Source organism: Nicotiana tomentosiformis, chromosome 6, assembly GCF_000390325.3.
Source record: "Nicotiana tomentosiformis chromosome 6, ASM39032v3, whole genome shotgun sequence".
NCBI classification, from domain to species: Eukaryota; Viridiplantae; Streptophyta; class Magnoliopsida; order Solanales; family Solanaceae; genus Nicotiana; species Nicotiana tomentosiformis.
Window position 1 is genome coordinate 76,849,910 of NC_090817.1, and position 60,948 is coordinate 76,910,857.

At 39.7% G+C, this 60,948-nt stretch overlaps 1 protein-coding gene and 2 long non-coding RNA genes across 3 annotated transcripts; 2 read left to right on the forward strand and 1 right to left on the reverse strand.

The window, feature by feature from the left end:
• Nucleotides 1-3,635: 3,635 nt before the first annotated feature.
• LOC104085275 (uncharacterized) lies at nucleotides 3,636-4,793 on the forward strand. The gene is made up of 3 exons (XR_004504008.2): nucleotides 3,636-3,722; nucleotides 4,538-4,619; nucleotides 4,740-4,793. It is a non-coding gene; the product is annotated as an uncharacterized lncRNA (long non-coding RNA).
• A 10,338-nt stretch (nucleotides 4,794-15,131) lies between these two features.
• Nucleotides 15,132-15,935, reverse strand: LOC138894243 (uncharacterized). The gene is made up of 3 exons (XM_070178925.1): nucleotides 15,624-15,935; nucleotides 15,313-15,542; nucleotides 15,132-15,168 (listed from the first exon to the last, which is right to left on the reverse strand). The coding sequence occupies exons 1-3, from the start codon at nucleotides 15,933-15,935 to the stop codon at nucleotides 15,132-15,134; spliced, it is 579 nt and encodes a 192-aa protein (XP_070035026.1).
• Nucleotides 15,936-55,058: 39,123 nt separating this feature from the next.
• On the forward strand, nucleotides 55,059-60,368 carry LOC104103505 (uncharacterized). The gene is made up of 2 exons (XR_687922.4): nucleotides 55,059-55,491; nucleotides 60,152-60,368. It is a non-coding gene; the product is annotated as an uncharacterized lncRNA (long non-coding RNA).
• The last annotated feature ends 580 nt before the right edge of the window (nucleotides 60,369-60,948 follow it).

The following is a 60,948-nucleotide window of genomic DNA, read 5'->3' on the forward strand; positions in this document are numbered from 1 at the left end:
TTCATCAAGGTGAAAAATGTGGCTGGCGCATTAGTCAAGCCAAAGGGCATAACCTGGAAGTCGTATGACCCATATCTTGTCACACAGGTCATCTTGTGCTCATCACCCTTTGCAATCTGAACTTGCCAAGAACCTGTCCTCAGGTCTATTTTGGTGAATACCGTCGCACTACCCAGTCTATCAAACAAGTCTGCCATTAGCGGAATAGGGTACTTGTTTTTCACAGGGATTTTGTTTAGAGCCCGGTAATCCACGCAGAGTCGTAAACTACCTTCATGTTTCTTTTGGAATAGCACAGAGGACCCATATGGGGACTTGGAGGGCACGATGATCCCTGTGTCTAGCATTTCCGTCAATTGTCTCCGAAGCTCGGTGAGTTCGGGTTGTGACATTTTGTACGGCGCCCGGGCAGGTGGCTTCACACCCGGCACCAACTCAATCTCATGGTCCATAGTTCGCCTAGGCGGAAGATGCTTTGGCATGTATTGTGGCATGATGTCTTCAAATTCTAGAAGCAACTCCTTCACGGGTGCAGGAATGGGACCCGAGGAGCGTTCTATATCTTCCATGCAGAGGGTAGCCAGGAACGTGTGTTCATGTCTTTTTACCCCCTTCTTCAACTGCAAGGCTGAGATGTTCTCGGCGGCCATCTTCATGGTAATACACGGAATAATGCAGGGCTTGGCCCCATTTTCTCCCACCATCAGTAGCAAGTCTGCATACGATGCGAGCATGGTATTGGTTTGTCTCAGGAATTCCATCCCCACTATCAACTCGAAGTCATCTATGATCACCACGCGCAGGTTGAACTTTCCTTCATAAGGGCCAAGTTTCACCGGTACTTCTTTGGCCATTCCACCCACTGGCCGAGGTGGTGAGTTGATAGCTTTGACACGACCTTTTCCCTTTCCTACAACTAGGCCAAGTCGCTCCACCTGAGTCGAGGCTAAGTAGTTGTGGGTAGCACCCGTGTCTATCATCACCCGAATGGGCTTCCCATTTACCTTCATGCCAATGAACATTAAGGTCCTCTCTTGATGAGGAGGAGTCCTCTCATTCACCTTCTTTTTCCCTTTCTTGGAGATTGGACAGGGGTCCTTCTTCTTATGGATACTAGCATTGGTTCCCGCTAGAGGTTCAGAAATAGAGCCAACAATGACATTAAATGCACCTACTGGTTCGGTTTGGTCCGCATCATCGGCATCGTCATCCGTCCCATCCTCAAAAGCTTGATGGGCATTCATTTGTGCATGTGGGCATTCATTATTCCAATGTGGTCTGCCGCAATGACGGCATCCTGAGGAGGGTTTCCTCCCCCGATCATTGTTGTTAGATGCAGCGCTAGTACTGCCTGAGGAAGGAGCCTTAGATTTGGTTACACTCTGGTCTCCTCCACTTCTACTAGGGCTACCAGTGTTCGGCTGACCTCCTTTGTATTCTCCTCGGACAGGCTATTGAGGCCTGTCCTTCTGGGCTTCCACTTGATAATCCCTAAGGTACTCCGCTTCTTGGATTGCCTTAGGTAGCGTGTCTACCCTTTGTCTTTGCAACTCCATACGGGCATAAGGTTTCAACCCTTCCAGGAAAGTGAAGAGTTTGTCTTTACCCCCCATGTCGCAGATGTTCAGCATGAGCGCAGAGAATTCCCGCGCGTAATCCCGCACTGATTTTGTCTGGCGGAGCTCCCATAGCTTTCTCCTAGCATTGTACTCAATATTTTCGGGGAAGAACTGTAGGTGTATGGCTGCCTTCAGTTCTGCCCATGTCTCGAGGGCATCTTCACCAGCCTTGATGGCTTCGTATTTCACCCGCCACCAGAGTTTGGCATCACCCTGAAGATACATGGCAGTAGTTGCTACCTTCTTAGCTTCTTCTAGGCCCCCCACGACATCAAAGTATTGTTCGATGTCGAAGATGAAATTTTCCACTTTTTGGCATTCTGAGCTCCACTATATGGCTTTGGCTCAGGAATTTTCAGTTTTTGGGCCACAAGGGTGTGGTTCACAATACCCCCTGATTTGGTTTCCACCTCCTCGAAGCAGGCCTTGTAAAGAAGCATTGACAACGTTGAGCTGGCCTGTCACGTTGTCTATAGTTTTTTTGCATGGCAGTCACCCTGCCTACCTTTTGTGCCCTGTTGGATAAATCCTCGGCACGCTCCTATTGGAGGACCTCGAATTTACCAAAAATTTTGACTGCCTCTGTGGCTGCCATTTGCCGGTCTCCTTCAGAGTCGCGACTGATGTTTTCTATGTCAACTTCGGCCTGGATTAGTCTACAGTCCAAGTCGTCCAACCTTTGCACTAGGCTGGTCTTTAGGTCATGTACCATTTTCACGATGGGCCGTAATGCGTCAACCATTCCCTCAAGGGTCGCGATGCGATCCCCATAATTCACCATGGTCAGAAATGGTGGTAATTGCAATGTAATCCCTCGACCGATGTCGAGCCTAGGCTCTGATACCAACTATTACGCGGCACCTTCCTGAAGTTCCTTGGAAGGACGACGTAAGGCTAAGTAACCGATGTTAGTGCGATTGATGTCCGTCAACTGAGGTCCCCTCCGTACGCTAGACTAGATTGTCATTGCCGTACAGGAAAACCAATATCGTGATCAATTAAGAGAGAGAGCAGAAAAGAGAATTGAGAATGAAAGGACGCTTGATTGCATTGAATGAAAGCTATTACAAAAAACCAACACGGTATCGGGGGGAGAGAATTGTTTGCTTGCTTGAAAGTTTGATTGCTTGGTCCCCCTTAATAATGCTTAAAAATATAAACCAAAGTTACATGACTAGACCTATGAAAACTGGAAAATCACACTTAAAGAAAATACAGTAAAACTACTCTATATTTACAATGAAAAAGACTTAGTCTTCTACAAAGCAGAAACAAGTCCGTTGGCAGTAACTTTGTCTTTAGCATCAGGGTCTGCGCGCGCGATGCTGTTGGCATCTGCCTGTGGCTGGGCACTGGCGATGGCTATCGGTGGGGCGACAGAGGCATATGCGCGTTTGTTACTTGGAGCTGCCGAGACCACGGGGCCGACTGTGACAATGGGCGTTGTGAGGCCTGCCGCTGCTCAAGGTATATTTAAGGGATCACTTTGAACCTATCCCCAAACATAAGGAATCATTTTTATCATTTTCTCCTTTGAATTATAAGGCAATGTAAATTGTATTTATGGACTGTGTTTTAATGGAAAGTGAATTCAAATTTATATGCTCACTTGTACCTAACTTGGTAATGGTAGAGTGGTAAGCTTGAGTTCATATTTGGGATAAACTCATTACAGTATGTTGTCTGCTCCATACTTTGCCTAAAGGAATTGATGGATTGGATGACAGTGATTTTAATTAAAACTTATGGGTACCTCTTGCAACCGGATATAAAGGAAAACTAATATTGGGCATGACTATCTAGAAGATGTTAGAGAAGTTAAATTAGATGACCAAGTGAAATAAAAGAAAGTTTCTGTTCAAGATTCTCGATTTCCCAATCGTCCCAAAACTTGCTACTTCTACTCTATGTAGATAAGAGCTTGCGCCATCATAGAATGTTGATATAACCTCTCTGCTGTGTTTGTGCTTGTGTATGGATCAAGATTCATGTATCTAATGTCCTTTCATATATGTTTTTCATATATAGAGTGAACTTCCACTTGTTGGAAATCAAGCGCCAGACTTTGAGGCTGAAGCTGTTTTTGATCAAGAATTCATCAAGGTATTATATTGGTGTTTTTATTGCTTACCTATAATTGGAGAAAAATGCTTAATTCTTATTGAGAAAAGTGTGCTTAACTTTAGATTTCAAAACATGAATGGTATATTTAACTTTTTGTATAAAGATTTAATGTACGGCTCTTGTCTATATACAATAAAATCATATATTTTGATATTATCACTATATTTTTCAATAATTAACAACTTGTTTTGTAAAGTTTTGTTTCTTCTAATTTTTTCTTCAATTTTCACTAAAATCAGAAGAACCTTAGATTTTTTGTATAAAGGTGAAAGGTCATCCATGAAATATGAATATGTTTAAATATTAAGTAGTTTTGTCTCTTTGCCTACTATTTTATTGCGGCTTACTGCTTGCTATTTTATAGAGTTTTATTGGAAGAATGTAAAATAAGGAATTTAAAAGTAATATCTAAAACCACGTAGGTGGTAAGTGTTGCAAGCCTAAATATCTGGTGAGGTTCCTGTAATTAGACCAAAATAATAAACATTAGTCAATCAGTCAATTCTAAATTAGTTGATGTAGCAAATGGTGTACCTTGTCAGCTAAGAATAAACACCATTCATAAATTAGAAACCTTGAGGAGTCTACATTTTTTGCAAACCCATTTGATTGCAGCTAGTGACAGAATGAGAACATAGAAAGAAAAGAGTTTAGTACTACCTTAACATGCAACATCTGCTATTGCCCTAGGATTTCACTTCACTACCTGCCCCTTTTAGGAACTGTAAGACATGGTTTTACACATTTATGGATTGTATTTGCTGCTTACAACTACAGTTATCCTTTTTCTGCAGGTTAAACTATCTGAGTACATTGGGAAGAAGTACGTCATTCTCTTTTTCTACCCACTAGACTTTACATTTGTTTGCCCAACAGGTCAGTTTGGCACCTGAAATCTCTCTGCTGTCAATTTCACTTTCTTCTAATAAATTTGAACTGAATATTGTGGTTGCTGACTGTATTATTTTGATGTAATATCTTTTCCTGCTTCTGTAGAGATCACTGCTTTCAGTGACCGTTATGGAGAATTTGAAAAGTTGAACACAGAAATATTGGGTGTTTCCGTAGACAGTGTGGTAGGTGTTTCTTTCCTTCAAATTTTTACTGTAAGTTATAAATTCAAAACTTGTAGTTCTCTGCCCAGCGTTTTCTGCATTTATTTGCTTGCCTCTGTTAATGTGATAATGGGGTCACTATTTCTTCAAAATGCCTTTAAAAGGGTTATGTATACCTAAATGGTTTGCCGTGCTGCATTCTGCTGCTGCACTAGTATGCGTGCAGCACACTATCTTTGTGATGGTACGACTCCAAATATGTGTGAAGTTCCAAATAATGCCACGGAACGCGTTCAAGGGGTCATGGGGAATGGCTGGAAAGCCGCCCATGACAGTGTGTATGTACATCTTCTCTTTGGCTTTCTGTACTCTATCATGTTCTTAAACAAACTCCCTGCGTATCTCTCATATTGATGCCTATGTTCTGATGCCGCACTGTTACATAAGGGAAATTACATCTTGCTAAGCCTCTAAAAGTCGAATGCGATTGACAAATAGACTTAAGATGAGCCTTGTAATGTTATATGCTCTTTTTGAGTATAATATTATGCCTTAATTCTAAGTGTGAATATGACATTAGGAACCTTTTAAGTAGGAGGTGATCATCTGTTAAGTTGAGACTAACTCGCTTGCTTAAATACCACTGCAGATGCTCTTTAGAGATTTCATATGAAGCTGTTAACTCATACCTCTACTAGAAATTAAGACTTAGTCTATGTATGAACCCCTGACTAACTTAAACATAGGTTGTTTAGGTTGAGGACCTCTATAAACTTGAACTATGTATCTCCCCTTCTTCTTAAGTTACATGACTTAATTGTTTGAACTTTTGAAATAACTTGCTATTGTTCTCTTCCTTTAACTGCACATGTGATTGGTTTCTTCTTGAAAGTGAATAACACACTTGTGTTTGGATTGTGATCTTCCTGGTGTTATCTGTTATCACATGTTCATAGTAACATTCTGTATAGTTTCTATTAGAAGAGCGCATGCCTGAACCATTGTATTATTGTTACTGCTATATTGAAAATTACAGTGTATGCCTTATTGGTATTTAAACCTATAGGGAAGAATAAGTGTAAATGGTTAAGGGTATTTTGGAGTAAGATTCAGTTTATGGTTGAGATACCCTCCCTGAATCAAGTAGTGCTAGTGGTCTCTGAGACCCTTGTGAACTCTGAAGTTCTATGAATCCAAAAGGTATCTTGGCCATAAATAGAATTTTACCTTAAGCTCTTAATCATTGACATTTATTAATCTCTTTACGGTTAGTATTAAATGAAAGAAAGGCTTCACCATAAATTTCCTTACTCTATTCTGACATTACATTAATCTTATTGCATTCTTAATCGCAAGCAATTGTTGCAACTTCATTTGGGTCTTATGTTTATCTTATCTGTATTTAATTATTATGTTGGGCTTTGTCACTAATTTCTACCTTTCTCTTTTGTACATATAACCAACTGGGCCTGTTGAGTTCCCAAGAACTCAGGCCCAAGCTCTAGACCTTCAGTCCAAAGTCATGGAAGTTGTTGCCGCTCGTTTGCTGTTCGCTGGACCTAACCTTCTTCAGGCCCAATCTAATGAGTTTTGTTCCCTCCTTTATCGTTTTTTTTTTGCATGCTGTTAGTATCATATATATACAACACTGATAAATATTTGAGTGAATAATAAATTTTAACTCTTTGAAATACTTTAGGAAACCTAGGCAAGCCTAAAAACATAGGTAAAACTAGAAGAATTACTGCCCCTATATTAGATAATAACTTCAAACATACTTAGTTATTTCTGCATATAATTTTCATCCTCACTCATGCTAACCACTTTCTTTAAGTTCTTTTCTCAGTGTAAAACATATTCAAAAGTGAGCAACATTCCCTTTAAAAGCTGGAATTAAAAACGATTTCAAAAGTCTAGTTTTTCTAGGAAATTAAACGCAGTTGCACCAAGGATACCTCAATGAATCTTTCTTCTAAAAATTGGTACAAGATTTAAACCGATCATTAAAGGCCAATCATTAAAGGTACATCGAACCCCACTTCTCTAATAGCATTTCCCTTACTAAAGTTATACAAATAGCCATTTTAAAGGTAAAGTATTTAAAACCTAAGCTATATTTACAAAGTTTGCAAATATAAATATACTTTCCAAAGTTTTTTCAATTATATAAATGGAGGCATTTTAAAAGGGCTTTTATAAATGAAACCTATACTCCCTTTCCAAACGTATATACTATATTTCTTACAAAAGTTATAAGTATTAAACATGACATAGAGTAAGCCATGCACTTTTAAGCACTAACTAAGTAAGATATAGTCATTTAATTCCCCGAGCCTAGTCTAAGTCCTATGGAGCCACCTTGTTGGTACGGATAAATACATTATTTGTTTGAAGTTTACATAAATAGATTAGAAAAATCTAAAGCTACCAAGGACAAGTGGAAGCTTTAACCGGAATGCATCTACATCTTCAATGCCAGCTCCCACCATACACAGTGACTCCACCTTCAAAATCTGCACGCAAGGTTCAGAAGTGTAGTATGAGTACAACTGACCCCATGTACTCAATAAGTATTGACTAACCTCGGTAAAGTAGTGACGATGCTTTTTATTTAAATGATACTTACTGATATAACATATTTAGTAGACTAACAATAGAACAATGCTAAAATATGACAGAGAATAGTACAAGAACAAATATGCGAAGCATTAAAAGATTCACCAGAAGAAATCACGGTCAATATTCCTTAATGTCACGACAAATTCTTTCCTTAAAGCGATAACCACCAAACCACGGTAGAAATTTCATAACTTTCATAGTGTGAGAAATTTACTCACGATATCAAATCAATTGACACGACAGTAACAACTAGGTGATAAAAATGCCGATAACAATAACGATAAAGTGGGAGATACACAAGTAACAATAATGAACAACATAGTTCTTATGGGCAACAGTAACAGACTAGATGGAATGCATAGAAGTAATGATAGCATATAAGATAGAGGAACATAAATTTTACTAGCTAACATGGTAGAAGTCCTAGATGTAGATATAACAAACATGAAGAAAAATATGATATTTTTAAGTTAAACAAATAGAAGGCATGAATAACTAACATTGTAAAAGGCTTATACGAAAGTACAACGAATGAGAAATGACCTAGATATAGATATGACAAACAAGAAGGAAAGTATGATATTTGCAAGTTACACAAATAGAAGGCATGGACAACACAACAACAATTGAGATAGAGGACAGAGACAGAACAACAACGACAGGTCAGATAGAAAACATAGATGCAATATTAACAGCTCAAGATAAAGGCGTGAATATATACACAAAGAAAAGATATCACAATATATTTCATGTCTCTCATCCTCTCCTACACGAAAACTACCTTTGTGCCATAAACACGTGATAATATAAAAATAATGGTAATGTAAATGAAATGGTATGCCATCACCCTTGATGCTTTTACTCTCATCCTCACATGATAATGTAAATGAAGTGGCATGTCATCACCCTTCGTACTTTTACTCTCATCCTCACATGATATTGTAAATGAAATGGCACAACATCACCTTTCGTGCTTTTACCCTCATCCTCACATGATAATGTAAATGAAATGGTACGGCATCACCCTTCGTGCTTTACACTTTTTCTCACATGATAATTTATATGCAATGGCACGGAATCATACTTCGTACTTTATACTCTTCCTCACCAAGCACATGTATATCAACAACGAGCAGGGTAGGAACCATGAATAACATCAAGGAGAATGATTAAGCGAACATTCCAAATGAACATCAATCACTGCTTTCAAGCCAATGACAATTCAATAAACCTCAAGAACCTTATTGTTCAAGTATTTCAACAAGTCTCAAAAATAATCTTCAACTCAAGTATAGAATCCAATATCTCAAGAATAACGGTCGTAGCGATGTATTAGTGAATAAGCATAGTGATGACCGAATTTAGCACATCAATAGTTTCACAAAAATCGTCAAATATTAATCAAGTTATAATAACCTAAATCTTGATTTATAGCATTTAATTTCATATTCTTAGTAATCTAGAAGTCAAGTAAGACATGAAATAAGAAGGTCACATAATTCAACAAGGCATAATTAATCGTATGATTTACCCCTGAGCATGATTAACCCTGGCACATGCATGTACACTCGTAACCTCATATATGCATCACCCCCGCATGTATCAAACAATATCAATTAGTAGAAAAAAATTCTCCAATAAAGTTAGGCAAGATACTTACCTCAAACAAGCCAAATCGATACACTAGAAGTGTCATCCCGCTCAAATCATCTTCTGAACAGCTCAAAACTAGCCAAAAGAAACTCAAGATCATCAAATAATGCCATAGAAAGCAAATCCAATCGATAAAGGTCGAATCTTTACACATTTACTCAAAGTTAACCAAAAGTTCAAACTCAGACTCGTACCTCGAAAACCAACAAAACTCACACAATCCAACAACATCATTCAATTACGATGTCCAACCTTACTAATTTCACTCAAATCTGACTCCGAATCGATGTTCAAAACCCAAAAATTCACTTTAGGAAAGTTTAGACAAAAAACCCCAATTTCTCTTTAAAAATCATAATCCAAATGCCAAAAATCGAATATAGATTTATGAAATATAATCAAAACCAAGTAGAGAACACTAACCCATCCCTTCTGGTGAAAATCGCCTCCAAAATTGCCCAAATTCAAGCTCTCAACTCAAAATGTGATAAAATAACTCAAAGGCCTAAAATAGACTACTTATGTGCTCTGTCCAGTGGTACCCTACATGATCGTGGTTGCACTCACGTGATCGCGATGCACAGAAATGAACGCGGTGAAAATAGGCACCAACACTACGCGAATGCTTCCATAACTACGCAAAATCAAAGAAGGAAGTCCCCATCTCTCAGCCGCTTCGCGGTCGCGAACCATCACCTGTGAACGCGATGTACCCACCCTTCAATCTTCCGTGAATGCGCTTCACCTCTCGCGAACGCGTTGAAGAAACAACCAGAAGATCCCCAATACTCTATGCAATCCTGTCTTTTCCTTCGCGATCGCGAAGAAAACCTGAAACACAAGAACCAACAGAGAATCAGTTATGCCAAACACGAGGAAAAGGGTCCAAAATCAATCTGACACTCATCCGAGCCCCTCGGGACCCTGTCCGAACATATTATTAAGTCCCATAACATAACACAAACTTACTCGAGGCCTCAAATCACATATAACAACATCAAAAACATGAATCACACCTCAAATCAAACTTAATGAACTTTTGAACTTTCAACTTCCAAATCTCGTGCAGAACCATATCATATCAACTTAGAATGACCTCAAATTTTGCACACAAGTTTCAAATGGTATAAAAAAGGCTATCCAACTCACGGAACCAAAATTCGAACCTGATATCACCAAAGTCAACTTCCGATCAAACTTAAGAACATCCCAAAACTCCAAATTATCAACTTTTGCCTATTAATGCCAAAACCTTCAAGAAACATCCAAATACAAATACGGGCATACACCAAAGTCCAAAATCACTATCTAAACCTAATGGAACTATTAAACTTCCTATACAAGATCAAATACTCAAAAGTCAAACTTGGTCAACTCTTCCATCTATAGTTGAGAATTATTCTTCCAAATCAACTCTGGATCACCTGAAAACCAAAACTAAAAATTCACATAAGCCATAATATTTCATATGAAGTTACTCAAGACTTCAAACAACTGAGCGGAATGCAAATACTCAAAATGCCCGGTTGGGTCGTTACACCTTTACCTTAGAAGAACAAGAACCCTTACCCAAAATCTCACCGGTTAGTGGACTAATAGGATAATAACTAAAAGATGTACCCTAGTATACCTTTAGATATTAGGTGGCAACTCTCTACTATCATCAACAGGAAAACCACTAGTTGAATCTTTTTTTGACTCGTGCAAAGATTCGACCTTTATCGTTTGAGTTGGTTTTCTTTGGCAATATTTGATGTCTTTAAGTTGATTTTGGCCCGTTCGAAGGTTGATATGAGAGGGATGGTATTTCTAGAGTGTTGTTTGACTTGCTCGGTATTTGATATGGCTTGTTTGAGGTAAGTAACGTATCTAAACTTGGATCTGAGGGTATTTAACCCAGGGAACTATGTTATAAGAGATGTATTGGGGTGACACAGATGCTAGGTGACGAGCTTCTGGGCATGCACCGGGGTAATCATGATTCAAGTTGACTATTAGACTGTGATCATACTTGTTTTTGTTGTTATATCTTGTTACATCCATGTATTCCTTACTTGTTTGATTATTTGAGTTGTGAATCATGATAGAAGACATGTTTAGTCCATGTGATTATTTGGTTGAGACCTGATGAGACTATTTTTGTTATTTTGAGTTATCTAATTTAACTTTTATTATACACTCAATCAAGATTCATCATTTGTATATCATATCTCAGTCTTTGTTCGTCATTTATTGTTACATCACATGTTATCATTCATTTTCCATATGTGGAGTTGTTGGGCAGAGTTGTATGAGATTGTGATCCCTTAAGACTTGAGAGGTTGATGACTGAGGTGGGCTTTAGAGTCATGTTGAGAGTGTTATTAGGGATCGGGATGCATGCCACATCATGCCATATTGGCTTTATTACTATTATTATCATGGTGGATCGGGTTGCATGCCGTAGCATGCCTTATTAGTTTATTTATTATTGTGTATCGAGCTACATGCCGCAGCAGGCCTTATAGGTTTTTGATTAGCTCTTGGGCAGGATTCGCCCCTCCGGAGTATGACCTACCAGCAGTGAGCATAAGCACAATAATATATATACGTGAAATGATTATGTGTGTGTGTGATGAAGTAGGCAATTGAAACAGACAGCTGGAGTATGTTGAGGGTGAGATTACGTGGTGATATCATCGTGAAATCATTCATCTGACATACATGCCATGTAGGCATAGAGATGCATTTTCCTCACGCTAGACGGTACTGTGACATTTATGATTTGACATGTAGGCATTGAGATGTATATTCCTCATGCTAGCCGGTATATTATAGTTGATAGCATGACATGTATATTAACATGCAGGCATAGAGATGTATTTTCCTCATGCTAATTGGTAAATGAAAATTCTTATCTGGTGTTGTGAATTGTGAATACAGTTCTTATGATAAACTCATGTTTAGTTGATTTTCAGTTGTAATATCTGGACTTGACCGTTATACCTAGAAAGCATGTCTGCTATTTTGTAACTATGAAGGAGTTGCATATGATATCTTGTGAGTTGTTACTTTTACCGCCTCCATTTATCACGACCCCAATATTTCTCCATAGGATATTGTGATGGCACCTAGTCTCTACGACTAGGTAAGGCTAACATGCATAGAGAAATAGCAGGAGTACTACTAAAACTTCAAATAAAAGCCTTCATACTATAATAATAAACTCAACAGTACAATAGCCAACACGATCCCCAAAACCTGGTGGAACGGAGTTATAAGCTCTACAAGATGGTACTACAAGTCTCGCACTACAATACTGTTTGAAATAAGAAATAAACAGTGAAATGTCAAAAACAGAAGGGGACTCTGAGGCATGCGGAAGCCGAGCAGGTATACCTTGAAGTCTCCAAAAAATAGCTACAATCAATCACTAACGCCCAGCACAGACAGACGTACCTGGATCTGCACAAAACAATGTGCAAAAGCATAGTATGAGTAGACCAATGGTACCAAGTAATTATCAAACCTAATCTTGGTAGAGTAGTGACGAGGCCAGGTCAAAACACCTACTAGGACATAATAAATAGATCGAACTATAGTAACGAGAATTAATATAAAGCGAAGAAACAAGTGATAACGAAGCAGGTTAGCAACATGAACTAATACCAGATTGTAAGCATAGAAATAACATAAAGGAATCAGTTAAAGAGAACCACAATAGTCAAATTTGGACAAAGCTAATAAGGCAAGGAAGAATAAAAGCAACAAGAATTGTTTCACCAATAACTCTTTACAACATGAGTATAACAACAAGAATCACAAACGAGGTACTGCCTCGTATACAACAAGAATCACAACTGATGTACCGCCTCAAATTTACATTTCTCAATTTCAATCACAATATTTCCTTATATCGCCGCGCGAGCCTTACATTTAAATAGTTATGTAAATTTTTTCCCGAAATAGCTACACGGACTTTAGCCAACCTTATGACGTTGTATGGCTTTATGTAATTCTCTTACAAGCAATACACACGTAAATCCCACATTATACCGCCGCATGCACATTATCCCTTATCCTTATACCTCTGCATGCGCATCAATATCACAACAAGATACAACCCGCACCCCAAGTGTCCATATGCCGCAACTTGCAAAAACAAATCAACAATATCAATGTTTCTGCAACAATAGCCCATGGCTCAACCACAATGTATACAATAATATTAACAATAAAAATGAATGTGAATTGCTCAATAAGGAAGGTATCCCAACAATTAACAACTACTCCTCAATGTGATAACGACTTCCACAACTTCAATATCAATAACTCAATAAGAAGATATTTCACAAAATAACAACTTCAGTTACAAGTAATTCAATAATTAAGGATGTAATAAGGCAATAAGGAAGGCAAGACCTTCAACTAGGCATATAAGAGCAAAACAACAAGTAAGAGGTAGAAAAAGTATTAAACAAGTCAAATGAGGTAGAAAAAGGATAGACTAACACATGTAAGAGTAGGTTAACAATGAAAATTTAAAACATGACATGATAATTCAATTAAAGGCATTGAAAGAGTCTAAATATTCTAGCCGATCAAATACCACATATAACCTGTGTACCCACTCGTCACCTTGCGTACACGGCGTTCACGTAACACAAATGATACAACCAATCCAAAATCCTTAGAGGTAGTTCCCCCATACAAAGTTAAGAAAGATACTTACCTCAACTAGGCCAACTCAACCATCGAAAATAGATTTTTCCCTAAAATCTGCCTCCACACGGCTCAAATCCAACCAAAATTGACTTAATATCATCAAACAATGTAAGAAAAAATAATTACAATAAATAGCGTTATGATCTTTACACTTTTCCCAAAAGTCAACCCGAGGCCCACCCGGTCAAAACTAGGGTCTAAGAGTAGATTGTGACTACCCATAACCCTACAAGTCCATATATATGATTAGTTTCAAAATCCAAGTCTAAATCAATTCTCAAAACGTATTTTCTCATTTTTCAAAAACTTGATAAAATTTCCCATTTTTCCTCTTTGATTCACAAGATTTTGATGTTAAATCTAAGATATATTATTGAAATATAATTGGTAATTTATTAAAATAACTTACCCAATGTTTGTAGATAAAAATCCCCTCTCCAAATCGCCTCCTATTGAGTTTAGGGTTCTAAAAAGAGAGAATATGTTGAAAAGGCCCAACTCTCAGCCATTTTGTTCGGTTGTAGATGTTGCAATTGTGATATGGGTTCGCAATTGCGAAGAAAACCTCGCAAAAGAAGCCATTGACAGCCTAAGAGGAGTTCGCAAATTCGACATTGGCTTCGCATTTTCGAAGTCGTCCTCATCCAAATGCGACTATTTTATTGCAAATGTGAACTACTCATTTTCCCGATCTACTTTGCCATTGCGAGCTAGGTATCACAATTGCGATAGCTGAGACCCCCTGCTAAGCTCGCAATTGCGGACCTAGTTTTCGCAAATGCGACACCAGAGGCATCAGCACACCAGATCATGTTTTCCAGTCCAAAACATTCTGAAACATGTCTCAAACTTATCTGAGCCCTCGGGGCTCCAAATCAAACATTCACACAAGTCTACAAATATCATATGAATTTGCTTGCACAATCAAAAAATAAAAATACATCTAGAACTACGAATCGGACACCAAAACGCATGAATTTCAAAGTAAAGTTCAAAAACTACTAGAATTGCAACTAAGCGCCCAAATCCTATCAATTCAACTACAAATGGTACCAAATTTTGCAAACAAGTTCTAAATAGCATAACGGGCCTCTTCCAAGTCCCAAAATCAAATTCCGAACCGATAGCTAAAAGTTAACCTACGGTCAAATTTCTAAACTTCAAATTGCTAAATTTTGGAAAAACAACACAAATCAACCTACGCACTTCCGTATTCAATTCCAGGCATACGCCCAAGTCCAAAATCACGATACAAAACTATCAGAGCCATCAAAATACCGTTCCGGGGTCATTTGCGCAAAAGTTAATGTTGGTCAACATTTCTAACTCTTCTAAGTCAAGAATCAAAGGGTCTAAATCAACCAGAAATATTCCCGGAACAAAACCAATCAACCCTGTAAGCCATAAAACCATAAACACACATGTGTGAAGCATCAAAAGGGAAAACATAGCGCAATTACACAAAACGATTGGTCGGGTCATTACATGCTCCCCCTCTTAAATCAAATGTTCGTCCTCGAATGCGCATAAGGACATACCTGAAGTGATGAATAGGTGAGGATAATGACTGCATGTTGTTCTCGGTCACCCAGGTCGCCTCATTGACCGGATGACCCCTCCATTGAACCATCATTGAAGTAATATTCTTTGATCTTAACTTCCGGACTTGTCTGTCCAATATAGCCACTAGATCCTCAATATAAGTCAAATCTGTGTCCAATTTGACTGAGTTGAAGTCTAAAACATGAGACGGATCACCATAATATTTCTAGAGCATAGAAACATGGAACACCAAATGAACTACAGATAAGCTAAGTGGCAATGCAAGCTTGTAGGCCACCTCACCGACTCTCTGAAGGATCTCAAAAGAACCGATATACCTAGGGCTCAACTTTCCCTTCTTCTCGAACCTCATCACACCCCTCATAGGTGAAACCCGGAGCAAAACACGCTCTCCAGCCATGAATACAACCTCACGAGCTCTCCAATTGACATAACTCATTTGTCTAGACTGCGTTGTACAAAGTCGATCCTGAATCAACTTGATCTTCTCTAAGGCATCTCGAACCAAATTTGTGCCCAATAACTTAGCTTCTCCCAGCTCAAACCAACCAACTGGAGAACGACAAATTCTCCCATATAGGGCCTCATAAGGAGCCATCAGAATACTCGATTGGTAGTTGTTGTTGTAGGCGAACTATGCAAGTAGAAAGAACTAATCCCAAGAACCCCCCAAAATCCATAACATAGGCACGAAGCGTATCCTCTAATATCTGAATGGTGTGCTCGGACGGCTCGTCCGTCTGGGGGTGAAATATTGTACTCAACTCAACTCGTATGCCTAGCTCACGTTGCATGGCTCTCCATAAGTTCGATGTAAACTACGTGCCTCGATCAAAGATAATGAATATCGGCATGCCATAAAGTCGAACAATCTCACGGATATAGATATGAGCCAGCTCCTCTGAAGAATAGGTGGTCACCACCGGAATGAAATGAGCCGACTTGGTCAACCTGTCCACAATCACCCATACAGCGTCAAATTTCTTTGAGTTAGTGGGAGCCCAAAAACGACGTCCATGGTAGCACGCTCCCACTTCCACTTGGGAATATCAAGTCTCTACAGCAAACCGCACGGCCTCTGGTGCTCGTACTTCACCTGCTGACAATTTAGGCACCGAGCCATATACTTCACTCTATCTTTCTTCATTCTCCTCCATCAATAGTGTTGCCTCAAATCCTAATACATCTTAGCGGCACCCGGAAGAATGGAGTGCCACGAATTGTGGGCCTCCTCAAGAATCAACTCACACAACCCATCTACATTGGGCACACATAATCAGCCCTACATCCGCAACACCCCGTCATATCTAATAGAAACCTCCTTGTCATTGCCGTGATGTAATGTGTCCTTGAGGACAAGCAAATGGGGTTCGTCATATTGACCCCCTCTAATGCGATCATATAAAGAAGACCACGAAACCATGCAAGCAAGAACTCGACTAGGCTCCGAAACATCCAATCTAACAAACTGGTTGGCCAAGGCCTAAACATCCATTGCTAGTGGCCTCTCAGCTGCCGGAAGATATGCCAAGCTACCCATACTCTCCATTTTCCGAGTCAAAGCATCGGCCACCACGTTGGCCTTCCCGGGATGAAACAAAATAGTGATATCATAGTCGTGCACCGGATAATTCTTCTCATGAACCTTTAGCTATCAAGACGCATAGAAAATCACCCTACTGTCTTGCATCAATAGTGCGTCGATCCCAACACGTGACACATCACAATATACAATGTAAGACCCTGAACCAATAGGCAACACTAACATCGGGGTTGTAGTCAAAGCATTCTTGAGCTTTTGAAATCTCGCCTCACACTCTTCGGACCATATGAACGGAGCACCCTTCTAGGTCAATCTAGTCATATGTACATCAATGGATGAGAAACCCTCCAAGAAACAGCGATAATACCCGGTCAAACCAAGGAAACTCCGAATCGAAATAGCTTAAGACAGTCTGGGCCAATTCTGAAATGCTTCAATCTTCTTTTGATCTACCTTGATCCCCTCACTCGACATCACATGACACAAAAACGCCACTGAATCAAGCCAGAATTCACACTTGAAGAATTTTGCATACAACCTTTTCACTCTCAAGGTCTGAAGTACGATCCTCAAGTGCTGGCTCATGATCTTCCCGACTGCTGGAGTACACCAAGATGTCATCAATAAACACAATGATAAATGAGTCAAGATATGACTGAAATACATTGTTCATCAGGTGCATAAATGTTTCTAGGGCGTTGGTCAACCCAAATGATATCACTAGAAACTCATAGTGACCATACTGAGTCTTGAAGGTAGTCTTCGAAATATATGGATCCCGAATATTTAACTAATGATACCCTGACCTCAAACCAATCTTCGAGAACACTCTGGCACCCTATAGCTTATTAAAAAAGGCATTAATGAGCGGTAATGGGTGCATGTTCTTGACTGTAACCTTGTCCAACTGTCACGACTCCAAATCCCCTAGTCGTGATGGAACCTAGTCCAACCGGCTAGGTAAGCCAACTAATAACTATCCAATTCCAATAATATTAATAAGACAATTAAACAAAAGAAATTATCTGAATCTTATACATTTCCCAAGGACTGGTAGTACAAATCATGAGCTTCTAAGAATAGAGTTTACAAAACTGAAATGAAGTAAATACATCATCTGTTTGAAAAAAATACATTAACAGAGTTTTATAGATTTAAGGCTACCATGAATAAGAGGCAGCTACAACCGGGACGCAGGTACATATTCAAATCCAGCTCCTATCAAACACAGCAACATCAGCAGCCAACATCTGCACGTAAGGTGAATAAGTGTAGTATGAGTACAGCTGGCCCCATGTACTCAGTAAGTAACAAACCTAACCTTAGGTTGAAAATAATGACGAGCTAACACAAAGGTCGGGTCCAACAGTAAATCTCAAGGAAAACCCAAATCTTTTACCGCAAATGCCAAAATACGAGTAAGTTTGAAAACTATGATTTTCCCAAAACTCCTTTCAATAATAAGTAAGATGTTTCATTTTCAGATAGCATGAGGAAAGTATGTCTCTATGCCTACATGTCAAGATACAGGTAAAATCATAAATGTCACCAAAACCGGGTAGCAGAAGTAAATACATCTCTATGCATGTATCTCAAGTACGCATGTCAAATGCAATGCATCTCAATGATGAGCTCATGTACTCATACTCTCAGAGTACTCAATCTCACTATCTCACATTCCCTCTCACTCTGCTCAATGCTCAGCACACTCAATCACTCAGCACTGTAGAATACCTGATGCAGCCTGATCCACATATGACCATAAGGCCCGTTGCGGCGTGCAACCGATCCATATATATATATATATATATATATATATATATATATATATATATATATATATATATATGACCATAAGGCCTGTTGCGGCGTGCAACCCGATCCACATGTATATAGCCATAAGGCTCATTGCGGCATGCAACCTGATCTCTATATATATATAGCCATAAGGCTCGTTGCAGCATGCAACCCGATCCACATATATATAGCCATAAGGCTCATTGCGGCGTGCAACCCGATCCATATACATATATATAATCAATTGAGCTCACTGGGGGTGTGCAGACTCCGGAGAGGCTCCTACAGCCCAAGCTCTATAATCTGCACGGACAACTCATGTGCTGCATGGACAGCTCATGTGCCATAATATTAATATCTGGATCCGCACAGACAACTCACGTATCGCACGGACAACTCACGTTCTATAATATCAATATCCTCACAAATAGGCCCCCGACCTCACTCAGTCATCAATCTCTCCAGTCTCACTCATGGGCTCACAATGTCATAAAACTAGCCCGACAACAATGATATGATGTATCAATAAATAACAACCGAGACTGAGATATGATATGAATGCATGAATATGACTGAGTATGAAATATCAATGAAATTAGTGAAATGACAACAAGAAACGACCACTATGGGTCCTAGCAGTATCGTCATAAAGCCTAAACATGATATCTAGCATGATTGACAGCTCAATTACTTTATCACATGGTGAAAACACAGACATCAACAAAGTAGGACCACTACACAGTGCCATGGAAACAACAGAGTCCCAATTCACATGGTGAACGCCCACAAGCCCGTCACCTAGCATGTGCGTCACTTCAATACCAATCACATAACACGTATTTTGGGATTTAATACCCTCAGCACTAAGTTTAGAAGAATTACTTACCTCGAACAAGCCAATACCAATGCCGAGCAAGCCAAGCGATGCTCCAAAGATGTCATAATGTGCGTAGAGACCTCCAAATGGCTTAAACTAGACAAAAGCAACTCAAATACATCAAAAAAAGCCCAAGGAAACAATTCCAAATGATAAAGATCGAATCCTTAATCAAAACCCAAAATCGGCCAAAATTCACACCAGGGCCCGCGCCTCGTAACCCAACAAAACTCACAAATCCGACAACCCATTCAATTACGAGTCCAACCATACTAGTTTCACTCAAATCCGACTCCAATTCGATGTTCAAAACTCAAAAATTCATATTATGAAACTTTAGGCAAAACCCCCAAATTCCTCTTTAAAATTCACAATCCAATTACCAAAAATGAAGGTAGATTCATGAAATATAACCAAAACCAAGTAGAGAACACTTACTCAAATCCTTGTGATGAAAATTTCTCCAAACATCGCCTCAATCCGAGTCCCACATCTCAAAATATGAAGAAAGAACCAATGCCTCGATTTTATGGTTTCTGCCCAACATTTCCGCATATGCGGTTAAAATGTCACATCTGCGACCTGCGCTTCTGCGGATAAAATCTCGCCTCTACAAAGACCATGGAGGCCGGCCCTTCTGCAATTACGGACATTCTCCGCCTCTGCGCACGCGTAGGTGCGCCAACTAACTCCCGCTCCTACTGCTAATCTTACGCTTTTGCGGACGCGCAGATGCGCCCTTTCTTCCGCTTCTTCGGTTTTCCTCAGCAGCTCACACCTCACTTTTGTGACTCCTCTATCACTTCTGCGACCATCGCACTTGTGCAAACCAGCCGCATATGTGATCACATCAGAACCAGCAGCTTAGCAAAAATCCAAAAATGTAATAAAATGATCTGAACCTCGTCTGAAACTCACCCGAGCCCCTCGGGACCCCGTTTGAACATGCCAGCAAGTTCCATAACACAATACGGACCTACTCGAGGCCTCAAAACGCACATAACAACATCAAAATGACGAATCACGCCTCAAATCGAAATCTATGAACTTTGAACTTTTCAACTTCAATAACTCGTGCCGAAACATAGAAAATCAACCAGGAATGAACCCAAATTTTGCACACAAGTCCCAAATGACAAAACAAAGCTATTCTAATTCCCGGAATCACAATCCGAATCCGACATCAAAAAGTCCACTCCCAGACAAACTTTCCAAAAATCCAACTTCCGCTATTTCAAGCCAAATTGCACTACGGACCTCCAAATCACAATCTGGACGCGCTCCCAAGTCCAAAATTACCCAACAAACCTTCCGGAACCATCAAAACTCTATTCCGAGTTCAAATTCACAAAAAGTCAAACTTGGTCAACTCTCCCAATTTAAAGCTTTAACAATGAAATCCATTCTTCCAATTCGATTCCGAATAACCTGAAACCAAAACCGACGATTCACATAATTCATAATACATCATACGAAGCTACTCACGCCCGTAAACTACCGAGCAAAGTACAAATGCTCAAAATAACCGGTTGGGTCGTTAATCGATAATCAATACACATATGCATATAACCATCCTTCTTCTTCTCAAACAAAACTGGAGCACCCTAAGGCGACACACTAGGACAAATAAAACCCTTATCGAGCAACTCTTGCAACTACTCCTTTAACTCCTTCAATTCTGCTGGGGCATACAATATGGTAGGATAGAAATGGATTGAGTGCCCGCAACAAGTCAATACCAAAATCGATATCCCTATCGGGCGGCATGCCCGGAAGATCTGCTGGAAATATACCTGGGAAGTCTCTCACTACTAGAACTAATTAAACGGTAGGAGCACCAGCACTAACATCTCTCAAGAAGGCTAGAGCATCACACACCTTCTCAACCATCCGTTGAGCCTTAAAAAATGACACAACCCTGCTAGGAACATAATCCAAAGTACCCCTCCACTCCAACCGTGATAAACCTGGCATAGCCAATGTCACTATCTTGGCGTGACAATCCAGAATAGAATGATAGGGTGATAACCAGTCCATGCCCAAGATAACATCAAAGTCTATCATACTAAGTAACAATAGATCAACTTTGGTCTCAAAACCACCAATGACAACTAAACACGATTGATACACACGGTCCACAATAATAGAATCTCTCACAGGCATGGACACATAAATAAGAGAACTCAAAGAATCATGAGATATATCCAAATACAGAGCAAAGTAAGATGACACATATGAGTAAGTGGATCTAGGATCAAATAAGACTGATGCATCTTTATGACAAACTGGAACCATACTTCTGATGACTGTATCTGGTATGACTGCCTCCGTCCTACCCGAAAAAGCATAGAACCCAGCCTAGCCTCCCACTCAAGGGAGGCTTCTACCCTCCTGATCCCCACCCCTTGCTGGATGTGTAGGTGGAGTGGCAACTGAAGTAGCAACTATGGCCTGTGAAGTTTGTGGACCTGATTAAATCCATGGAGCCCGAGTAGTCTATGGAGCTGCACCCATCCTAACTCTAGGGAAGTCCCTCACTATATGAAAGGCATCACCACACTCAAAGCAAGCCCTCGGTGGGCATGGTACTGGGAATGCCTCGGGCCTGGTCGGCTGGACTAACCACTGAAGGCACCCTATGCAGGAGGTGCAATAAAAAGTGGCTGAGCAAAGTGTGCAACCTGAGACCTCAAAATAACTGGAGCACTACTAGAAGCTGGAAGTTCTGAATGAACTAGACGGCTCACATAGCCTTTACCATGACGGGTTGTAGCTACATTGTGGCCACCACTAAATCCTCTGGTACTTCAAAGCCTTTTGGCCTCCTTGTCTTCTCTCTCACGGCCCCGCATACCCTCCAACCATCGTGCGATCTCTACCACCTGCTGATCTGGGGTATCTGTCTCCAACTCTCAAGCCATGTTGAATCTAATACCATAGTTGACCCCCTTGATGAATCGGCAAACTCGCTCCCTGACTATAGAAACCAAGGCAGGGGCATTTTTTGGACAAATCACTAAATCCAACACCATACTCTGACACTGTCATACTACCCCTGTGTAGCTACTCAAACTCCGTGCGCCATGCATCCCGAAGGGTCTGGGGAACCAATTCTCTCAAAAACATCTCTGAAAACTGAGTCCATGTAAGTGAAGCTGCATCTGCTGGGCTACCCTCCTCGTAAACCCGCCACCACAGATATGATGCTCCTGATAATTAGAATGTAGTGAAAGTAACGTCGCTTGTATCCACAATACCCATGGTGCGGAGAATGGTGGCACTTCTCTAGAAAGCCTTGTGCATCCTCTGAAGCCAAGCCACTGTAAGTAGGAGGATGATACTTCTTGAACCTCTCAAGTCTAAGTTGTGCCTCCTCAGATACCACTGCCCTAAACTCGGGCTCAACCAGAATAATAGGTTGTGCTGGGATAACCTCTGGGACCTAATCAACATGGAACCGCTGCTCTGGAGTACGGGTCGTGGGAGTCTGATCTTCTCCCCCAGCCTGAGATGTGGCTGGTGCAAGTGGATTCAACCCCGCCTGAGCTAGAGAACCGAACATGCTCAAGAAATGTGTAAGGGTCTCCTGAAGTGCAGGGGTGGCTACATGCGCTTAGGGTGCTTGCCCCCCAACTGGAGCTACTGGTGGCTCTTAAGTCGCAGCTCGGGAAGGTGCTCTAGCTGCACCACATGCCCCTCCTCGGCCTCTGCCATGTCCTCTCGCGGCTCTAGCAGGGGGCACTGGTGTCTGATCGTCGGATCCAGCAATGCGTGTCCTCACCATCGGTGAGAGAATAGAAAGTCAAAGATTTATATTTTGAAGTCAACCAATTCGTACGATAAGGAATCAAAGAAGAAGAGTTTTCCTAACAGTTCTGTAGCCTGTCGAAGATAAGTACAGACGTCTCTATACCGATAAGACTCTACCAAACCTGGTTATGACTCGTAACACCTATGAACCTAGAGTTCTGATACAAACTTGTCATGACCCTAGTTTCCCACCTTAGGATGTCGTGATGGCAACTTGTCTCTAAGACTAGGTATGCCTAACATGTAATGATAACTTAACAGAAATAATCAAACAGAAATACTAAAGCAAGACTGATAAACTCATATAACTTCCAAATAGGATCCTAAACACAACACTCCCAAAACCGGTATAACTGAGTCATAAGCTCTAAAGAATAATCTAGAATGTCTACTACAACATTGCCTGAATGAGAAATACAACAGAACAAAAAGATAAGGGAAGGTGACTCTGAGGCCTGCAAACATCAAGCAAATATATCTTGATGTCTCCGGAAAATAACTACAATCAATCACTAACATCCAGCACGGGCAGATATACTTGGATCTGCACAAAAAGATGTGCAGAAGCATAGTATGAGTACATCACAACGGTACTCAGTAAGTATCAAGCCTAACCTCGGTAGAGTAGTGACGAGGCCAGGACAAGACACCTACTAAGACATAATAAATAGATCAAACTATAATAACGAGAAGTAATGGAAAGCGAAGAAACAAGTGATAACGAAGCAGGTTAACAACATAGACTAATGAGAGGATTGTAAGCATAGAGATAACAAAAAAGGAAACAAATAAAGAGAACCACAATAATCAAATATGGATAAAACTGATAAAGAAATGAAGAATGAAAACAATAAGAACTGTTTCACCAATAACTCTTTACAACATGAGTATAACAACAAGAATCCCAAACGAGGTACCTCCTTGTATACAACAAGAAACACAACCGAGGTACCGCCTAGAATTCACATTTCTCAATTTCAATCACAATATTTTCTTATACCGCCGCGTGAGCCTTACCTTCAAATAGTTTTGAGGATATTTTCATCGATAAATATTGGGTAAGTGATTCTAATCAATTTCCAACTATATTTCATTAATATATCTTAGATTTAACATCAAAATCATATGAGTCAAAGAGGAAAAATTGAGAAATTTTGTCAGCTTTGGAAAATGATAAAATGAGCTTTTAGAGTTGATTTGGACTCAAATTTTGAGACTAATCGGATATATGGACTCGTGGGGTTATGGGTAGTTGGAATCTACCCTTGGACCTGGGTTTTGACTGTGCGAGCTCCAGATTGACTTTTATAGACTTTTGGAAAAAGTGTAAAGATCATAGATTTATCTATGGTAATTATTTTCCTTTGCATTGTTTGATGATATTAAGTCAATTTTGGTTAGATTTGAGCTACGTGGAGGAGGATTTTAGGAAAACTCTATTTTCGAGGGTTGAGTTGGCCTAGTTCAGGTTAGTATCGTGCCTAACCATTTTTTGGGGGGGGGAGGGGGACTACTCCTTAGGATTTGATATTGAGTCTGTCATTTGTATTATGTAAAAGCTGTGTACGCAAGGCGACCAGTGGGTAGATGGGTTATACGTGGTATTTGACTGGCTATAATATTTAGACTCTTTAGTTGCCTTTTTTTGAATTGTCATACCATGTTTAAATTCTCATTGTTAACCTACTCTTACATGTGTTAGACTATCCTTACATGCCTTATTTGACTTGTTTAATATTTGTTCTACCTCTTACTTGCCATGTTGCTCTTATATGCCTAGTTGAAGTTCTAGCCTTCCTTATTGCCTTGTTACATCCTTAATTGTTGAATTACTTGTAATTGGAGTTGTTATTTTGTGAAATATCTTCTTATTGAGTTATTGGTGTTGAAGTTGTGGAAGCCGTTATCACATTGATGCGAAGTTGTTAATTGTTGGGATATCTTCCTTATTGAGAAATTCACATTCATTGTTATTGTTGTTATTTTTGTATACATTATGGTTGAGCCATAGGCTATTGATGCAGAAACATTGATATTGTTGATTTGTTTTGGCAAGTTGTGGAATATGAGCACTTGTGCGAGTTGTCATTGTGTTATGATATTGATCTGTATGAGGCGGTATAAGGATAGGGGTTAATGTGCATGCGGTGGTATAAGGTTGGATTTATGTTCGTGTTGCTTGTAAGGGAATTACTTGAAGCCACGCAGCGTGATAAGGTGGGATAAAGTGCGTGTAGCTATTTCGAGAAAAATATTTTCAAATCGCCTCCTACCGAGTCTAGGGTTCTAAATGAGAGAATATGTTTAAAAAGCCCTTTTTATCAGTTGCAGATGTTTCCATTGCGACATGGGTTGGAAATTGCGCAGAAAAACTTGCAGAAGAGACCACTTTCATCCCGAGAGGAGTTCACAAATGTATTGGCTTCGCATTTGCGAAGCTGTCCTCCTCGCAAATGCGACTATTTCGTCACAAATGCGAACTACCTATTTTCCTGAGCTACTTTGAAATTGCGAGCTAGGTATCGCAATTGAGATACATGAGACTCCCCTGCTAAGCTCACAATTGCAAACTTGGTGGTCGCAAATGCGACACCAGAGGCATCAACACACCAGATCCTGTTTTCAGTCCAAAATATTCTGAAACATGTCTGAAACTCATTTGAGCCGTCGGGGCTCCAAACCAAACATTCACACAATCCTAAAATATTATACGAACTCACTCACATGATCAAAATACAAAAATAATATCTATAACTACGAATCGGACACTAAAATGCATAAATTTCAAAGTAAAAATCAAGAACTACTAGAATTGCAACTAAGCGTCTGAATCCTACCAATTCAACTCCAAATGTTACCAAATTTTTCACACAAGTTCTAAATAGCATAATAGATGTATTCCAAGTCTCAAAATCAAATTCCGAATACGATAGCTAAAAGTCAACCTACGGCCAATCTTCTAAACTTCAAATTGCCAAATTTTGGCAAAATAACACAAATCAACGTACGGACTTCCCAATTCGATTCGGAGCATACGCCCAAGTTCAAAATTACGGTATGAAGCAACCAGTGACATCAAAACACCGTTCCGAGGTCATTTTTACAAAAGTCAAAGTTTGGACAATATTTCTAAATTAAGCTTCTAAGTCAAGAACCAAAGTATATAAATCAACCTGAAATCTTCTCAGAACAAAACCAATCAATCATGTAAGTCATAAAACTATAAACACACATGTGTGAAGCATCAAAAGGGGAAACGAGGTGCAATTATACAAAACGACTTGTTGGGTCGTTACAAAAGTGAACACTCTTGAAGTATAGCCAAGCATCCTTAAGATGAACAAGGAACACATTTTCAAACAATATAAGCGGCACTTGGCTCAAACGCAAACCACAATCATAGAATGAATCACCAGGATCAAACACAAATATTATTCCCAAACCATCTCTAAGTTGGCCACTGGCACCTCACAACATGAATATAATAGTAACATCAACAAATTATAGGCAGTAAGTATGAAGCTGCAACTATGAAAGTTAAGGGTATAGGAAACTACCTCCATGGCTTTAGAAAGTCCCAAAATAATCACTAACCAATCAATCTTTCCATTATTGCCTTGGATAAGCATTGAAGTTTCAAAACCTTTTGTTGGCAAATGGAAGCTTCAAACATATATCTCTCTTATGGTTCCCCATCTGATAATCCTTTACAAAGAAGTTCAAAACATTAGTGAAGTCACCACAAGAAGATTTATCACATGTAAAATCAAAGAAGTTATTCCATGCTTCAAATTAATCATTCTTGCCTTTCATCCTATAAGCATTTTTAAAGCTTGACCAAAATGTATCCTCAAAGCTTAAAGTAGAGAAAGTAGATAAATTAATACTAAAGCTAGCATCAATTAGCTCAATCCCTTTTTTTATCAAAAATCTCTTCATCCTTGAGAATACCATTAGCACTTTCTTTCTCAAAGGAACAAGTTAACTATTCATTAGAATTTTTCCCTTCAAAGGAACAAGAAACTTCTCCATTGATATCCTTCACAATAAAGAAAAGGATTTAGGTTGTTCAAACAAGTAGATTCATCCTTCTCAATTGCATCAAGTAGATATAAGCAAGAATCATTCACATAATACTTGAAAGATTCAAGTTCACTCTCAAACACACAAAGTTCTTTACTTACTTGCAAACTAGAACAATTATCCAAAGATGGATCCACAAATCTCATCAATTCACTTTGACAAAGACACATGTCCTCACTAGTTTGACTATACAACGAATACATAACTGTCACGACCCCAATTTTTTACCTTAGGATGTCGTGATGGCACCTAGTCTCTAAGACTAGGTAAGCCTAACATGCATTGAGAAAATAGCAGAAATAATATTAAAACTTCAAATTAGACTATGGATACTATCATAATAGAACTCAACAGTACAACTATCAACATTTTCCCAAAATCTGGTGGAACAGAGCCATAAGCTCTACAAGAATGTACTAATAGTCTCATAATACAATACTTTTTGGAACAAGAAATAAACTATAGAATTTCTACTCAGGCATCACACCAATGACAATGGTTTGTATCAATGCTTAGAATCCAACATAAGAACTATTGACATCTTTCTTCAAAATTAGACCCATGCCAAGACTATTTAAAATATTTGTGCAACTCTCCTAACATCTCAACCTCAAAAGATAACTCCAACACATTTCCTACTACAACTCACTTCTTGTGCCAACTTAAAGTGCCTGGACTTTATCAGTCCTTTTAAATCATGTGCCTTCACCACAAGTCAAAGATAGAAATTAGTCCACACACTCAAATGGTGGCACCTCAGGACTTCTCAGTCTCTGTAGAGCAATTTTTGCAGAGCCAAGTACTATCAAAGGTCTAATCACATATCTAAAAAATGGGACTCTACTCGGTCAGAAGCATAGAAGAGGATGATGATTAACAAAAAGGAAGCTAAGCAAGCTATTCAATGGAGACTTTACTCAGGAAACAGTCTGTTCTGGTGGGATAATTGGTTAGGAACAGGGCCTCTGGTTGACCATAGAATTGGTGGAGCCAGGCCTGGTAACACTCATGTTTCCAATTTCTGGAATGATGGTCAATGGGATCTTCGGAAGCTAAATGAAAATGCCTCATACCACAAGATCCAGGACATCATTCAGATCCATATTCATTACCAACCTCATATCTTAGATGAAGCCATTTGGACACCAACTGTTAATGGTAAATTCACTTGTACCACTACTTGGGAACTCATCAGAAAGAGGAAGCAACCTAACTTCTCCAACAGAATGACCTGCCACGTGAAAATATATTTTAAATGGTGTAACGACCTGGCTAGTCATTTTGAGCATTTCAGCCCCGTTCCCCATATTTACTGCTCCGTTTGTGCTTTGTATTTCTTTTGTATGACTTATCGGGTTAGTTAGTTTGGGTCTAGTGAGAATTTAGAGTGAAATGAGACACTTAGTCTCTTAGAAGGAAAAAAAAAAGCTTAAATTGGAAAAGTCGATCGGATGTTGATCTATGTGTAAACGATCTTGGATTCAAATTCTGATGATTCCAGTAGCTCTGTATGGTGATTTTGGACTTAGAAGTGTGTCCAAAAAGTTAATTGGAGGTCCGTAGTGGAATTAAGCTTGAAATGGCGAAAGTTAATTTTTTGGGAAGTTTGACCGAGGGGTTGACTTTTTGATATCGGGGTCGAAAATTAATTCTGGAAATTGGTATAGGTCCGTAATATGAAATGTGACTTGTGTGCAAAATTTGAGGTCAATCGGACGTAATTTGATAGGATTCGGCATCGGTTGTGGAAGTTGAAGTTTCAAAGTTCATAGATTTTGAATTGAGGTATGATTCATCATTTTGATGTTGTTTTATATGATTTGAGGCCTCGAGTAGGTCTGTGTTATATTTTAGGACTTGTTGGTGTATTTGGTTGAGGTCCTGAGGCCTTGGGTGAGTTTCGGATGGTTAACGGATCAAATTCAACTTGAAACAATGCCGGAACTGCTGCCTACTGGTGTGATCGCACCTGCGAAGCTTTTGATCGCAGGTGCGAAGCCGCATATACACACAATCAGTCACAGAAGCGGCCAAGAGTTGAACTGGGCAGTGCTCGCAAGTGCGAAAACTTTGCCCGCATCTGCGAAGGCCGCAGGTGCGAAGGGGTGGATGCAGAAGCGAAAAATGGTAAGGAAGTCGGGCAGCGCAGGTGCGACATTATTCCGCAGCTGCGAGGCCCCACGGGCGATTTTTGGAGTGTAATTTCGGATTTTGTGGGAAACTATTAGTATTTTGATATGGAATTAATTCTTATAATTGTGTGGACTGAATAAAATTTATTATGGCTAGATTCAGGCCGTTCAGAAGTTGATACGCGCAGAATAGAATTCTGGAGCATTGTTTAGCTTGCTCGATATTGGATTCGGCTTGTTCGAGGTAAGTAACTCTTCTAATCTTGGAGTTGAGGGTATGAACCCTGATTATATGTATTATGTGAATTGTTGGGAGGTGACGCACATGCTAGGTGACGGGCATGTGGGCGTGCACCATAAAAATTGTGACATAATTGTTTCCGTGGAATTTTGTACTCAAATAATCTTGGCATTTTCTATGCAATCTTATGTGTTAAAGAAATTGATCTGAGAATCATATTAAAAATCATGTTGAGGATGGCTATGTGCCAGTATTATTGGGACTCACAAAGGTCATATTGCTGTGAATTATTGGTTTTAAATTAAAAATTCATACTCAGTCATATTTATTTCATTATATATCATATCCCAGTCTCTGTTGTTATTTATTGATACATCATATCATCATTTTCAGGCTATTTTCATGACATTGTGAGCCCATGAGAGAGAGACTAGAGAGATTGTCAAGTCCAAAAAAGCAAGGAGTGCGGAGGCCATGTACGGCCGCATTCATTATTATGCGGTCCGCAATGAAGAATCAGAGAGCATTGTCAAGTCCAAAAAAGCAAGGAGTGTGGACTGCATCAGTTTTGTGCGGCCGCATAATCACAAGTGCGGCCGTACCCATTTTTATGCGGACTGCAGAAGCCCCCAAGTTCCAAGCCTAAGTTCCCAAGAATGCGGACCGCACGATAATTGTGCGGCCGCAGTAGCTCATTGTGCGGACCGCACCAGAATTATGCGGCCACATAACCTTCGTATGGGCATTTTTGTCACATATTTTCAGCTTAGTATAAATAGAACTTTTTGTCATTTTTAGGTTAAGTTGAGTTTTTAGAAGTGCACCTGGGCCTTTTTCTTTACTGTATTGAGTAATTTTGTACTAGATTAACTTCTTAACATTAGATTTTCTTTGTCTAATCAATTATTATGCATTCTATCTTAATTTCTTCTTGTATTTCTTTATTTTTCATGAGTAGCTAAATCTTTAGCTAGGGTTGTGACCCAACCCTAGTATAGGTATTTGATGGGTGTTTAATTTAGGGATTGTTTTTTATTGGGTTAGTGATATTTAGCCTTGTTCATGGTTGAACCCTAGAATCAATGGTTGCAAACATTGATTCATGCCTATTTGACTTAGCCTCTACTTGAGAAAGAGATACTAAGTCTAGGAAAACTTGACTAACAAGAAATTGGGGTGAACTCAAGAAATTGATAGCCCCAATTAAAGGGTTAAACCTAGAGATAGTAATACCTGACTTGAGCTAATATCACTTTTATTGTGCAAATACCCAATTGGGCTTGAGAAAGCCAAATTGGGCAAAATTACTCAAACTACCGAGAGGTATAGAGTGAGTAACCGGATGTGATTACTACATCATGACCCCAACTAATCAAATTTTCCCTGGAGTTTACAAGCCATTAGATAACCACCTAGGTAGAAGTCACGATCCTAGTCCCTTTTAATCATTTGAAAAACTCAAAACCAAAAATATTGTCCTTAGTTTTATACTTGCAAACAATAGAGTAAAGTAGAAGTAAAACACCAATTAAGTTTTTGGAAGTGTAATTCGAGTCAAAACTTACAATTATCTTTGATATACACACTAATAGCATATTCTAACTCCATGTGGATTCGATCCCGACCTTCGTTGGGTTTATTATTGCATCGACCGCCTCACTACTAAATTGTGGTATGGGTTTGGCCGAGATCAGTGTTCCGCATTCGCGAAGGCCTAGTCACGTTCGCGTAGGAGGGGCTGGCATGGCTGGGGAGATTTGTCTTCGCGCTCGCGAATGAGCTTCTGCGTCCGCGATGGGCGAGCTGGTGAAGCTTCACGATCGTGGGCCCTATCTCGTGTTCGCTAGAGGAAATTGGAGGGCAGAAGTTGGTTGGGCTTTGTGAATGCGAAGGACATGCCACGTTCGCGAAGAAGGTCAGACTGGGCAGTGTGGTTTTTTAAAAATGGGGTTCTGGCCATTTTCATTTCATTTCGTCCATGAGAGCCGACCTTGGAGCAATTGTGGAGCACCATTTTCATCGTCAATCACGAGGTAAGTAATTTCTACCAGTTGTGAGTTAAATATACGAATTTAGGCTTGTAAATTCTTGGAAATTAGTAGAAATTTGGGATTTTGGTAGGAAGACCCAGCAATTGGTATTTTTTGAATTTTGACCACGAAATTGGACATGGAATTTGGGGTAAATTATATATTTGAGTTCGTGATGTTATGACTAATGTTTATCTTCAAAAAATTTTAGAATCCAGGCACGTGGGCCCGAGGGTCGATTTTATAGACTTTTTGAACAGAGTTGGGAATTTGTTTAAATTGATTAATTATGGGCATTAGAGTATCTTTTGATGGGTTTGCCCATTGTTTGAATAGTTTTGGATGGACGAGCTTTGGTTTGAGGTGTTGGAGGGGCGTTGGAGGTGGTTTTGAAAACTTCGGAACGAGGTAAGTCTCCTGTCTAACTCTGTGAGGGAAAAACTATCCCTAGGTGATATTTATTATTGTGTGCAACTAGTTGTGGGTGCTATATATGCACGAGGTGACGAGAGTTCGTACGTAGCTAAAGCATGTTTATGTCCGGGTAGACTTAGAATCTTATCATGAAATATTTGAATTACTTGAACCTATTATGCTGGCTTAAATAATTGAAGTTATAATTGAAATTGATTTAAAAGTAAATATATGTATACTAAGCAAAGCCTTAACACTTTGAATTGTGGGCGAGTTAATTGAGAAATGATAAAGATTAAATTCATTTTGTGCTCATGTGTTGTATTGTAAATACATGCTTCGTAATTCAGTAACTTCCTTCCTTTTCTTGTGGTGCGGGACGAACGCCTTGGCAGTATATAGATGCATCTATGGATTGTGTTGCACGTCCTTCGGTAGTGTACATGTCATTCTGGATCGGGCCGAACAACCTCGGCAGAATTGTGCGTTATATTGCTAGTAGCCCGAATATTTACGAGCTAATCTTTTCACTGATGACCGAAATTTTATGGTATTTCCTATTTATTTGGTATTGACACTTGGCATGTTTTGAGATATTAATGGAGAATACAAGTTTGAGAAAATTCATACTTTAAAGGAAATTATTGGAAAAAATTATGAAAGTACAAACTTACTCCACTATTGCTGTGCATTTCAACTCTGTTATGATTTATCATATTGTTTATTTGGACCTTGAGTAAGTGTCGATGTCGACCCCTCGTCACTACTTCTCCGGGTTTAGACTAGATACTTACTGGGTACGTGCTGATTTACGTACTTATGCTGCACTTCTGCACTGAATGTGCAGAATCTGATAGGTTCATTGATGATCACCTTGGCGCATAGGCACACCTGTTGAGGAGACTTTATGTGAGATGCGTTCCAGGCTATGCATCACAGTCCACCGAGTCTCCATTGTACTATTTATTTTATTCTGTGTTATTATATTCGGGACAGATGTTGTACTAGTATTATATTCTTTAGAAAATGCTCTTGCACTTGTAACACCGGATTTTGGGAGTTTTTCTACGTGTTGATCGTTGTTGTAATAGTGTAAATGTTTTCATTTACTTTGTATATTCAATTTGATACCGTTCAATTAAAGAAAATTATGATTTCAAAATGCTAAAATGAGTAATTAAGTTGGTAAATCACCGTTGGCTTGCCTGACGGCGGTGTTAGGTACCATCACGACCTTTAGTGGATTTTGGGTCGTGACAACCTGATTTTCTGTCCCTTTTCGATCTTTGATTTCCACGTCAAATTCCTGCAAAAGAAGAACCCAAAAAATTAGTCTAGGATTAACATCCTTTTTCTCAAACAAATACCTGATGGCTACATGGTCTGTGTAGACAATGACTTTAGTTCCTACCAAGTAGGCCCTAAATTTGTCAAATGCCCATACTACCACTAGCAACTCTTTTTCTGTGACTGTGTAATTTATCTGAGTTGGGTTTAGAGTTTTTCTAGCGTAGTGAATTGAGTGGAATACTTTATTTTTTCTCTAGCCCAATACGGCCCCAATTTCCGTGTCAATGGCATCACACATCAACTCGAAAGGCTCTCCCCAATCTAGGGAAGTGATAATTGGTGCAATCACCGGTCTCTTTTCCAGCTCCTCATATGCCTTCAAGAAATGCTCATCATACTTAAAAGGCATATTCTCCTCAAGAAACCTGCACAAGGGAGCAAAAATCTTAGAGAAATCTTTAATAAATCTATGATAGAAACCTGTATGTCCCAAACAACTTCTGACTCCTTTGACAGAGATTGGTGGTGGCAGTTTTTCAATTGCATCCACTTTTTCCTTATCCATCTCAAACCCATCTTTGGACACCTTGTGCCCGAGTACCATTCCCTCCGGTACCATAAAATGTCACTTCTCCCAGTTTAGCACTAAGTTCGTCACTTCACACCTGGCAAGAACTTTACTCAAATTTGTTAAGCATTCATCAAAAAATGGTCCGAAGACCTAAAATCATCCATAAATACTTCTATAAATTTTTCTACTATATCAGTGAAGATTTCCATCATGCACCTTAGAAAAGTCGCGGGTGCATTGAACAACCCAAATGGCATTCGGTTAAAAGCATAAACGCCATAAGGATAAGTGAAGGCGGTCTTCTCTTGGTCCTTTGGTGCAATTGATATATGATTATAATCTGAATATCCATCACATAAACAACAATAGTCTTGTCGAGCCAACCTATCTAACATCTTATCAATAAAGGTAATGGGGAAGTGGTCCTTTCTTGTAGAATTATACAGTTTCCAATAGTTAATGCAAATTATCCAACCTGTGACAGTCCTAGTTGGAATCAATTTATTATTGTCATTTATGACCACCGTCATTCCACCCTTTTTAGGTACACACTGTACTGGACTCACCCACTTGCTATCAGATGGGAAATATAATACCTGCATCGAGCTACTTTATGACTTCCTTTCTTACCACTTATTTCATGACTGGATTCAAGCAACGTTGGTGTTCCATACTCGGTTCGCGCCAATCCTCAATGAGAATTTTATGCATACAAAATGCTGAGCTAATACCCTGAATGTCAGCCATGATCCATCCAATCGCCCGCTCGCGAAGTAGCTTTTCTTTTTGCAAAACAGATAACTCGGAAGATATAACAATAGGTAAAGTTTCATCAAAACCCAAGTAAGCATAATGAATATGAGAGGGTAAGGGCTTGAGTTCCGATTTAGCTTCTTTGATAGATGACTTGGGAGGTGGCCCAGTCGGTCTATCTAGAGGCTCAAATTCGATCATTATTTTGATGTAAGCACATGCCTCTAGATGATGCACCATCTCCTTCATCTTATCATCCAAGTCAATGATGTCAAACAACATAAGTGCTTTCTCTAGAGAGTCATCCAGATATGCAACCACATCATTTTATTTTCTTCTTTTTCAATCACATATATCATAGCTAGATCCTCATAGTGACTTGGCAGCTGAATTGCCTTATACACATTAAAGATTGATTCCACATTATCAACCCGGAGAATCATTTTCCCTTCACGAACTGTTATCACAGTATGAGCGGTGGATAAGAGAGGTGTCCCAAGATGATTGGGACGTGTTCATCAACTTCATAGTCCAGTATAATGAAATATGTTGTAAGGATAATTTTTCCAATTTGTAGTAGCACATTTTCTATGTCCAGTATAATGAAATATGCTGTAAGAATAATTTTCCCAATTTGTAGTAGCACATTTTCTATCACCCCACAGTAGATCTATCAGCAAGTTGCAACATGACTATAGTTGGCCTTGGGGCTCCCAATCCCAATTGACTGAAAACTGAAAACTGGCATCAAATTTATGCTAGCCCCTAAGTCACAGAGTGCCCATCCCACATCTACCTCACCAATTTGAACAGGTATGGTGAAGCTCCATGGATCATTCAACTTTTGTGACAACTTTCTTTATATTCTTGAGGTGTACTAGCTCAGCATTTTGTATGCATAAAATTCTCATTGAGGATTGGCACGAACCGAGTGTGGAACACCAACGTTGCTTGAATCTAGTCATGAAATAAGTGGTAAGAAAGGAAGTCATAAATAGCTCGATGCAGGTATTATATTTCCCATCTGATAGCAAGTGGGTGAGTTCAGTACAGTGTGTACCTAAAAAGGGTGGAATGACGGTGGTCATAAATGACAATAATAAATTGATTCCAACTAGGACTGTCACAGGTTGGATAATTTGCATTGACTATTGGAAACTGTATAATTCTACAAGAAAGGACCACTTCCCCATTACCTTTATTAATCAGATGTTAGATAGGTTGGCTCGACAAGACTATTATTGTTTATGTGATGGATATTCAGACTATAATCAGATATCAATTGCACCAAAGGACCAAGAGAAGACCACCTTTACTTATCCTTATGGCGTTTATGCTTTTAACCGAATGCCATTTGGGTTGTTCAATGCACCCGCGACTTTTCTAAGGTGCATGATGGAAATCTTCACTTATATAGTAGAAAAATTTATAGAAGTATTTATGGATGATTTTAGGTCTTCGGACCATCTTTTGATGAATGCTTAACAAATTTGAGTAAAGTTCTTACCAGGTATGAAGTGACGAACTTAGTGCTAAACTGGGAGAAGTGACATTTTATGGTACCGGAGGGAATGGTACTCGGGCACAAGGTGTCCAAAGAGAGGTTTGAGGTGGATAAGGAAAAAGTGGATGCAATTAAAAAACTGCCACCACCAATCTTTGTCAAAGGAGTCAGAAGTTGTTTGGGACATGCAGGTTTCTATCATAGATTTATTAAAGATTTCTCTAAGATTTTTGCTCCCTTGTGCAGGTTTCTTGAGGAGAATATGCCTTTCAAGTATGATGAGCATTTCTTGAAGGCATATGAGGAGCTGGAAAAGAGACCGGTGATTGCACCAATTATCACTTCCCTAGATTGGGGAGAGCCTTTCGAGTTGATGTGTGATGCCATTGACACGGAAATTGGGGCCGTATTGGGCTAGAGAAAAAATAAAGTATTCCACTCAATTCACTACGCTAGAAAAACTCTAAACCCAACTCAGATAAATTACACAGTCACAGAAAAAGAGTTGCTAGTGGTAGTATGGGCATTTGACAAATTTAGGGCCTACTTGGTAGGAACTAAAGTCATTGTCTACACAGACCATGTAGCCATCAGGTATTTGTTTGAGAAAAAGGATGTTAATCCTAGACTAATTTTTTGGGTTCTTCTTTTGCAGGAATTTGACGTGGAAATCAAAGATCGAAAAGGGACAGAAAATCAGGTTGTCACGACCCAAAATCCACTAAAGGTCGTGATGGTACCTAACACCGCCGTCAGGCAAGCCAACGGTGATTTACCAACTTAATTACTCATTTTAGCATTTTGAAATCATAATTTTCTTTAATTGAACGGTATCAAATTGAATATACAAAGTAAATGAAAACATTTACACTATTACAACAACGATCAACACGTAGAAAAACTCCCAAAACCCGGTGTTACAAGTGCAAGAGCATTTTCTAAAGAATATAATACTAGTACAACATCTGTCCCGAATATAATAACACAGAATAAAATAAATAGTACAATGGAGACTCGGTGGACTGTGATGCATAGCCTGGAACGCATCTCACATAAAGTCTCCTCAACAGGTGTGCCTATGTGCCAAGGTGATCATCAATGAACCTATCAGATTCTGCACATTCAGTGCAGAAGTGCAGCATAAGTACGTAAATCAGCACGTACCCAGTAAGTATCTAGTCTAAACCCGGAGAAGTAGTGACGAGGGGTCGACATCGACACTTACTCAAGGTCCAAATAAACAATATGATAAATCATAACAGAGTTGAAATGCACAGCAATAGTGGAGTAAGTTTGTACTTTCATAATTTTTTCCAATAATTTCCTTTAAAGTATGAATTTTCTCAAACTTGTATTCTCCATTAATATCTCAAAACATGCCAAGTGTCAATACCAAATAAATAGGAAATACCATAAAATTTCGGTCATCAGTGAAAAGATTAGCTCGTAAATATTCGGGCTACTAGCAATATAACGCACAATTCTGCCGAGGTTGTTCGGCCCGATCCAGAATGACATGTACACTACCGAAGGACGTGCAACACAATCCATAGATGCATCTATATACTGCCAAGGCGTTCGTCCCGCACCACAAGAAAAGGAAGGAAGTTACTGAATTACGAAGCATGTATTTACAATACAACACATGAGCACAAAATGAATTTAATCTTTATCATTTCTCAATTAACTCGCCCACAATTCAAAGTGTTAAGGCTTTGCTTAGTATACATATATTTACTTTTAAATCAATTTCAATTATAACTTCAATTATTTAAGCCAGCATAATAGGTTCAAGTAATTCAAATATTTCATGATAAGATTCTAAGTCTACCCGGACATAAACATGCTTTAGCTACGTACGAACTCTCGTCACCTCGTGCATATATAGCACCCACAACTAGTTGCACACAATAATAAATATCACCTAGGGATAGTTTTTCCCTCACAGAGTTAGACAGGAGACTTACCTCGTTCCGAAGTTTCCAAAACCACCTCCAACGCCCCTCCAACACCTCAAACCAAAGCTCGTCCATCCAAAACTATTCAAACAATGGGCAAACCCATCAAAAGATACTCTAATGCCCATAATTAATCAATTTAAACAAATTCCCAACTCCGTTCAAAAAGTCTATAAAATCGACCCTCGGGCCCACGTGCCTGGATTCTAAAATTTTTGGAAGATAAACATTAGTCATAACATCACGAACTCAAATATATAATTTACCCCAAATTCCATGTCCAATTTCGTGGTCAAAATTCAAAAAATACCAATTGCTGGGTCTTCCTAACAAAATTCCAAATTTCTACTAATTTCCAAGAATTTACAAGCCTAAATTCGTATATTTAACTCACAACTGGTAGAAATCACTTACCTCGTGATTGATGATGAAAATGGTGCTCCACAATTGCTCCAAGGTCGGCTCTTATGGAGAAAATGAAATGAAAATGGCCAAAACCCCGTTTTTAAAAAACCACACTGCCCAGTCTGACCTTCTTCGCGAACGTGGCAAGTCTCTCGCATTCACAAAGCACAACCAGCTTCTGCCCTCCAATTTCCTCTACGCGAACACGAGATAGGGCCCGCGATCGCGAAGCTTCACCAGCTCGCTCATCGCGGACGTAGACGCTCATTCGCGAGCGCGAAGACAAATCTCCCCAGCCATGCCAGCCCCTCCTACGCATACGTGACTAGGCCTTCGCGAATGCGGAACACTGAACTCGGCCAAACCCATACCACAATTTAGTAGTGAGGCGGTCGATGCAATAATAAACCCAACGAAGGTCGGGATCGAATCCACATGGAGTTAGAATATGGTATTAGTGTGTATATCAAAGTTAATTGTAAGTTTTGACTCGAATTACACTTCCACAAACTTGATTGGTGTTCTACTTCTACTTTACTCTATTGTTTGCAAGTATAAAACTAAGGACAATATTTTTGGTTTTGAGTTTTTCAAATGATTAAAAGGGACTAGGATCGTGACTTCTACCTAGGTGGTTATCTAATGGCTTGTAAACTCCAGGGCAAATTTGATTAGTTGGGGTCATGATGTAGTAATCACATCCGGTTACTCACTCTATACCTCTCGGTAGTTTGAGTGATTTTGCCCAATTTGGCTTTCTCAAGCCCAATTGGGTATTTTCACAATAAAAGTGATATTAGCTCAAGTCGGGTATTACTATCTCTAGGTTTAACCCTTTAATTGGGGCTATCAATTTCTTGAGTTCACCTAGTCAAGTTTTCCTAGACTTAGTATCTCTTTCTCAAGTAGAGGCTAAGTCAAATAGGCATGAATCAATGTTTGCAACCATTAATTCTAGGGTTCAACCATGAACAAGGCTAAATATCACTAACCCAATCAAAAATAATTCCTAAATTAAACACCCATCAAATACTCACATTAGGGTTGGGTCACAACCCTAGCTAAAGATTTAGCTACTCATGAAAAATAAAGAAATACAAGAAGAAATTAAGATAGAATGCATAATAATTGATTAGACAAAGAAAAGATAATGTTAAGAAGTTAATCTAGTACAAAATTACTCAATACAGTAAAGAAAAAGGCCCAGGTGCACTTCTGAAAACTCAACTTAACCTAAAAATGATAAAAAGTTCTATTTATACTAAGCTGAAAATATCTGATAAAAATGCCCCTACGAAGGTTATGTGGCCGCATAATTCTGGTGCAGTCCGCACAATGAGCTACTGCGGCCGCACAATTATCGTGTGGTCCGCATTCTTGGGAACTTAGGCTTGGAACTTGGGGCTTCTGCAGTCCGCATAAAAATGGGTGCGTCCGCACTTGTGATTATGCGACCGCACAAAACTAATGCGGTCCGCTCTCCTTGCTTTTTTGGACTTGACAATGCTCTCTGATTCTTCATTACGGACCGCATAATAATGAATGCGGCCGTACTTGGCCTCCTGCGGCCGCACAATTTTGGTGTGGTCCACATGCCTTTAGTTGTCCCAAAAACTACTCTTTGAATCTCCCCTCTGCGGCCGTACTAGAATTGTGCGGTTCGCACTGCTTGCCTTTTTTTCTTGTTTTGGTTCTTGTTCACTTTTGACTCCTTTATGAGTTGATTTTTACTTTTTTGGCTCGTGCCTTAATATTCCTGCATGTAAGCACATTTTGTTAGTTTCCGGGAATGCCTTTAAGCAGTTTTGAGCTAAATTGTAAGTAAAAGAGAGCAAATAATTGGTTAAAATCCCCACTTATCAACTCCCCCAAACTTAAGCTTTTTCTTGTCCTCATGAAAATAAGGCAATTCCTACCTCCACTAGAAAAAAAGATATTTTTGCTGGCCTAAGGTGAATCAATCACACATCAATTGGGACCAACAATTACCCACAACACATATGAATTATCAACAATGCAATAATTTTCTAATGTGACACTAGAGCATCAAGAGTTGACTCTATTCATCAAGGAAGCTCGTTTTTTCGCGTAGGTCATTGTGGATCCCAAACTCCTCCTCCTCTACTCTCCATTAGCACATCTCACTTTAGAATGCAGCACTTGATACAAGGATTGTGAAAAGTTCGCTCATCTCTCTCAAAAGAATGCCACAAGTCCGGCTCTAAGTACCATAAGCTTGCCTCTCATGTAAATCACCACTAATGTAAGCTCACTCAACTTGAAATCATGTAGGGCTTTTGCGGGATGTAATGAAAGCTTTTAGACCAAGGTAGGATTTGTTGGAATAGAATGGTTTCATCGTTCCTTAAGCACTGCATTTTCTCTTTTCGGCTCATACTTTCTTGACTCTTTGAGTCATTTTCTTCTTCCTCGGGAGAACTAGAGAGACGTAACATCGCTCTTTCTTGATCATGACATTCATTCTTCTCCTTTTCTATTTACTTCAGCCTTTTATCCTCATTTTTTTTTGAATTTCCTTCAACTCTTCACTTTATTCACTTTTTTTTGTCATTTTTCTTTTTGTTCTTTCTTTTCTTTTTGCCTTCCCTTTTCTTCATTTCTTTCTCTTCTTTGTAACTTTTATCAATGCAAACTCCTCGTCTGTCCCCCAAACTTATGTTTTTACCAATTGTTTCTCAAGAATGCTAAGGAAAGATTGGGTACCAAAAGAGGGTCATTTAAGAACGGATAAAGGCTTGTAACTTGGTTATTGAAAGGCAAAGGCTTCAGCTCAAAGGGGTTGACTATATGACATTGGTAGGCTATGGAAGATTTCAATTTCAAATTGGATCAAGGAGAGCCTACAATCATTTCTCAAGCCAAGCTATACTTAGAATTTTGCCTAGAAAAATACTCGGAGCAAGTTCTAGACTATTGGCACGGAAACTTGGACTTGCAATTCAATACCTCACCTCTCACACTGCTGGATTGCTAAATAGAATAGAGTCGAGGGCCCACAACAACCCTAGCTAAGATTGAGAATTCACAAATGGGTCGACTGAACCACTCGATGACTATTTGAGTCAACACAAGAATCTAAAGGTCATAACTAGAGCTATTTTATCCCAACAACTTTGTTTTTAACCATAAGGTAGAGGTAAATGTGTTGGTACCAAGTGAAGCATGCTCGAGACACTTTTATTCGTTATTACTATATTTTGCTAAAACATTAAAAAAATGGACTCAATCCCTTAAGAAGGTTATCACGCCATCCATCGTTAGGAAGAGCCACCCGGTTCACACAAAATACACCTTTGGAAAGAACCGTGACATTAAGAAAACCAAAGGCTTATTGTTCAAAAATAAAAAAACTAGCAAATTAAAAAGAAGCTACTAAAGTAAATAAGAAGTTATACTACTAAGTAAAAACAAACTAAAGAAGCTATGAAATAAACTACGGAAAGCGAGATAAATGAATATACAAATCGAAGTAAAATGAGTATATACATAAGGAAAATGAATATCTACATCAAATGGGAAGAATATATACATACCAAAGGAAAATAAAGACGAAAGAAAAAATAGTATTAGAGTTATTACAGCCCAAATGTCAAAGTCAAATAATCAAAATAGACCACCTCCCCACCACCCCCAAATAAAAATAAGCATTGTCCTCAATGCTTAACAAAAATAAGAACAGGGAAAGGGTAGAGAGTTAAGAGAACTCCCTATGTGGTATCAGTATACATAAGATCATCAACACCCTCTGTCTCCTCCAACTGTATGTCATCATCTCCTGGCTGAGGGACAACAGGGTTGCTGAGCATCTGTATCATCTCCTCTGCAGTGTGTGCAGTCGTAACCGGCTCCTCAGACTGGCCGGTTGCTGCCTTTGGTGCCTCTGCTGGGACTGCCTGCTCCATAAGGAAGTCCAATGGAAGATCTCCAATAGATGCAATCCTTTCAACCTCTTTGCCCAGCTTCTCTACCGACTTCTTTAATGCCGGGGATCTACGCATCTTCTTGACTTGTTTGCCCAAATCCTTAATGATCTTCCCATGCGTTTCCAGATTATCAATAATATTCTTCTGGTTCTCCAGAATCTTCTTCAATATTTCCTCCACTAACGCAGGTACATATGGCTCAGCTGGTGTTGAGGACTGTACTGCAACAGCACTGGACATATCGGTCAGCTTTGTAGTAGCTGCCTGCATCCAGTTGTTGAGACTCGCCAATGTTTAGGAGACTCACAGCACAGTCTGAGGATAAATAGATGAGGCAGGCACTGGTAATGACACTGACAGTCTAGCAAAAACAGGCGGACCGGAAGATAAGGATGGCATGGCTGTTGTCCCGGTGGAAGTACCGACTGCGGTGGAAGGCTCGGCAGTTGAATCAGTAACCACTACCGCTGGCTCCTCAAACTGGCCAATGGAGGTAGTTGCTTTACCCTTGAATTTTGGGTTGTCATCTCCCTCAAGGTGGTACCATGAAAAAGGCTTCTTGGCCTTCACTTCTGTATCATAATGCTTCGGCTCCACCCCTTGATCCTTGAAATATTCTGTAATGAAGTTCGTGTACGGATAGGATCTTTCACCCTTCTAGACAGCTAAAATGATGTTGGTGGACATGATGGCACCTATATTTATTAGATACCCCGCCATAATTGAAGCCACCAAGACTGCACGGGGAAGTGGAAGCATATTTTCATTGAGACATGGGTCAATGCGGCTACACACGAACGTTTGCCACCCTTTTGCTTCAAAGTTTAAGGTGGCTCGGACTATTGGAACTCCTGTTGTGAGCCACTGAGGTGTTGACCCTCGAATTGCCAGAATCTCAGCTAGCCATGGGTGAGCTGCGTTAGCCATAGCTAGCTTCTCTAGGTATTGGACTGCCTCCACTTCCTCAAAACCCACATACTTGTTTAGTGCACATACGTCAAAGTGGATTTTCAGATTCCGCAATTTTGTCACCTTAGTTCCCTTTTTGATGTGAGCAACATTTGCATAGAATTCCTTGACCAGGTACTCATTTGAATCTAGGATGTTGGTGGTGAACCATTTCCATCCTTTCCGCTCCTGCAATTGCCTAAGGACATTGGGGTTGTGCTTGTTCAAATCTTTCGTCAGAAATTGTCGCTCAAGAGTGAGCGACCTCTGTGGCGACCATTCCGTAAACTTTGCAAAGGCGGCAGCACTGATAAATCTATCCTTCCATACCTCTGGTCTCTTAGATCTCTCCAAACCTCCCACTGCAGTATCACCCCCTCTCTTATCATCTGGGACATCATCAGCATCGTCCACATTAATTGGATCAGCTGGAGCATGTGAGGATGAGGCTCAAAATCTTGACTACCCTCTTCCAAACCTTCAGACAAACTGACAGAAGAAGGTGACTCATCTACTAGGTGGAATCTACCAGGAAATTGTTGTGATTGGTCTTCTGGCTGTGATTGCACGGAGTTACTCTCGGAAGCTTCCCCGGATGGGACATACTTAATGGTTTTCGAGGGTTTGGGAGGTCTGTTAACTGTAACTTTCTTATTTATAGCCCTTTGAAGCGCTAGAGGTAGGTTGATTTTACATCAACCTCGGCTTCGGGAGGGTTCTGCCCTCCCTTGCGATGCATCTCCTCTATCACGTAAGCGAACAATTGTCTGCAATGCATAAGGATAAGAGTCAGTTAGATTTGTAAACCATAGGTGCATTCATAACAATTGCAGTAAAGCAGTCTCAGAAGGGGAAGTGCGGACCGTACAAAAGTGAGTGCGACCGCAAACTACCTAGTGCGGACAGCACAAAAGTGAGTGTGGCCGCATAACAAAAAATACGGACCGCACAATTTTGAGTGCGGCCGCACAGCTCCAGGTTCAGACTACTGGGGTCTCCGATGTTTCATTTGTGCGGACCGCACAAAATTGAGTGCGGCCGCACAAGTCCACTGCAGACCGTACAATTTTGAGTGCGGCCGCATAATTCAAGCACACAATTTTCCTAAGTCGGAGAGCTGCAGACCGCACAAAAGTGTGTGCGTCCGCATAGCCTCTAGTGCGGACCGCATAATTCAAAATTCACGGGCACTTTTTAGGGTTCATGCAATCTTTTCATAATCTAGACATGGTTTGCATAATTAAACATGGATAGCTACTTACCCAGACCCCAATTAACACTGAATATGCTACCCACATGATTGTAAGCAAAAAAAGACTAACTATTGACATTTTAGACATTAAATTACCCTAAATCAAAGAACAAAACAAAACAAAAGATGAAAAATCTATAGATGGAATTAACATACCAGTTATGAAGATGCAGGTGATGAAATGAGGGACAATTTGAGAGCAATGGTGAAATTTACTGTGCTAGTCTAGCTTCAGGGCTCAGAAAATCGAAAAGTGTAAAATGATGAGAGAAGCCTTATTTATACTTTTACCCGTGGGGCCTAGATTTTTACCTGAGTGCGGCTGCATAATTTTGATGCGGACCGCACTCCTTACCTACCTTTGAGAAGTCTCGTTGCGGACCGCACAAAAGTGAGTGCCGCCGCAGCATTAGTGCGGACCGTACAAAAATGTGTGCGGCCGTAATTTGTTCAGCATTTTTGACAGGCCAAACTTCAAAGACAATGCATTTTGACACTTAGCCAAATTTTCTTGCACAGTCCCTGCCATGCACACCCATTCCTGTATATACTTCAAAACTAGTTAGCATACAACAAAGCCTATCTAATCTAAAGAAGAAAAATAAAAGAAAGAAAAAGACATGGGTTACCTCTCAAGAAGCGCCTGATTTAATGTCGCGGCATGAAGCATGTTACCATCAATCACTTGAAATGGAGCAATACCACAACGTGGCCATCATCAACCTTGCCAAGATAATGTTTAACCCGATGCACGTTGACTCTAAACACCTCATCATTCTTATTTTTCAAATCTAGAGCACCAAAGGGGGTTACATTCACCACTTCAAATGGCCCACTCCATTTTGACTTTAACTTGCCCGGAAACATCCGTAATCGGGAGTTGAACAATAGCACAAGATCACCCTCTTTGAATTCCTTGTTGTGGATGTACTTATCATGGAGGTACTTCATCTTGTCCTTATACAAGGACGAACTGGAGTATGCATGGAATCGGAACTCATCAAGTTCATTCAATTGCCCCACCCTAAGATTTGCAGTTACATCCCACTCAAGGTTAAGCTTCTTCAATGCCCACATAGCCTTATGCTCAAGTTCCACCGGTAGGTGACAAACTTTCCCGAACACTAACCGATACGGAGACATACCAATTGGTGTTTTGTAAGCTGTTCTATAAGCCCAAAGAGCATCGTTAAGTTTCTTCGACCAATCTGTCTGATTGCCATTCACAGTCTTTGACATAATACTCTTGATCTCTCGGTTGAAGACTTCAAACTGTCCACTCGTTTGAGGATGATAGGGGGTCGACACTTTGTGAGTGACACCATACTTGGAGAGTAAAGTATCAAAAGCTTTGTTGCAAAAGGGTGATCCCCCATCACTAATGACGGCCCTTGGAGTACCAAACCTTGTGAATATGTTCCTCTTCAAGAAAGCTACCACACTCCGAGCTTCATTGTTGGGCAAAGACACAGCTTCAACCCATTTGGACACGTAATCCACAGCTACCAATATATAGGTATTCCCACATGAGCTCACAAACGGACCCATAAAATCAATGCCCCAAACATTAAAAATATCAATCTCCGGCATGGTGGTAAGAGGCATCTCATTTTTCTTGGAGATCACACTGTCCCTTTGACATTAATCACAACGCTTAACAAGATAGCTAGCGTCCTTGTAAAGGGTAAGCAATAGAATCCATAGCTTAGAACCTTTGTAGTAGTTCTCGCTTCACCATGGTGACCACCATATGGCGAAGAGTGGCAAGCTTCAAGAATACCCAATTGTTCTTCTTCTGGTACACATCTTCGAATAACACCATCAGTACAAATTTTGAAGAGATATGGCTCATCCCAATAGTAGTCCAGGAAGTCCCGTTTGAGCTTCTTCCTTTGGTTTGAGGAGAACTCATTCGGAACAATGCCACTCATAAGATAGTTGGCCACATCGGCATATCATGGCATCCCAGTCATAGAAATGAAAAGGAGTTGTTCGTCAGGAAATGAATCATTGATTTCAAAGCCATCATGTGGCCTCCCCTCATCCTCCAATCGGGACAAGTGGTCCACCACTTGATTCTCACTACCCTTGTGGTCTTGAATCTCTAGATCAAACTCTTGCAATAGAAGTACCCACCGTATCTCTTGCTCATCAAATACTGAAGTGCTGCATGGTCGGTGTGAACAATGACCTTTGTACCCATTAGGTACAGGCGAAACTTCTCCATAGTAAAGACAATGGCTAGGAGTTCTTTCTCGGTCACCGTATAGTTGACTTGGGCCTCGTTCATGGTCTTGCTAGCATAGTAGACCGGATGAAAGATCTTGTTAATCCGTTGCCCCAATACCACTCCAACAACCACATTGCTTGCATCACACATGAGCTCAAATGGTAAGCTCCAAGTTGGCGCGGTGATAATACGAGTGGTAGTCAACTTATACTTCAGTAGTTCAAATGCCTTCATACAATCTTCATTGAAAAGGAACTTGGCATCTTTCTCCAAGGGGTTTACCACCTTAGAAAAGTCTTTGATGAATAGGCAGTAAAACCCTACATGACCTAGAAAGCTCCTTACTCCCTTTACGGAAGTAGGGGGAAGGAGTTTGGATAACACTTCAATTTTTTCTTTATCAACCTCAATACCATTCTTGGAAATCTTGTGACCGAGGACAATTCCCTCCTCGACCATAACGTGACACTTCTCCCAATTTAACACCAAGTTAGTTTTCTCACAACATGTCAATACCTTATCCAAGTTATCCAAGCACTCTTCAAAAGAATTCCCCACAATAGAAAAATCATCCATGAAAACCTCGAAAGAGTCCTCCACCATATCGGTGAAGATGGCTATCATGCACCATTGAAAAGTTGCCGGTGCATTGCATAACCCAAATGGCATCCGCAAGAATGCGAAAGTGCTATAGGGACAAGTGAAAGTGGTCTTCTTTTGGTCTTCGGGAGCAATAAGAATCTGGTTATACCCGGAATATCCATCAAGGAAGTAATAATAAGCACGTCCGACTAACCTATCCAACATTTGATCAAGAAATGGAAGCGAAAAATGGTCTTTCCGAGTAACTTTGTTGAGCTTCCTATAATCCATGCACACTCTCCACCTGGTGATAGTTCTTGTGGGGATCAATTTATTTTTGTCATTTGTTATCATAGTCATGACCCTTTTCTTTGGGACACATTGCACCGGCAAGGTCCACGAACTATCGAAAATGGGGTAAACAACCCCGGCATCCAACCACTTGATGATCTCTTTCTTTACTACCTCTTGCATGGACTCATTCAATCGTCTTTGATGTTCCACGGATGGTTTGGCATCCTCCTCCAAAATGATTTTGTACATGCAAAAGGCGGAGCTTATACCCCGAATATCCGCCAATGTCCAACGTATTGCTTTCTTCCTCCTTTGGAGCACCGCAAGGGTGGAATCTACCTACACGTTAGTTAAGCACGAGGAAAGAATAACAGGTAAAGTTGAACAAGGGCCTAGAAACTCATACCTAAGTTGTGAAGGCAAAGGATTTAACTCCAAGGCGGGAGGCTCCTCGATTGAGGGCTTTGTTGGTGGAGTCTTCCGGTTTTCGAGATCCAAGGAAAGTTTTCGGGGCTCATAAGTATATGATCCCATTCCTTGCAAATCATTGACACAATCTACAAAGCCTTCCTTCTCATCCTCATCATGATTCAACAACACAGCTTCCAAGGTATCTTCAACATTTATCACAGCACTTGTGTCATCAACAATTACTTCGATCACAAGATCCATAAACGAATACACTTCGTTGCTATTTGGCTGCCTCATTGACTTACAAACATAGAACACAACTTTTTCATCGCCCACCCGGAAGGTGAGCTCACCAGCTTCTACATCAACTAAGGCCTTCCCTGTAGCAAGGAAAGGTCTCCCAAAAATTATTGGCACCTCGTAGTCAACCTCACAGTCAAGTATCACAAACTCTGCAGGAAGGATGAACTTGTAGACCCGAACTAACACATCATCAATTATCCCCAATGGCTTTTTCATTGTCTGATCCGCTATTTGCAACCTCATGGATGTAGGTCTTGGTTGCCCAATCCCCAACATTCTAAACATAGAATAAGGCATCAAGTTAATGCTTGCCTCCAAGTCACATAAAGCATTGGCGAAATTGGCACTCCCAATAGTGCACGGGATTGTGAAAGCATTGGGGTCTTCCAACTTTGGAGCCATAGAGTGCACAATAGCACTTACTTGATGTTTCATTTTGATTATTTCACAGTTCATTGATCTCTTCTTTGTTACCAAATCCTTCATGAACTTGGAATATCCCGGCATTATTTCTAAGGCTTCAACCAACGGCACATTTATGGACAAACTTTTTATCATATCAATGAATTGATTCTCATTGTTTTGCTTTGCATGACTTTGAGGGTATGGAGGAGGAGGCATTGGCATTGGTGCCTTAGCCTTTGGCACTACCGGCTCCGGCATGTCAGTCACGTGTTCCCTAGACGGGTTCACTTCTTCTTGCATCTCCTCCACATTTTCATCAATAATAATCCTCGCTTCTTCATTAGATTGAACATCATTGCTTGGCTAATCATCATCTTGCACCAACACATCATCACCCACATGTCTTCTTTGGTTTGAGGTACTAGCAACTTCATCTCTCCCACTTCTTGTTGTCACAGCCATTGCATGCCCCGTATCCCCACCTTTTGGGTTCACCACCATATCACTAGGTAGTGCCTCATTTGGGCGAGTAATTAAAGCTTGTGAAATTTGGCCAAGTTGAACCTCCAAGTTGCGGATAGAAGTGTTGTGGGAGGCTAATTAGGCATCGGAGTCAGCGTTTTTCTCCATCATTTTCTTAAACATGTTTTCAATCCGTCTCATTTCACTATTGGAAAAACTAGGACCTTGCGACGGATATGGAGGCTGGTTGTTTGATTGTTGATACATCGGGGGCCTCTAAAAGCCCGAGCCCCGATTTCCTTGATTGCTATTGTTACAACCCCCTTGATTATTGTTGCCTCCCCAATTGCTTTGATTGTTGCCACCCTAATTACCTTGATTATTTCCTCCCCAATTGCCTTGATTACCTTGATTACCCCAATTGCTTTGATTATTGTTGTTGCCACCACTCCAATTTCCTTGGTGGCCTTGGTTGTTCCAATTTCTTTGATTTCCTTGTGATCTCCATTGTTGTTGATTTGGAGCATTGCTTCTTTGACCTTGATAATTGTTGACATATTGAACCTCTTCATCTTGCTCATCATATGAATCATCTTGATTATACCCACTATTACTTTGCTCAAATTTTTCTGGATGGTTTTGTACTTGTTGACCTTGTTGTCGTCTCTTTTTTACTATCATGTTCACCCCTTCCATATCATTCACTTGTTTCGGCCCTTGAACCTGTTGAAGCTGAGCCTTGGCCAATTGGTTCATGGTGGTTGTCAACTCCGCAATAGCTTTTCCATGATCATGTAGCTCCTTGTGTAGGTGAATAACATTTGGGTCACCCTGAGGAACATTGGCTCTACTTTGCCACGCCGAAGAGGTGTCTTCCATCTCATCCAAAATTTCACAAGCTTTAGAATAAGGCGTGTTCATGAAGTTACCCCCAGCGACTTGATTTACCACACACTGATTTGTTATGTTGATCCCCATGTAGAAGGTCTGTTGGATCATGGCCTCGGTCATATCATTGTTCTGGCATTCTTTGACCATGATACAATATCTTTCCCAAATCTCATGCAATGACTCATTGGGCTCTTGTTTGAAAGCTAGAATTCCATCCCTTAGTGTAGCCATGTGCCCCGGAGAGAAGAATTTGGCAATGAACTTCTCGGCCAACTCATCTCAAGTATGGATGGAATGATTGGGCAATCTCTCTAACCAGTCCAAAGCCTTTTCCCGTAGAGGAAAGAGAAACAGCCTTAACCGCAATGCATCCTCGGGGATATTTGTTTGGTTACTCCCCTAACAAGTATCGACGAAACCCTTGATATGCTTGTAGGCATTTTGCTGTGGAGCTCCGGTGAAGAAACCCTACTGCTCAAGCAGTGTAAGCATCACGTTGGTTATTTGAAAGTTGCCCGCCCTAATCCAGGGCGGGACTATTGCACTTGCATAGCCCTCATTCGGCAACACCCGGTGCGCTGCTCTTGGTGGAGACGGTCGGCCTCGCCTGTTTACTTGAGGCTCGGGATGAACCTCATCCACTTGATAATCATCTACCTCCTCCCCCAAAGGTAAACTTTCGAGGGGCTCGTTGTTAAGGGCCATTTTGTACCTAAAAGCAATTCACAAACAAAATTAGTGACTTAGAAGGAAAGAAAGACAAAACACACAAATACCTAGATATATAGCTAAATCCGTTTAACTCCCCGGCAACGGCGTCAAAACTTGATCTCGGCCAAACCCACACCACAATTTAGTAGTGAGGTGGTCGATGCAATAATAAACCCAACAAAGGTCGGGATTGAATCCTCGGGGAGTTAGAATATGAGATTAGGTATATATCTAAGTTAATTATAAGTTTTGACTCCAATTACACTTCCACAAACTTGATTGGTGTTCTACTTCTACTTTACTCTATTGTTTGCAAGAATAAAACTAAGGACAATACTTTTGGTTTTGAGTTTTTCAAATGATTAAAAGGGACTAGGGTCATGACTTGTACCTAGGTTGTTATCTAATGGGTTGTAAACTCCACGGCAAATTTGATTAGTTGGGGTCGTGATGTAGCAATCATATCCGGGTACTCACTCTATATCTCTCGGTAGTTTGAGTGATTTTGCCCGATTTGGCTTTCTCAAGCCCAAATGGGTATTTGAACAATACAAGTGATATTAGCTCAAGTCGGGTATTACTATCTCTAGGTTTAACCCTTTAATTGGGGCTATCAATTTCTTGAGTTCACCCTAATTTATTGTTAGCCAAGTTTTCCTAGACTTAGTCTCTCTTTCTCAAGTAGAGGCTAAGTTAAATAGGCATGAATCAATGTTTGCAACCATTGATTCTAGGGTTCAACCATGAACAAGGCTAAATATTACTAACACAATCATAAACAAGCCCTAAATTAAATATCCATCAAATACCCACACTAGGGTTGGGTCACAACCCTAGCTAAAGATTTAGCTACTCATGAAAAATAAGGAAATACAAGAAGAAATTAAGATAGAATGCATAATAATTAATTAGACAAAGAAAATCTAATGTTAAGAAGTTAATTTAGTACAAAATTACTCAATACAGTAAAGAAAAAGGCCCAGGTGCACTTCTGAAAACTCAACTTAACCTAAAAATGACAAAAAGTTCTATTTATACTAAGCTGAAAATATCCGACAAAAATACCCCTACGAAGGTTATGCGGACGTATAATTTTGGTGCGGTCCGCACAATGAGCTACTGCGACCGCACAATTATCGTGCGGTCCGCATTCTTGGGAACTTGGGCATGGAACTTGGGGGCTTCTGTAGTCCGCATAAAAATGAGTGCGGCCGCACAAAACTGATGCGGTTCGCACTCCTTGCTTTTTTGGACTTGACAAAGCTCTGTGATTCTTCATTGTGGACCGCATAATAATGAATGCGTCCGCACAATTTTGGTGTGGTCCGCATGCCTTTAGCTGGCCCAAAAACTACTCTCTCAATCTCCCCTCTGTGGCCGCACTAGAATTGTGCGGTCCGCACTGCTTGCCTTTTGCCCTGTTTTGGTTCTTGTTCACTTTTGACTCCTTTATGAGTTGATTTTGACTTCTTTGGCTCGTGTCCCAATATTCCTGCAGGTAAGCATATTTTTTTAGTTTCCGAGAATGCCTTTAAGCATTTTTGAGCTAAATTGCAAGTAAAAGAGAGAAAATAATCGATCAAAATCCCTACTTATCAAGCACAACTGCCCCAACCCTTCGCGAACACGACTGCCTTATCGTGAACGCGTAGAACAAAAATGTCCCCATCTCAGTTCCTTCTCCGCGAACGCGGGAGTCCCCTCGCGTTAGCGGGAGTCCCGAAACACGCCCGAGGCCCCCGGAACCTCGTCCAATCACACCAACCAGTTCCAATACATAACATGAACCTGCTTGAGGCCTCAAATCACATTAAACAACGCTAAAACTATGAATCGCACTCCAATTCAAGCTTGGTGAACTTTAGAACTTCAAACTTCTACATTTAACGCCAAAACCTATCAAATCAAGGCTGATTGACCTCAAATTTTGCATACAAGTCATAATTGACATAACGAACCTACTCCACTTCCGAAATCGAAATTCGGCCCAGATATCAAAAAGTCCGCTCCCGGTCAAACTTTTTAAAAATCATCCAATTTCCAACTTTCGCCAATTGATGTCGAAACGACCTACGGACTTCCAAATCAACATCCAGACATGCTCCTAAGACCAAAATTACCATACGGAACTATTCCCATGCTTGGAATCCCAAACAGATATCGATGACATCAAAATCCTCATCAACCCAAACTTAAGGAATTCTTAAACCTTCAAAATACCAACCTTCCGTAATAAGTACCGAAATATTCCCGGGCCACCTGATACTCGGCCTGAATATATGCCCAAGTATGATTTTATCATACGAACCTATTGGAACCTTCAAATTTTGATTTCGAGGTTGTTTACTCAAAAGTCAAACCTTAGTCGATTCTTCCAACTTAAAGCTTCCGGACTTAGAATTTTCTTTCCAATTCAACTCCAGCTTCCCGAAATTCGATTCCGACCACACGTACAATTCATAATACCTAAAGTGAAGATACTCAAGGCCTCAAACCGTCTAACGATGCGCTAGAGCTCAAAACGACTGGTCAGCTCGTTACACAGGTAGCAGACCATTTGTCACACTTGGAAACTCAAGCACATATTGAGGAAGGGGGTGAAATTCAGGAAAGTTTTCCTGATGAGCAATTGCTAGCCATCACAAATGGCACGGCCCCATAGTATGCTGACTATGTGAACTTTATTGTAGATTGGGTGACTCTGTCAAAGTTGTCACCGGATGGTAAGAGAAAATTCATGCATGATGTTATACTTTATCTAACGGATGATTCGTTCTTGTTTAAGCATTGTGCAGATCAGTTGGTACGCCAATGTGTTCCTGAGGAAGATATGAAAGCAATTATACATTATTGTCATGCATCACCGTTTGGGGGGCACCATGGTGGAGACAAAATGGCTGCAAACGTATTGCAGTCGAGATTCTATTGGCCCAAGTTATTCAAGGATGCACATTCTTTTGTGAAAAGATATGATAGGTGCCAAAGGACAAGTACAATTTCGAGAAGGCATGAGATGTCATTGAAGGGCATAATTGAGGTTGAAATCTTCGATATTTGGAGAATAAACTTCATAGGGCCGTTTCCAACATCAAATGGCCATCGGTACATCTTGGTTACAGTTGACTATGTGTCAAAGTGGGTTGAGGTTGTGGCTTTGCCTACGAATGATGCTAAGGTGGTGGTGAGCTTTGTCAAGAAAAATAGTTTCACGAGATTTGGAACTCCACGTACTTTGATCAGTGATGAAGGTACTCACTCTTATAACAAACTATTGGGCAACCTCATGGCTATGTATGGGGTGAGACACAAGGTCGCAACTTCTTATCACCTGCAAACCAATGATGAAGTGGAGGTCACAAATAGGGAGGTAAAGCAAATTTTGGAGAATACTGTGAGCACCTAATTTTTGCCCCACATAGGAAATTACTCCTAAAAATAATCCAAAAATGACTTTAATTGTTTATATGAAATTTAGAAGTTTTTCTTTATTTAGTTTGCATTTATTCGCATTGTTTATGCATGTTAGGAATATCGTAAATCATAAAAATGTTCAATTCTTAATTTCATAGCATTTTAGATTTTAAATTATATTTTAGGATTTAATTACATTGTTAAATACATTATATAAATATCTTAAAACCAAAAATAAATGTATTCTTAGGTTAGTTAATTAATTAGGTCATTAGTCAATTAGTGAGTAAAATATATATAATCGTTTAGCCACACAAATTGGTTTTAATTAAAATTTGAGTCCAAAATGACTAATTTTGCAATTGTTTCAAGCCCATCCCTTTAGAAGCCCAATTTTCATGACCCGCCTGGCCCAACCGGATCCCCCTTTCTTTAAAAAAAACTGATTTTACCAAAACTCTAAAAAAAAGAACACACCTCGCCCCCTCTCTGAAAAAATGGACGATCCCCTCCCCTTAACCTAAAAAACCCGTCGCCACCCCTTCTTCTTCTTCACTCTCATTTCTCACCTCCACCCACCAATACACGCACCCTCACACACACGAATATTCATCCAAAGACTCCCACAAGCATTCCAAAAAAAATAAAAAAAACAAAACAAAGTTTCTACGAATTCGAAACTTGATTTCGGATCTGAAACAAGAATTTTCAAAAAAAAATGAAAGAAGAAGAGAAGTTGTAGAAGAGAAGATTTCAAAGTTGTTATATGTTCTGGGTTTCTCCAAAAGAGTGAGTTGGCTGTTTGTTTGCTGCTGTATCTTTCAATTAGTAGCTGATCTCAACTTGTAGCTGTGCTTTTCGGCCTTGACTTGGTTATTTGGAACTTTATTACTGCTGTTAAGGTACTGTTTTCCCTTCTCGGTCATGTAATTCTCCTTTTGATTCAGTGAGAACATGCTTACAATGCTATGGCAGTGATAATTATGTGTTTCTTTGTGGGATTTAGCAGTTCTTATCACTGTTTGGTATTATGCCATCAACTGATTGTACATAAGTGTTGATTCAGGCCTATTTACAATATCTCGTATTTTGTTAGTTGAATTTATGTAGTAATTAATGATGAAGATGAGCCATGTTGCTGTGTGTATGTAGCTGTAGTTTCGTGAATCTTACTATTAGCCGGTCAGATCTGAAAATTTTAAAGCTAAGGTAAAATAGGGGCATGCAATTTCTTCTCTATCGATTCAGTTAATTTCAAAGTAAAATAGCCAGTACTCGTTGCTACTACTGTACCTGATTTGTGATTTTTGTGATATACTCCTATTGTATCCTTGGTTCTATCATCATTTTTCCTTTGGTAGTTTGTTATTACTGTTTTCCTTTGCTAGTTTGTTAGAATTGTTAGATTAATTAATCTTTGTTATTACTGTTTCCTTTTTGGTAGTTTGTTAGAATTGTTAGACCAAGCAATATTCAATTGCTTATTTATAAAAAATAGCGTTTCATTGTTGTTAATTCTCTTTTCCTATTGTTCTGGGTATACATGTGGTATTAGTTATATTTGAGTAATGGCCTTCAATTTGCTCGGCTAATATGGGCAGTCATGTATGAGTTTAGTAATTTGTATTAAGTAATTAAATTTGATTGCATAAGGAGTTTTCTTTGGCAGAATACAAATTAGTTATGTATAGGGGACTTCCGGGGCTATATGACAATTTAACAAGGACAAAAGTTAACACTCTATCCACAACAACTTCCATAATCCATGGCCTTATAATAATCAAATTTAGGAAAAAATAATAATCTATGAACACGCGCTAGTTGCTTTAGGCTCGATTAATAAATCATCGTGACTATTGGTACGGTTCCTGTGGCATAGTCATGATACGTAATTCCCAATTCGAGTGTGCGTTTCACATAACTCGACCATAACTTCAAATAATAATAAAAATAAACATGTTGTGAATCACGGGTGCGTTTCACGTGATGCGATTCCCAACGTGTACAAAAATAATAAGTGTGCGACATCGCGACTTATTTAAATAAATTTCATAAATCTTAAAAAGCAATTAAAATAATTAAAAACGGTTAGAAAGTTAAAAATACACAATAGGTTTAAAACATGTAATAAATTAGATAATTAGGCCAAGTATTGATAGTTGAGCGACCGTGCTAAAACCACGGAATTCGGGAGTGCCTCACACCTTCTTCCGGGTTAACAGAATTCCTTACCTGGTCTTTTGTGTTCGCGGACCATAAATATAGTCAATTTCCTCGATTTGGGATTTAAAATAAACTGGTGACTTGGGACACCATAAATTATCCCAAGTGGCGACTTTGAAATAAATAAATAATCACATTTCGAATAATGTCACTTCAATTGGAAAAACTCCTCATCCCCTCGGGAAAAAGGAGATGTGACAAAGACAGTGGGCGCAAGTAGGAATGATTGGGCTATCAAGCTAGATAACGCTCTATGGGCATATCGCACTGCATACAAAACTCCAATTGGCGTTTCGCCGTACAGGTTGGTTTATGGAAAGGCTTTTCACTTTCTTGTTGAGCTTGAGCACAAGGCATATTGGGCAATCAAGAAGCTCAACTTTGATATGGATCTAGCTGGGAAAAATGGATGTTGCAACTAAATGATCTCGAAGAGTTTCGACTGCACGCATATGAGAATGTGAAGTTGCACAGAGAGAAAACAAAGAGATGGCATGATAAACACATTTTGCATCGTGAGTTCGAACTTGGTCAAGTTGTCCTATTATTCAAATAAAGGTGGAAGCTCTTTCCTGGGAAGCTCAAGTCTAGATGGTCTGGTCCATTTGAAGAAGTACAGGTTACGAAGCATGGAGTTCTTGATCTAAGGGATCCCAAAAGCAATGGCACGTTTTTAGTCAATAGGCAGAGTGAAACACTATTGGGGTGGTAGCGTTCGTCGTCACAAAACTTTGATAGACTTGGTGGATGCATGAGAAAATGTGTTGTGTCATGCCGCGATGTTAAATCAAGCGCTTGTTGGGAGGCAACCAACTTTACTGCTTTCTTCTAGTTGTTATTTAGTTATATTATAATAAAATAAAATAAAATATGGGGAGGCAACAACTAGTGGAGCTCGCTTCGCAAGACTGAGATCGAGAATGTTGAGGAGCAAATTTTTGTGGGGGCAGCGAAGTGTGTCTCACTTTGCGAGACCGGGACCAAAGAGAGACCAAGAAAATAGAGTGGGCAGTGAAGTGCCCATGGCTTCGCAAAACTGGGACTGGCCACAACTGAGAGAGCAACGGGGCACGTCTCCAGGTCGCGCGTCACGCGGGCCTGGCGCGACCCCCAGGTTTTTTTTTCTGTTTCTAGTTATTTTACCAGATAAAAAAAGGTATCATAAAAATAAAAACCCTCTCCCTCTCTCACTAAAAAACGCACACCCCATTCCCCATTTTCCTTCCTCGCTATTCCATATCGCCCCATCTCCACAAGGTAAGAACCCTCCTCCTCTCATTTTTTTTCTTTTTTTCATCTACTCTCCTCTTCCCCATGGAAGTATTCTCTAATTTTTGGTGAGGTTTAGTGAAGTCTGAATAGCTAACCTACCTCTACTAGCAATACAAACATCTTTTAAGTGTGGGGTGGTCTGTTGGGTGTCTTATGAACTTCAATTGTATTCTTTCTAAGAAATAGTCTCATCCGCGGCCGACTTAGGCACGAATTAGATATTGCCTTACCCACTTGTTTTTGAATTGTGCTAATTAAAATGAAATAACTATAAAGTTATAGATTGATACAGAGGAGCTCCAGACGGTTGATTTTAGTGCTACTGATGGCACTATTGCGGAGGAGCCATGACTATTCGTCGTGACTGTTGCGAGTGTGGGCAATGCTGCGACTGAGGTTCCTCCTATTTGGGAGGGCGAGCTAATTGAGGAAGTTGACGCGTCTAGCGTCGCACTAGAGGGGCCAGCACTTCCGAAGACCGAGGTTCACAATCGGTCCTCGCCACGACCCCTCCCCCTCCCCCCAGTGATTTTGAGGGAGTTTCTGACACCCACTCTACTTTTGATCTTGCTTATTTGTGTCTTTGTGATATTGTGCAACTCAGGACAGTGCATATTTTTAAGTGTGGGGTGGAATGTCAGACTTTGATTTTTGTGGGTTGTACTTAATTTTTAGTGATACATTTTTAATTGCATGATCACACTTATGGCCATTGTAATTGTATAATTGTTTTCATTTTGTAGTGGCTTAATCCCAAATTTTATTTAAACTACGGTTCTTTCTCGAGATGTCATTTTCTTGAACCGGGTATTTTTATGTTGATTTTTTCAAACTTTGTAAAGAATTGTGGACTTTTTCCGATGATGGATTGCCTAGACATTTTTCTTGAGGGACTAATGTCTAAAGAAAAATACAAAAAAGATCTTTTTCTTTTAAACTGATAATGGAACGGGAAGAACTTGAGCATCTATGTTGTTGACATGTTTTATATCAGGCTTAGGTTCATAGAATTTGAACTGAGTAATTTCGTCATGATCTTTATAATTACATGCCTTGACAATATTGTGCAGCTTTGTTTTGAAGCTTAAGTTCATTTGCTGACTCCTTTGATTACTTTCTAATTGTTGGAATTGTTATGATGACTATGCTTAGTTGTTTAACTTGAGAGTCGGGTATGAGCCGTTCGGAGTGAATCATGTGCATTGTGTGTTGTGAGGTCTTGATTACATTCTGTGTTATCCTGTATTAGTCTAGAACTTGTTCCGTGTGTTAGTCAAAGCAAAATCAGTAAGCTTTGTGATTCTAGGAGATGATGTTGGCGTTCTTTGATTGTCTATTAAGATAGTATGCCACCATAAATAAAATTATCCTTAAATAGCCCATTTGAGCCTATAAACCTTTTTCTTTGGAAACCCACATTACAAGCCGATCTCTTTTTTGTTCTTAATTATATCTTCTTGAACATTTACCTCTGAAAGCATGTAAGTCGGTAGAAGAGTAAGGTGAGAGTTGAGGTAGCTTTTGAGTGGAACAATAGAAAGGCCAAAAGGTGGACGTATGTTTTAAAAAATCATTAGTCGGGCAACCTAAATTGGGAGAGCGTAAAAAAAAGGTCATAGAAAATACAAAAAGACTAAAGAAAGAAACAAATAATAGAAAATACACCTCTTGTTCCTCTTATCAAGGCCAGTGAATATATAGTTGTGCTTAAAGAGAAATGCCAAATTGTACATGATTTCATGGCATTGCTTGAATTGGTCATGAAGAGTGTGTATTTGAAAGTTAAGTATAGTGTATTAAAGTGCTTAGGAGGATAAGTCACTATAACCAAATACATCCTACCCATTCCTTAGCCTATAGTACAACATGTAAAGACCTAATTGATCTGGGACATCGCAAGCTTAAATTAGTAGACATACACTACGGGCAGCCTATAGTACGACCTCGGGATGGACATGAATTTATATGAGAGAGTGAGCAAATTCTTTTGATTTGTAAGTCGTTAAATTATACTTGAATTCATATTTGAGTGTGTGGACTAATTTCTATCTTTAACTTGTGGTGAAGGAACATGATTTACAAAGGATTGATAAAATCGAGGCACTTTGAGTTGGCGCAAGAAGTAAGTTGTAGTAGGAAATGTATTGGAGTCATCTTTTGAGGTTGAGCTGTTAGGGGAGAAATATTTTAAATAGTCTTGGCATGGTTCTAATTTTGAAGAAAGATGTCAATAGTTCTTATGCTGGATTCTAAGCGTTGATATAAACTATTGTCATTGGTGTGATGCTTGAGTATGTTTTGAATTGTGTTTATTGCCTAACCGATTTCTTGCCGAATTAGGAGAAGCCAAATTTGCCCCAACTGAACCTTAAACCATATAAATATAATAGTTAGTCACTTTTTGAAGGGAGAAGACTTTGGGGAGACGCCACTTTGAGAGAAAAACGCAAGTACTGAACATTCGGGAGCACGGAATTCATTAATTCTTCCATCCTTCATCTAGTATTCATAGCTTTTATGTTTAAAAATAATATTCTGATTATTGTCATAAACATGAGTGGCTAAGAACCTCATTATTCTGGGGTTATGGGTCGTTATTGACTATTGTAGTTTGACGGTTGATTGTGTTGCTTGACTCTATCATATTAATTTATTTATAAATTATGCACTTAATTATTCTATTGCGTAGCTAACAATAGAGTATTATCTACGAATTTATAGTTCAACTTAAAAGTGGGAATTATAGATTGCATATAAAATTGAATAGAGTAAGTTCTTGAATCCGGACATCGGAGAATAGATTCACGATTAGGATAGACATATTCTAGTTGCCTTACTTGGTTATTTCGCAGGAAATATACATG

Coding starts and splice junctions, on each gene's coding strand:
- LOC138894243 (XM_070178925.1), bottom strand. CDS start 15,935: ATGGCTCCTTATGAGGCCCTATATGGGAGAATTTGTCGTTCTCCAGTT. Junction 15,543..15,623: donor CTTTTGAGATCCTTCAGAGA/GTCGGTGAGGTG, acceptor TCTATGCTCTAG/AAATATTATGGTGATCCGTC. Junction 15,169..15,312: donor TCACCTATTCATCACTTCAG/GTATGTCCTTAT, acceptor TATGGCTTACAG/GGTTGATTGGTTTTGTTCCG.